Source organism: Vulpes vulpes, chromosome 5, assembly GCF_048418805.1.
Source record: "Vulpes vulpes isolate BD-2025 chromosome 5, VulVul3, whole genome shotgun sequence".
NCBI lineage: Eukaryota > Metazoa > Chordata > Mammalia > Carnivora > Canidae > Vulpes > Vulpes vulpes.
The window spans coordinates 136,945,420-137,017,508 of record NC_132784.1 but is presented as its reverse complement, the minus strand read 5'-3'; the positions used below and the strand labels follow the sequence as shown (position 1 = coordinate 137,017,508).

General features: G+C 37.6%; 1 protein-coding gene and 1 pseudogene across 1 annotated transcript; both read right to left on the bottom strand.

Moving 5' to 3' along the window:
• Positions 1 to 25,904: 25,904 nt before the first annotated feature.
• On the bottom strand, positions 25,905 to 64,541 carry LOC112925847 (mesoderm-specific transcript homolog protein-like; annotated as a pseudogene).
• Positions 64,542 to 69,678: 5,137 nt separating this feature from the next.
• LOC140598944 (U1 small nuclear ribonucleoprotein C-like) lies at positions 69,679 to 70,186 on the bottom strand. Its single transcript, XM_072757401.1, has one exon. It carries the CDS (start codon positions 70,156 to 70,158, stop codon positions 69,679 to 69,681), a length of 480 nt encoding a protein of 159 aa, XP_072613502.1. The 5' UTR covers positions 70,159 to 70,186.
• Positions 70,187 to 72,089: the final 1,903 nt, after the last annotated feature.

The window sequence follows — 72,089 nt, the reverse complement described above, 5'->3', positions numbered from 1 at the left end:
GAGGTCTGATCAAAACCGGTGACGGCCTGGCCAAATTGATATAGATGATGGTGTAATTTGACTAAAGAATGTTCTTGAAACAGGATTTTGAAGTCGCTCCGTTTTCTCTCCCGCCGTAAGGTATCACAGGAGTTAGCCAACACTACATCATTAAACTGGAATAACAAGACAGCTAAAAGTGAATTTATCTGCGTGGGCAGTCATTGTGGACGACTTCGTTGATAGCACCATATGTCAGCTACAGTTGGCATCCCACGGGGGATTGCAAATGTTTACAGATGCTTTGAGGGAGACGTTCTTTGGATTGCAGGGCTTGGCATGTGCAGAAGCTTGCCCAGGAAAGATGACATAAAGGTATGTTTTATTTTAATGAAATACTTTTCTGTAGTCCATTTTTACTTCTGCTTCATATTTAAAAGACTTCATATAGCCTGGGCGATTTGGAAATTGAAGAGAGTGTGGCTCCTGGATCTCTTGGCTCCCATCTCTGTCTTCCTACCAGGTCTTGGCAATGGATGATTTTGAAATTGTCAGATGCAAAATGGAAACAACTTGCTCGGAATTATATTCCATGGAGTGGTTTGTTTTGTAGAGGTTGCTCCTGGAAGCTCTTTATAGAGTTTGAAGAAATATATTTTGAGTTCTTTTAAAAATCAATGGGCATGTCAACAGGAAATAATTTCTGCTCAAGAAATGTGTTATAATTGTTAAATTGGGACTAGAAGAGTGAAAACAAAATCCTATACGTTATCAACTCTCACCTTGAAGATTTTGGTATGAAAACTTCCCAGGTGAATTTTGTGAGGAAAATTAAACTTACGTAATCTTTTTTGTTTTTCTTTTTTCTTTTTTTTTCTGGTTTGCCCATGACAATCTCAAAGTGTCCTAGTCTGGAATATTAATTATATGCTTACCCTAGTTACAACTTGTATTTTTCCTTTCAGCCCAGTTCTCATCCTCCATGAAAGCCAAATTCCCAGGTAACTAATGATGGATGGAACCAAGCCCTGCCTGAGATCTTGCATCATGGGAACATCACAGAAGGCACCATGGAGGACAAAGTAAGTGGCTCCCAGCTGTATCTGACACCATTTATCTTGGTGACTTTGGACATATAATTTGCATGCCTGGACTTCAGTTTTAGCACCTATACAATTAAAGATTTGGGGGAAAAAATATTTTCCGAGCATCACTCTGACAGCACCTAACTACAAGTTTGTGTTCGCTTTCCATCAAGCAGAATTCTGGAGATGTGTGTGTTCTGGTTGGGCTATATTTCCAGCTGTCTTTGCATCTATTGGAGTCAATGACTCATTCTTCCAGAAAGAGCATGAACAGATGTTTGTGTTTAGATCCTATATCCAGAGCAGTATAAAAGTAGGTATGACTCCTCTACTGCTTCTTTCCCCACCCACTGGCTAATGGCAAGGAACACCAGGTCCTAAAGAAAACAGAATACAGATTAGAGAAATGTAGGTTCTGGAATGATCATGAGCCAGCTCACCCACAAATGAGGAACTAGCTTTTGATTCTACATAACTAAAAAAATAGTTTCCTACATTTGTTCAGCCACTGAGATTTCTAGGATTATTTGTAACAGCATCCAACAGATCATAAATTCAAGTTGCCTTTGAATCTAACTTGAGCTTTGGTCTAGTAGCCATTGACATTCCAACTAAACTTGAATCCTTTCCAGTCAGAGCAGTCAGATGTGCAGGATACAGCTTTGCCTTTTCTTTCCTGGGGGGAAAAATTTATATATATATATATATATATATATATATATGTATATATATATATATATATATTTTTTTTTTTTTACCCCAACAAAGAAATGTGTGACTCATAGTAGCAGTCTGTTTGTTTGAGCTCATATGAAGTTAGAAGTACTGTGAAAACTGGTAACCTGACTTAGTGGTAATTGGGGATTAGACCCCACTGTGCTAAATAATGCAGAAGTCAGTGTTATAAGCAAAGGTTTAAACACAACATTGTTGAGGTCAAAATTAGGACACTTAGAGGGAAAACATGGAATTGTAAGAAGAGGGAGGGAACAAGACATAATGGTGTCTTATAGACAAAGAAACACCACATGTAAAAATGAGTAACAAAAATGGATTAATATCTATGGAATTAAGATCAGAAATACCTAGAGACATAAAAGTGAGATCTAAGAAAGAAAGGATTGAAAATCCTCAACCATGATTTTCAGATGTAGTGATATAAATGCACTCAGGCAAGTACAGGACAGAGAAGAGAGAGGAACATTCCCAATGGAGACACAGAAACAGAAAGAAGGAAATAGGTTTAGCCCATACAGTTTACAATTTAACCAATTCTGTTTGGAAAATACTACTTTATAGATGCCTAGTTTATGTTTACATAAAATTTTAGGGCAGCCCGGGTGGCTCAGCAGTTTAGCGCCGCCTTCCACCCACGGCCTGATCCTGGAGACCCGGGATCAAGTCCCACATCGGGCTCCCTGCATGGAGCCTGCTTCTCCCTCTGCCTGTGTCTCTGCTTCTCTTTTTCTCTGTGTCTCTTGTGAATTAATAAACAAAATATTTTTTAATTTAAATTTATAGTATGGATTTGGTGGTTTTGCATACATTTTTTTTTATAACCCAAATGTAAAGAAGTGCTTCCAGTTTTGATATAACCTTCATAGAGATGCCCCATAGAAATTGCAATAACTGTGTTGGAAAGTGAAGTGCAGCCTTTAATAAATATTTGGGTTGTAAGGCAGGTAATGTCGCAGATGAGCACATCATTATGTTTCTACCTCTGCTCAAAATGTCTGTTTGTTGTATTTGTTGTGTACGCGCGCGTGTGTGTGTGTGTGTGTGAAGGGAGAGTTACACGTACACACAATCCTCAGTATGAAACCTACCTCGTTAAACTGAATCATATGCTTTTGTCATGAGAAAAATGTAGAGCTGTTTTGTGAAATACTTTAAGGAATTAACATTTTCTGTATAGAAAGAATTAAGTGAAAAATTACAATGTGGAATTAGAGCAAATTACAGAGTATGAAAAACAGCAAGGGAAATAGTGTAATAATGTATTCAGTGACAACATGTGATTGACTGACAAGACTTGAAGAACTTGAGTAGAAGAAAAGCATTGGCCTCTGATAGTTAGAATACAAGTAGAACAAAACTTTAAAACCCAAGGGTGGAGATAAAAAATATATATATATATATATATATATGATATTTAAGCTATTTAAGCTATGGTGATCATTTTAACAGTTTTATAGGAAATTTGGCTTAGGGCTTTGCAGCCATTGAAACACAAAAAAAGAAAGTTGTATCTGTTTTCAGTGCCTAATAAAAGAAAATATCATTAATTTTTTTTTCTGAAGCTGATCACTGAAACTAATTACCTAAACAAAAATTGCCATATGCTCACTGAACAAGAAATTGGACAAACTTAAAAAGTGGTTTTACACAGAAATTCTTTTAGGTGGTAGTAGCTGGTATCTATCCTCAGAAAAAGCAAAGCATCCCTGATGCCATTGCTCACGGAAGTGATATTTGTGAGAAGCTAATCAAATGAGATTTAACACCTAACCTGAGGCAAGGACAAACTTAAAATTTGTTGGAAAAAATGGATAGAACGCAGGCATCCATTGATTTTCAACTTGTAGTGACAGATTCCATCAATCACGGGTCCTATTTACTTTCCCTTTGTGTGTGTGTTGGAAAGGGGGGAGGCAAAAATGTACGCTGTTTTATAAATTTAATATTTATAATTGGCAAAGGAGACGGTGAAACACACTGCCCTTCCTCCACTGCTACCACCCTACACTGGCGAAATGGCTCCTGCTCTACTAGAGAATTAAGTAAAATCAGTCAATTACAGCTATGAGGGAGTAGGAAGTTAATCTAAAAAGTCCCAACACAATCTCTAACATGGGGTTACACAAATAAGTCAGGGAGTTCCTGCAAAATCAAGCAAATAAGTTAAGAGGAGTTTAAATTTATTCAGCATCGCTGAATTATGGAATACTCCCCACATGGACCTTTTCACCTATAACCAGTTTCCACACGAAGAATTATTTAACGATATCTTTAAATGCAAAAAAAAATCATTTTTTTTAAAGATTTCATTTATTTATTTGAGAGAGAGAAAAAAAGTGTGAGTGTGCATGAGCAAAGAGGGATAGAGGGGGACGGAGAGGGAGAAAGCATCTGAAGCAGACTCCACACTGAGTGTCTGGGGCCCAACCCCATGACCAGAAGATCAAGACCTGAGCCCAAACCAAGAGTTGGATGCTTAACCGAATGAGCCACCCAGATGCCCCGAAAGGAAATCACTTTTGATGTCATTTTAATATATTTGCTTATTTTACATTGAAATAAAACTAAAAGCAGAATTAAATGTGAAAGGGATGTCCTGCCTTTATGAAAACTCACTAAAGTTCCTCTATTTCTTTGGATGATACAGGTTTGATTTATTTATTTATTTATTTATTTATTTATTTATTTATTTATTCATGAGAGAGAGAGAGAGAGAGGCAGAGACACAGGCAGAGGGAGAAGCAGGCTCCATGCAGGGAGCCCGACGTTGGACACTATCCTGGGTCTCCAGGATCACGCCCTGGGCCAAAGGTGGCGCCAAACCGCTGAGCCACCCGGGCTGCCAATACAGGGTTTAAAAGAGAATCCCAGTTACACAAAATAAATCTACCATTCCTAAAACCCAAGCATTTTTAAATGTTTTCTAGAAATCCATACGAACACACCCAAATGCTAAAAAATATCCTTAAAAATTCCAAACGATGTACAAAGTGATGGGACCCAGAAGTAGATGCCAAACCACTCAGAGAGTTGTATTTTGGGCGAAATCAGTTATATGTGGGTTTTTTGTTTTTCTGTTTGCTTTAGAAGCAGACCCACTTTAATTGGCAGTGTAGGAAGAAATGGGAGCAGTGCAGGCATGACCAGGTGAGACCAGGCCGCACCCCTGTTCCAGATGCGGTACCTGTTCTGCTCAGAGAGTTCTCAGGCTGGGGCCTGGCAGGGGCACAGATGCAGGGCTAGAGCTACTGCCTTGAGTGGCAGGTATAGACACAGGTGCCTGCGGAACTGAGGATGGGGGGTCGGGGGCTAGTGTGCGCAGGACTGAGGCCGGGGCATATGTATATCTGTGCGTACCTGTGTGTTCACATGTGTGTCCATGCATACACACGAGCACAATGTGGACAGGATCTATAAAAGCCCCCACAGACTGATCTACATTGACGGTCAGAGGCAAGACACCCCAACTCACTGAAAGCCCCAGAAGTTGAGGAGACATCAAAAAGGGGAGCACACCATGCTCTGTGCCAAATGCCCGGGCCTGGCCCTGCCCCTCAGTCTTGCTGTGTGAGCCGGGACAAGAGAGTTACCATGTCTGAGCCTCGGAAAGATTCACCGTGTCCCCTTCACTGCTTTGAGGTCTCCAGACACTCCTGGACTTTCTCCTCAGAACACTTAGCCTTTCTCCAGCCCCTGTGGCCCCTTGCGGTCGCCCGTTATGACCCACACTCAACACGATCCCTTTCACATACTTGGGAACTCTACCCTAGAGGTTTACACCTTCACAGTTTGAGCAGCAGCTGTGGTTTTGTTTTAGCTACTGTTAAAATTAAGTAAAGGGATGGTCTACTTTGAAGAATTATCAACACAAAACAATTTCCCATTTTTTGCACATCCACGAAATCAACTGCAAACAGGAAATCCTTATTATTAGCAAAACCTCAGATCTTGCTTCTCAACCCATTTTTATGGTGAAAGAACATTTTTTCCCAATACCTCTCAGATCTGTACTCTTAAAAAATGAAAGAAAAATAACATAAAAAGAAATGCAATACAACATTCTATTTTTAATGATTATCTTCAACAGAAAATAATTATTTTCTCAAGTTACTATAAAAGTTTCTAGATTTCCCTGTTCTTAAACTATTATGGACTGGAAAGAAAAAGTGTGAGAGCCTACACTTGCCAACAGGCTACATTTTAGGTAGGCAACTCGTAAGAACTATTCCTTTTTTTTTTCATTTTTCATTTTATTTAAAGTTAATTAATTAACAGAATGTATTATTGGTCTCAGAGGTCGAGGTCATAGTGATTCATCAGTCTTATATGACACCCACTGCTCATTACATCACATGCCCTCCTTAATGCCCATCACCCAGTGACCCCATCTCCCCACCCTCTCCCATCCAGTGACCCTCAATTTGATTCCTATGATTAAGAGTTTCTTAGGGTTTGTCTCTGTCTCTCTGATTCTCTTTTGTTTTATTTTTTTCTTTTCTTCCCCTATGATCCTATGTTTTGTTTCTTAAATTCCACATATCTGTGAGATCATATGATAATTGTCTTTCTCTGGTTGGCTTATTTCACATAGTGTAATATCCTCTAGCTCCATCCTCATCATTGCAAATGGCAGGATTTCATTTTTTATGGCTGAGTAGTATTCCATTGTGTACATACACCACATCTTTACCCGTTCATCTGCCGATGGACATCTGGGGTCTTTCCACAGTTTGGCTATTGTACATATTGCTGCTATAAACACTGGGGTGCAGGGGCCCTTCTGATCACCACACTTGTATCTTTGGGGTAAATACCCACTAGTGCAATTGCTGGGTTAGAGGGCATCTTTATTTTCAACTTTTTGAGTGACTGTTTTCCAGAGTGTTTTCCAGAGTGACTGCAGCATCTTGCATTCCCACCAACAGTGCAAGAGGGTTCCCCTTTCTCCACGTCCTCGCCGACATCCATCATTTCCTGACTTGTTCATTGTAGCCATTCTGATTGGTGTGCAGTGGTGTCTCATTGTGGTTTTGATTTGTACATCCCTGATTCCAAGTGATGTGGAACATTTTTTCACGTGTCTGTTGGCCACGTGTATGTCTTCTTTGGAGAAATGTCTGCGTCTTCTGCTCACTTCTTGATTGGATTATTTGTTCTTCAGGTGTTGAATTTGATAAGTTCCTTATATATTTTGGATACTAGCCCTTTACCTGATAGTCATTTGCAAATCTCTTCTCCCATTCTGTTCATCACCTTTTTGTTTTGTCAACTGTTTGCTGTACAAAAGCTTTTTATCTTGAAGTTCCAATAGTTCATTTTTGACTTTCTTTCCATTGCCTTTGGAGACGTGTCTAGCAAGAAGTTCCTGAGGCCAAGGTCAAAGAGGTTGCTGCCTGTGTTCTTCTCTAGGGTTTTGGTTGATTCCTGTCTCACATTTGGGTCTTTCATCCATTTTGAGTATATTAGTTTGAATGGTGAGGAAATGGTACAGTTTCATTCTCTTGCATGTGGCTGTCCAATTTTCTTAAAAGCATTTGTTGAAGATAATGTCTTTTTTCCATTGAATATTCTTTCCTGCTTTGTTGAAAATTAATTGAGCATAGAGTTGAGGGTCCCTTTCTGATTTTGCTATTCTGTTCCATTGATCCATGTGTCTGTTTTGTGCCATACTATCTTGATGATTACAAGTTTATAATAGAATTTGAAATACAGAATTGTGATGCCATCAGTTTTGTTTTTCTTTTTCAACATTCTTTTGGCTATTCAGCATCTTTTATGGTTCCATACAAACTTTAGGATTATTTGTTCTAACTCTGTGAAATAAGTTGATGGTATTTCGATAGGGATTTCAGCGAATATACAGATTGCTCTGGGTAGCATAGTCATTTTAACAATAATGGTTCTTCCAATCCATGAGTGTGGAATGTTTTTCCATTTCTTTGTGGCTTCCTCAACTTCTTTCATGAGTGGTCTATAGTTTTCTGAGAACAGAGATGTTGCCTCTTTGATTAGATTTATTCCTAGGTATCTTATAGTTTGGGGTGCAATTGCAAATGAGATTGACTCTTTAATTTATCTTTCTTCTAAGAACAATTATTATGCATTTCCTTACCCAAGTATATGTTGTGTGGGTCAGGATTTGGGGGGAAAGTGGATAATTTTCCTTGTAACAGGCAAAATTATCCAACGTTGAATTTGGTGAGAGTCTACATTGCTAATCAAATTAAGGTTTGTAGTTACTGAATATTAGTTTTTAGGTTGTCAATATAAACATTATTTTTTAAACTTGTGTAGGTGGGGAAGTGTGAATGTCTCAGCAGTTGAGCGCCTGCTTTTGGCCCACAGCGTGATCCTGGAGTCCCGGGATTGAGTCTCACATTGAGCTCCCTGCATGGAGCCTGCTTCTCTCTCTGCCTATGTCTCTGCCTCTGCCTCTGTGTGTGTGTGTGTCTCATGAATAAATAAATAACATATTTAAAAATAAATAAATAAACTTGTGTAGGTAGTCTTTAATACTTCCTTATGGAAAACCAAAGGTTTTTCTCAAAGAACAACTTTAACTCCAAAGTAACTAAAACCACAAAAATGCCTAACACAAGCTAGAAAATTTTACTTTAGCAGACACAAAACATGGAAAATACAATTTATCTAATACTTAGTTGCCTTGAGTAGAAATCAATGTTAGTTTTAAGTGATAGTGTTTCCTGGTGAAACCACCAGATTTTGAGTCCCCTATAATAGGACAAACTGACTTATGCTATGATTTTATTTATCCATCTGAAAATTAAAGAATATATGTCAACCGTATGCTTCAGGCCATTTTGGCTTGCCTTCGAGTAGGGAGTGTTGTAAAACGACATAGCAGTTTACATACTTCTTGAAGCCACTATTTGTTTCTGATAATACCTTTGTTTCTCTATCTTCTAAGGCAGGAGAGTATGTAGTACACTAAAGAAAACCATTCTATGCATATTTATTTATTTATTTATTATTTATTTATTTTTTCATTCTATGCTTTTTAAATGTAAGTTAAGGATACAGGTGGCTATGGCTGGCAATGACCCTATTTCAGAATAAACATCTCTGTTGGAAAGGCATCTCCATATGATATTTTGATCCAGGTTCTGCAAAAATCCCAAGTCTATAACAAAGTCACAGAATCTCTTAAATGATGAATTCTGAAAAGAAAATCCCTTACTCTCTTCTTGCTTGTAGTTTTATCGAGCTGTTAAGAGTATCAAGCATTGACCACCATTGGGCAAGATACACTTACAATTCCTTTGAATTTCATGGGAGCTATTGGATCCTAACATGGGGTATGGTAATTTGTGTTTTTTGGAACCAGGACAGTCTGCCTCTGTGTTCCCAACAGTGTGCTCCTGGTGAGCTGTGAGATAATGATGGTTGTAAATGTTTAATACTGCTGAAAATTTTAAAACTGGTTTTTCAACTTGTCAAAATTTACAGTATTTGAAATCATGTTTGAACATGATTCTTACAGCTCTCTCCTTAATATTTTGGCTCTGCAGTTTTGCCACTGAGAACACGAGACTGCATAACATATTTCTTTCCTGCTCCCCGTACATTCCACAGATTCAGGGCTTTTAGTTTGACTCCTATTGAGATGGAATTTGTTATTCCTCAAAGTGAATATCTGATGTGCATGTGGAGAGTATTTACTTTTTTGTTGATTACTTGGTCTCATATCTTTGAATTTTTTCCAGCTTTACTGAGGTATAATTGACAAATAAAAATTGTATGTATTTTTTATATATTTTATTTATTCATGAGAGACACAGAGAAGAGAGGCAGGAAGCCCTATGTGGGACTCGATCCTTGGATTCGATCCGGGACTCCAGGATCACGTCCTGGGCTGAAGTCAGGCGCTAAACCACTGAACACCTAGGCGTCCCCAAAATTGTATATACTTGCACTATTCAACCTGATGTTTTGATATGTGAATTGTGAGATGATTGCCACACTCGAGCTAATTAACGTATCATTCAGCTCACACAGTTACCGTGTGTGCAACTCTTAGCAAATTTCAAGTATACAGTACAATACTATTAGCTAGAATTATCATGTTGTACATTAGATCTTCAGAACTTTATTTATCCTGCACAACTTAAACTTTGTATCCTTTGACCAATATCTTGTTTCCCCTACTCTTCAAACCCTCATAACAACTGGACTCAGCTTATGAGTCCAACTTTTTTGATTCTACAGAAAAGTGAGATCATGCAGTGTTTGTCTTTTGTGTCTGGTTTAGTTCATGTTAACAATGTCCTCCAGGTTCACCCATGTTGTCATGAATGTCATAATTTCCTTCTTTGTAAAGGCTGAAAAATATTATATTGTGTATATTATATTTATACAGTATCTCATTTTCTTTATATATTTATTCAACTGACATTTAGGTTGTTTCTGTATCTTGGCTACTGTGAAAAATACTGTAGTGAGTCCCATTTTATATACCATTAAATTGACCCATTTTGAGTTTTCAACTCTATGATATTTAGAAATTATGGAGTTGTAAATTCATCATGGGTAAGCAGTATTAGAACATTCTTTTTCAAATAACATGATCTCTTAGTCTCATTTACTATTAATCCTGATTTTTCAAGCTCTGCCTCATACAATCAATTATTTATTTTCTGTCTCTACAGATTTGCCTTTTCTGAGTATTCATATAAGTGAAATCATACAATATGTGTCATCTCATGCCTTGCTTTTTAAGCTAGCATAATACTGTTGAGATTTATTCACGTGGTAGTATGTATCAGCATTCTGTTCTCTTTATGGATGTATAATATTCTGTGGTATTGACATACTAGATTTTGTATGTCCCTTCACAAGTTGATAAATATTTGGGAGGTTTCCAATTTTTGAGCATTATAAATAATTTTTCTAAGAATATTTGTGTGCAAGTTTTGTATGGCTATATATTAAGTTTCATAACTGGTATTTGAAAGTCCTCGAACTTTGTTCTTTTAAAACCTGTAACTGGTTGAAAAGATGTTCAACATCATACGTCATTAGGGAATGGCAAGCAAAACAACAAGGAGAGATTACTACACACCTAGTAATATGTGAAAGTTAAAAAATACTGCCAGTATCAAGTGCTGGTGAGGATGTGGAGCATAGGAATTCTCATGCATTGCTGGTAGAAATGCAAAATGATACAGACACTCTGGGAGAAAGTGTGACAGTTTCTTACAAAACTATACTCTTACCCTATGATGGGTCAATCATGCTTCTTGGTATTTACTCAACGGAGTTGAAAACTTATGTCCACACTGGGGTGCTTGGGTGTCTGGGTCATTGAAACATCTGCCTTAAGCTCAAGTCCTGATCCCAGGGTTCTGGAATTGAACAGCACATAGGACTCTCTGCTCAATGGGGACTCTGCTTCTCCCTTGCCCTTCCCCACCACTCATGCTATCTTTCACTATATCTCTATCAAATAAACAAAAGACTAACTCTAAAGAGAGAGAGAGAGAGAGAGAGAAAGAAAGAAAGAAAGAAGAAAAAGAAAGAAAGAAAGAAAGAAAGAAAGAAAGAAAGAAAGAAAGAAAGAAAGAAAATTTATGTCCACACAACAAACTGCACATAGATATCTATAGCAGCATTAATCATGATTGCCAAGGCTCAGAATCAACCAAGATGAGCTTCAGCAGGTGAACAGATAACTAAACTGTAGTGCTTCCAGACAATGGAATATTACTCAGCGCTAAAAGGAAATGAGTGATCCAGCCATAAACAAAAACATGGAGGAACACAAATGCATATTACTAAGTGAGAGAAGCCAGTCTGAAAGGGACCATACTGTATAATTTCAATATATGACATTGTGGAAGAAAAGCAAAGTTCTAGAAACAGTAAAAAGATCAGAGGTAACCAGAGGTGATGGAAGAGGGCAGAGGATTTTGGGGAGAGTGAAACTACTCTGTATGAAACTATAACGGTGCACACATGTCATAATAAATTTGCTGAATCCTATAGAATGTACACCAAGAGTGAACCCTAATGTGGAATAAAGACTTTGGGTGATAATAGCATCACATGTCAGTGTAGATTTATCTATAGTAGGAGATGCATGGCTCCAATGCAGGGTGCTATATAGTGGGAGAGATAAACTGTGGGGGCGGGGGCAGAGGGTATTCGGAAACTCTCTGACTTCTGCTTACTTTCACTGTGAACCTAAAACTGCTCTGACAGTTTATTGAAATTCAAAAAGAAAAAAAAGAAAAAACATAGTTTATCTGGATTTTTGCATTTCTATATACATTTTAGAATCTGCTTCAAAGTATCTGCAAAAAAAGTTTGTTGTAATATTTATAGAATATTTGTAGATCCTGTAGACAATCTATATTTTTTAATCCTATTGAATCTATGGATCAAATTGGGGAGAAATGACATCATAACAATGTTGAGTTTTTCAATCCAAGAATATGTAATGTCTGTTTATTCTGACCTTCAAGTTCCTTCGGCAATTCTTATTTTATTATTTCTTAGCATACAAGTCTTACTCTACTGTTGTTAAATTTATTCATGAGTGTTTTATTCTTTCTGATGTGATTGTGAAAAATTGTGTTCCTAATTTCATTTTCTTATTAGACATTGCTGTATAAAGACACACGGTTGGTTTTTCAGTATTGACTTAATATTCTAAAAACTTGCTCTACATATGTTTTACTTCTAATTATTTTGTAGATGCCCTTGGACTTTTTTTTTATATACAAGATCATGTTGTCTGTGAGAAAAGGTAGTTTTACCTCCTCCTTTCTAATCTACATGCCTTTTATTTCTTTTTGTTGCCTGATTGGACTAGCTAGAAATCCCAGGACAACATTTAATAGAAATGATAGAATCAGACATGTTTGACTTACTCCTGATTTTAGGCAGGATATCTTAAATCTTTCACCATTAGGTGCAGTGCTCATTGCGAGTGTTGTATAGATGCCCATTATTAAAGAGTTAATGTCTACGAAAAATTTGAGAGTGTTTAATCGTGAATGAGTGTTGGGTTTCTCCCAATGTTTTATTTATGCCTGTAGAGATAATCATGTGGTTTATATTCTTTATTTATGAACATCATATTGATTTTTACATGTTCTGTTTTCTCTTGAAAATAATATGCTTGGGGAGCCTGGGTGGCTGAGTCAGTTGAGTCTCTCACTCTTGATTTCAGCTCAGTTCATGACCTCCGGGTCTTGAGATCAAGCCCTGAATCGGGCTGTGTGCTTAGCAGGGAGTCTTCTTGAGTTGCTCTCTCTCCCTCTCCTCTCCTTCTGTCCCTCCCCCCTCAAATAAATAAACAAGTCTTTTAAAAAAATGTATTTTTTGCTGTTATTGGTTATCATAAGCTAGTCAAGTTGACAGTGTTCTTCAATTGTCTATTTTTTTCTGATTTTTTGACAAGTTGATCAATTATTGAGTTCTATAAAATATTGAAATCTTCAACTACTATTATGAACTATTTCTGTCTTCAGTATCATGTATTTCAGTATCAGGTTCTGCTGCTAGGGAAATATCTGTAATTGCTTCCTGCTGAATGGAATTTTTTATCATTGTAAAATATCTCTTTTGTCTCTAATATTACTATTAGCATCATATTTTTGCCTTAATACCTATTTTGTGTATTAGCATAGCCATTACGATTCTCTTTTAGTTGTTGTTTGTAAGACATTTCTTTTACAATTCTTTTACTTTTGAACTATTTGTCTTTGAATGGAATTTGTCTTTTGCATAGTCTGTAGCTAGATTCTGTTTTTATTTTACTATTATTATTATTTTAGATTCTGTTTTTTAATCCAGTCACCAGATTGACTGTGAATTGGAGTATTTAATCCATTTATTTAGTTTAATTATTAATATGATTGGGTTTTGCAATTTGCTTTCTATGTGTTTTATGTCTTATGTGTTTCTCAATTCCTGCTTTTTTGTTTAACAGGTATTTTCTTGTGTGCCACTTACATTTCTTTAAAAAAATGTTATCTTGAATTACTTTCTTAGTGGCTTCTCTGGATATTACAATATGCAGCTTAACCTAAACCAACCTATTACAGATTAATGATAATTTGATTATCTAGTACATTGAAATGGCTCCCATATCATTCTCTTCTTTCTCCCTTTTCGGTGCCGTTATCACACAGATGATATTTTTAGACAGTATAAGCCCATCAAGACAGTTTTCCTGGTTTGTGTTGTTTCTTGTTTTGTTTTGCTGTGAGGGTCTCATAATTATTTGTTGAAAAGTGGGAATGTTAGATGATCTAACAAATCTGAAATTCATTCTTCCTCTCCCATGGGTTTTTCCTAACAGGTTTTTTTTTTTTTTTTCCTTCTTGTTCTGTTTGTTTGCCTAACAGATTTCCAGGACTCATTTTGTAGATTTTGTATTCAAGGCTACATGCAGCCACTGAGTTCTCTGATCACCTTTATTTTTAGAATCCATTTTTAAAAGCCTACACTTCTCAAGGTCTGCCTCTCAGTCAGCATAGTTTGATGATTAGCCAATGATGGGTCAGAAGAGTTCCTAAAATGCCTTGACCCAGCAAGTATTACACACATTAGCATAGTGATTTGTGATTGTTAAAGGCATAATTTCAAATTTTAGGATGATGAAAAGCTAACAGAAGTCATCCTTAGTGATCATTTCCTGTTCTGTAGGACCTCACCACCAGCAGAGATAAGTTACCAGGGTCAATCTCGGGCATATGCATAGCCATGCTTATATATGTGCATCCCTATCAGTCAGCTCAGGCTGCCATAGTACATGACCACAGACTTGTGGCTTAAACCACAGACATTTATTTTCTCACAGTTCTGGATGCTGGAAGTTCATGATCAAGTTACGGGTAAGCTGAGTTTCTCAAGAGAGTTCTCCTCCTGACTCATAAACAGCCACCTGCTTTTTGTATCACATGGTCTTTTCTCCATGTGTGTAGAGAGGTCTTCTCATGACTCTTCCTTATCCTAGGAGGTCACTAACCCTGTAAGATTAGGGCTCCACCCTTATGACCTCATTTTACCTTAATTACCTCCCCAAGGACTTATCTTCAAATATGGTCATACTGATGATTACAGTTTTAACATATGAATTTAACTGGGGAAAGACAATTAGTCCATAACAGCAGAATGTGTTAGAGCATTTCAGTCATACATAATCATCCATTTCTTATTTCTGAAGCTTTCTATTTAAATTTTTGCTGGGTTGTTATATTTGCTGCACAAAAATTCACAGCCTTAGACAACTGTAATGTTAAGAATTCCAGCCGATTGTTATTGTTTATTAACATCTTGGAGGAAAGGCTTTATCCTGGGGGCAGGGATCAGAATCATGTCAAGATTGACAATGCCATGGGAATACAATTTCCCCTGAAAAATGCTGGAAGTATTATCAAAATACACAGGGCTTCAGACCGGGGGCTTTATAAGGGTCTCATCACACCACTGTCCCTAAGGTAGAAATGGGTGCAACCCCAGTTAAAGTGCCACAGGCCTTGCTGTTCTTATCAATATCCAGTAGCTCCTCTCGAATAAATGCTTTCTAGTTTATTCTGTCCTATTGATTAAGTTTCAGAGTTCAGAATTTTTTTTCAATATCACCTTTGTTTTTATGCAGCAGAAGATTGAATAACATCCTTACTCCATCATTATAGAAGTCTAGTTCTCCTTTTTTTCTCATTTGTTAAACCAACAAAATGATGTACAGGTTTATTACCTTTATTGCTACTATTTGATATTAGTGTTTTTTAATAGAACACACTTAAATTTGCTTTTTTTTAATTGTTACCTCTTTCCTGCTTGATTGCTATTAGCTTTCTTTATGAAAAAAAAAAAGATCAAATACATTTTGTTCAAATACATTTTGGTGAGATTTTGTATTGTGACTGTGTTTTATTTCTAAAAGAAAAATATTTAGTGCAAGTAAAAAGCTCAACATTCGAAAAATCAACAGCTCTTTTGAGAGCTATCAAAGGTCTGTTAAGATCATGGAGCAAACAGCTTCCCCTAAAAATTAGAGAAACATACAGGCTGATACTGGGAATCACAACTTACTAGAGCAGAAAGCCCATTCCAGGAACAGAAACTTAGTGGAAACCAGTCCCAGGGCAGGAAAACCTGAACTGTGATTGACAAATTGCTGGGAGATCAGTGCCAGAAAGTCTGGGAGTTAAAAACTCCAGGGGGGTCCCCCACACTTCTGTGAGTTTTACTTCCTGGACCTTTCCCAGGTTTTGACAGTGAATAGCTGAGAAAAATCCCCCTGGGCTTTAGGCAGGGGAAGTTGAAAAGTAACTATGTGGAAATGTGCCAGAGCATTCTTTTCTTCCTAAAAAAGACTACTCTCAAGATAAATTATCTTACCAGAACCTATTACCAAAATCTATTGGGGTTTTATTAGAGCCTAACTACTTGGGGGAATGGAAAGACCCAACTACAGTCACCCTAAGCTCCTGAAGCCATTCTCCGTTCCCTAAGGTGGGACGTAGAACTGAGAGGTATTTGAGAAGTTCACAGCTCAGGGGCACAGGCTCTCGAAGAGGCTGAGATCTCATCAAAGGACTATAGAATTCTTTTCCTCTCCATATTCCTCATCACAACCTCACTGAAGGCCTATTTAGTGGTGTTCCTTTCACCTAGTACATCATGTACAGCTTTCCACAAAATAAAAAAAAATTATAATGTATACCAAGGACAAAAGAAAAAAATTGAAGCCACAGAGTAAGCATCAGAGTAAGCCTCAGCTATGGCAGGGATGTTGGAATTACCAAACATTCAATGTGAAAAAAACTATGAAAAATGTGGATAACATGCGAGATTGGATGATAATGTAAGCAGAGAGATGGAAATTCTAAGAAAAAAGCAAAAGAACCTCTAATTGAAATCAAGAACACCTTTGATGGGATCATTAGCAAACTGACATAGCTAAAGAAAAAAAATAAAATCCCCGAACTTCTGAGTCTGTGAATAGAAATTTTGACAGTAAAAAGTAAAGGAAAAAAAAAAACTGGAAACAAACCAACAAACAAAAAAGAATGGGAGGGGAAAGAAAGGTGCTAATTAATACTGTAAAACATACAAAGTAAAATTCACCAATAATGCTAAATACATAGTCTAGTTTATTTCCTAATATTATATGGTGGTACGTACATCACTTTCAACACTAGTTTAAAAGTTGAAAAACAAATACATTAAAAATCACTATAACTGCAATCATTTGTTATTAGATACATAATATAAAAATGTAAATTTTAAATATTGATCATGTAAAATGTGAAGGGGGAAAAATAAAAATATAGTTCTGCCCTAGTATCAAATTTAAGTTGTTGTTAGCTTAAATAAGATGATGTAATGGTAAGGTGTTTTATGTAAGTCACACAAAAGGAAAAGCCTGTATAGTAGATACGCAAAATGGTGAATTTAATTGAAGTAAAGCATACTGCCAAAAAAGTGATCAAATCCAAAGGAAGGCAGCGAGGGAGAAAAAAGAAGAAAGGAGTTATGAAACAGTCAAAAACAATTAAAAGTGTTTCAGTAGTAAGTTCTGACCTAAAAAGAATTACTTTGAATGTAAATGAATTAAATTCTCCAGTCAACAGACATAGGGTGGCTAAATGGATTAAATGATGAAGAACAGAAGGAGGAAGAAGACGGAAGAGGGGGTAGACGAAGAAGAGGAAAAGGAAGAGGAAGAAGCTTTAAGGACACATACACTCTCAAAATAAAAGGGAAGAAAATGTATTCCAAGCAAATGATAACCAAGAGTAGCTGCATTTACAGAAAGGAAATAAACTTTAAGTTAAAAGTAGTCCGGAGGGACAATGAAAGTTTATATAATGATAAAACAGTCAATTAGTCAGGAAGATGTAATAATTACACATGCTTATGCATCCAACATGAGAACAGCTAAACATATAAAGCAAATACTAACAGAACTGAAAGGAAAAATGAACAGCAAGGCAATAATAGTAAGAAACTTTAGTAGGTGACTCCACTATAAACATCGGATAAATCATCTGGGCAGAAAATCAATTCGAAAAAAGCAGATTTGCACAACACCATAGACCAAATGGTCCTAACAGATTTTGCTTTCTAATAGAACACGCAACAGCAGCAAAATATGTATTCTTCTCAAGCACACATCATATTGTCCCAAATAAATCATATTTTAGGAAACAACACAAGTATTAAAAAGGCAAGAAAATTGAAATTACATCAAACATCTTTCACGACTATAAAGATATGAAAAAAAAGAAATCGATAACATGAGGACAATTCACAGATATGTGGAAATTAAACAACACACTCCCGAACAACAAATGGATCAAAAAATATATTAAAAAACGTATCTTGAGACAAACAAATGTGGAAACGCAACATTCCAAATATTATAGGATGCAGCAAAAGTAGAGTTAAGAGGAAAGTTTAGGGCTAATAAATAGCTACATTTAAAAAAAAGAAAGATCTGAAATAAACAATCTAACATTTTTATCTAAGTGAACTAGAAAAAGAGAAATAAACTAAATCCAAAGTTAGCAGAAGAAAAGAAATGATAAAGATCAGAGTAGAAAGAAGTAAAATAGAGAATAAGAAAACAGTAGAAAATATCAATGAAACTGAGTTGGTTTTTACAAAGATAAACAAAATTGGCCAAGAAAAAAAAAAGAGAGAAGAATCAAATAAATCATAAATGAAAGAAGAGACATTACAATTGATACCACAGATACATGAAGGAATAAGAGATGACTATGAACGGTGATACAACAGGTTGGATAACCTAGAAGAAAAGGGTAAATTGCTAGAACATACAACCTACCAAGGCTAAATTATGAAACAAAAATAGAAATTCTGAATAGATCAATGATGACTAAGGAGATCAAATCAGCTATGAAACCTTCCCAACAAAGAAAAGCCCAGGACCTAATAACTTCTATGGTGAAATCTGGCAATAATTTAAAGAAAAATTAGGGGTGCCTGGTGGCCCAGTCAGTTAAGCATCTGCCTTCAGCTCAGGTCCTGATCCCAGGGTCCTGGGATCGAGCCCCTGCTCCTTCCTCTCCCCTTACCCCTCTTCCCCTGCTGTCCACTCTCTCTCTCTCTTGCTCTCTCTCTCTCTCTCTCTCTCTCTCTCAAATAAATAAGATGTTATTTATTTATTCTTGAAAGACAGACCCCTTTTCTTTATTTTTTTTTAAAGATTTTACTTACTGGGGCACCTGGGTGGCTCAGCAATTGAGCATCTGCCTTTGGCTGAGGGTGAGATTCTGGGGTCCTGGGATCGAGTCCCACATCATGTTCCCTGCTTCTCCCTCTGCCTGTGTCTCTGTCTCTCTCTGTGTCTCTCATGAATAAATAAAAATAAAGTCTCAAAAAAAGAAAAAAAAGGAAAAATGAACACAAATCTCAAAGTCTTTCCGAAAATTAAGGAGGAAGCAACACGTCCAACTCATTTTATGAGGCCAATGTTACCTGATAAAAAAGCAAAGTAAGGACACTATAGGAAAAGAAAATCACAGTCTAGTTCAGTTTTCTGGTGAATATAGATGCAAAATTCTCCTGAAACTACTAGAAAAGTAAATTCAACAGTATATTAAAAGAATCTTACTCAATGGTCAAGCGGAATTTATCTCTTAGATGCAAGGATGGTTCAACACAAAGGAATAAACCTGATGCAACACATTAACAAAATAAAGGATACAAATTATATGATCATAGCAGATGCAGAGTAAGCATTTGACAACAAACAGTATCTGTTACCTGGACTGTAGTGCAGATGGTAACACCTCCTTTTTGATCTCCCTGTGCAATGGACTGAATGCTTGAGCCCCCCCTCCCAACTCATATGTGGAGGCTTTAATTCTCAGTTTGATGGTGTTGTGAGGTGTGGCCTTCGGGAGGTAGTGATGAGATTAGTGATCCTTTAGGAAGAGGAGGTGCCCACGCTTGTTCCCTCTGCCATGTGGGGACACAGCAGGTGCAAGTCTGTCTGCAAACCAGGAAGAGCACTTTCACCAGAACATGACCATGCTGACATCTGATCTCAACTTCCCAGGCTTCAGAACTGTGAGAAATAAATTCTCAGTATTTAAGTCATATGGTATGCAGTGTTTTGTTCAAGCAGTCGAAACCGACTAACACCTGGCCCCTTAAAAAACTTCTCTTTGCTGCCGAAACAATGACATTCTTCTGCTCAAAACCTTCAGGTGACCCTTCATGTTCTATTAAGCCTGGTGGTTGCATTTATTTCTATGGTTGATGCTCATACAACATGGGTTTGAACTATGTGGGCCCCTTAATTTACGATTTTTGTCAATAAATATAGTAAAGAACTATAAACATAGGTTCTCTTCCTTCTGGTTTTCTTAATTACATTTTCTTTGCTCTGGCTTATTTCATTGTAAGTATACATTATATAATACACATTACATATAAAACGTGTGTTAATCAACTATTTGTGTTATCAGTAAAGGTTCTGGTCAACAATAGAGGCTATTAGTATTTAAATTTGGAAGACTCATAAGTCATATGGAGATTTTTGACCATGAAGAGGGTCAGGCCCTTAACCCCTATATTGCTCAAGGGTCAACTGTGCAAATCTGTTCCAGTTCCATTCTGCTTCCACTACACCAACTTCGGTACTGTTTCCCGAGTACATTTTGCTTCACAAAGCCATTGAAGTTTGCTATTTTCCTGGAAGTCTTTCTATAGCAATATCCAAATGGTTCCTTCCTAAAAAATAATAATAAAAATAAACAAAACAAAACAAACAAACAAACAAAATAAATGGTTCTTTCCTGCTTCATCACAGTTGTGTCCTTATCAAGGAGACTATCCCTAATCAACCCTTTTATAAAAAGGCATTCTCAAAAAAAAAAAAAGGCATTCTCAATAAATATCCTACTCTCATCTATTTATCTGACATATCATGTAAATATGCTTATTTTTTCTGTTTCTCCTTAGTTACTCACTCTATGTTTATTCCTTAAGGTCAGGAGCCTTGTCTCTTGTTCACTGCAGCAGCAGCATCCAGCATAAAATATCATGAATAAATGAATTTACATCCATAGTTATTATTATTTGAAGTTAATTCTCTCTGTGACTCTTGCAATACCTCATGTAATGAAAGGACTCTCCAGAAATGAAATTTCAGCTCAATCATTATGTTAGATTTCATTAAAGAGTCATAGAATCTTTAATCTGACTTTACTCTCTGCTAGCAAAGAAAAATTATCTGTCTTTTCAGCCTCAAATTTGTCATCTGTAAAATGGAGTCTAGAACCACTCCACAGATTGTCAGGCAGATGACATCAAAGTAGATTAAAAAATAATCACATGATGTGGTGCATAGCATGCAATAAGAGCTCAATGAAAGGTCATCGGTATTTGGCACGGCCAGAGACATGTGTCCTCTTTCCTATAGAGCTCCCGGTGAGGCCCCTTTCCTGCTACACCCAACAAGGAAGTAACCAGAATGATTTAGAATGTCTTGAGTAATTTAAGATCTCATATATTACTATATCATTCTGAAGTAGAAAACAATAAAAGGTCCATTACTGTCGTTAAATTAATTCCCAAACATGCCACCATCCCACCCACATTTTTGCTGGCCTTGACTGTCTGATTCTAAACCTCGCCACTTTCTTTTCCTTTTCAGCAGAATTATATGAATCCTCCTTCCCATCTGATTTCATTTGCTAGTTGTGACCTCTCAAGCCACTGTAACTGCCAACCTTATATTTCTTTGATTTTTACTCTGGTGATGGATGGAGTGTCTTGGGGCAGATGTGTTTCCCATACCTGTTCACTTCCTTTAGAGGCAGCTCTGCAGATTACAAGTTTGTCTTCATCCTTTTTGAGTTAGACAGAGAGGAACTGCTACCATACCTGTGCTGCCAAGTGGAAGTTTTGGGAAAGTGCTAGAAAGTAGAGGCTTTCCACTCTCCTGAAGACAAAATCATAGACTTCAACCATTGTTTTGTTTCAGGTGGGACACACGAAGCACTGAGAGAAAAGGGTTACAACAAAGAGACAAATCAACAAAGGCAGTGTTGTGAGCAACAGGGCATTACTTGGGCAACCAGATCACACCTTATCTTTCTCATCAGGGTCAGCTGTGGAAGGGTGGGGGGGAGCAGGTATATTTGATTTATCCAAGAAGTATCATGGGATCCAACATCTTTTGCTTCCTGTTCTACAATTGGGAAAAGATAAATAGAGATCTCAGATCAGGTATTTCATGGAATTTGAAATACCTGGTGATGCTGTTTCTGAGCAGTAAGGAGCGAGTACTTTTCAGTTAAAAAGAAAGACTCAGACAGAAATACGGTTGAAAAGGATTCTCTCGAATCCAACATGGGGCAAGCAACTGTAATCCAAATGAGAAGAAATTTCCATTTAGTATTAAGGGTCTTATGAGAAGAACCATAGCCTTTCCATTGAAGTATGGGAAGTAGGTTTTGGACAATACACTTGACCAAAGATAAAAGTGAAAAACAGTGTTTTTTTTTGTTGATTCTGTTGTTGGTTGTTTTTGGCATAGGGTCATGTTTTGCCAACGTGTGGCTGTATTAGAAGTTAATTACAGGATTCAAATATATACTACTTGATGTTGTAATTCGTGGTTGTGCCCCATGATAAGTTTCTGTTGTGTTTGTGTTTAATACACTTACGTGAAGTGTATATAGTTCCATGCATTGCAAAAGCCCAATTATTCCCAAAGTATCCATTTGTTTGGGATAAAAAATCCCGAAGTACTGAATACTGTTGGAATTTTCATAGAGAAGTACTTGGGTTAATCAGTTAGTTACCATTCAGAAGCTGCACTGAGGTCTTATTTCTCCAAGAAGGATGATTAAATGCACAAAACATTTTCTAAAATTATGTGTTCATTTGGTTTGAGCATCCTGTCCATTTTCCTAACAAGTTGTTTTGTACATGGTAAGTATACAGGTAAGTGACTTTCAATGTAGAGTCTAAAAGAAGATCTGTGAGAAAATAAAGAACTATTTTTCTCTTTCTTTTCTAATAGGGAGTCTCATGAATTCTCTAAGAAAACTCTCTAAGAAAAATAATTATACCAGATTGGTGTCTGAGTTCAACTAAAATTATTTTATAACTTAAAGTTTACAAAATAAGAATAAAGTTTGATTCAAATAATTTTATCTACCAATTACTTGTTATGCTATATCAACCTCAATACTTACATCTTACAGATGTTCGATTTGGTGTGGTCTTTGGAATTTGAAATCCAAATTATGTATTCCTATAATTATATATGAATATAAGATTACTTTTATAGAAAATTAAAATAATACACTTAATTAAGGCTGTATTTTCTTTCTAATATACTATTTTCTGCTTATTCACATCTTTATCCAGTCTGGATAAAGTTATATCAATAGGAATATAATGAACTCATATGATAGTTTTCAAATCAGTAGTCTAAAATATTTTCCAAGACACTGGAATTAAAATAATGTCATCAGAAATAGTGACTCACTGTGGCAATAACTGTTATTTGCCAAAATTCATTTCAGAACGGGAAAGGTCCACACAGTTGAAAATAACAAATCCTTCAAAGTCACTTAATTACAGACAAATATAAGTAAACTATAATTTTATTTAATTATTTTTTTTATCATTGTCATTTTCAAATTTAAAACCCACCTTTCTATAATCATCTAAGGGAATAAATCCTGCTTTACTTTTGAGTTTTCTGTTGTGATATTTTCATCATTTCATAATAAAAATAAACATACTTTAAGACTTCATTAAGATACTGTTTCTCAGCCTGAAACTTGTGTTTGATCCAGTAGTCATAAAGAGTTATTGACAGATTTTCATTATATACCCAGTTTGTCCGAAGAAGTCACAAATCACTTCAAAAGTTGTCAGTTGTCACTGTGTAAAACAAATATGATTTAGTTTTAAAAGTTTAAAACCAACAAACTCACACTGAGAAAGTTATAGTTTATTGCATTTTTCCCAGTAAAAGGAAGATTGATTTTACCCTACTAGGATGTAAAAGCAGGATTGCAGGGAATTTAAGTATTATCTACCAGATGTTGATTCCACTAAGCTATCTTTTTAGCTTATGTTAGGAGCTTTTGATCACAGTTGGCTTGAAGTAAACAAATGGCAAGCTTACTTGGTGCATCTAATATCAGCAGATGAGCCCCAGTCTCAGGGAAGCCGAAGGACATGGCGGTGGGAAATCTTAGGAAAGACACACATGTTGGCCTTCAGCAGCATCATTGCACATCAACTCAATTGCAATTAAAAGACTGTGGGTGCAGGTTTCCTCCAAGCTGGAACACCAGGGTGACTCCTCTAACATTTGTTTCTGGCCACAAAAAGACACTATAACGGCCTTCACCAATTTAGAGATATAGCACTAGGGTGTGTAATTTAGTAATCGAAAAGCTGCCCTACAAATCGCAGTGCATTGTGTCCAGGTAAGAGCTATGATGCCTCATGCTCTTCCTTTGACCTTGTGCGGTAAACTCAGTCCCAACCAAATTTGACATCATGTGGTCGTATCAAAAAAAATAAGATTAAACCAAAGAGTTTAAGCAAAAATTTAAAATAAAAACAAGTTATCAGAGAATTTTGTAAAGGACTTTAAAATATAATTGTGTAAAAAAAATAAAATAAAATATAATTGTGTGAATTTATTACTCATTCTACACAAATCGTCACCTCAAGTATTGGGCATCAGCCTAGCAGAGTGGGTGAACCCATTACGTATAAAATATCTGGGTTTAGATCCCAGCTCTACTTGTACAGATTCAGGCAAATTACATGCTCTCATTGTTTCTTTTGTCTTCTATAATACGGACATAATAATCATCCCTATTTCATGCCACTCTCATGTGGATTGAGTGAGTTAATGTTTGTAAAGTGCTTGACAGATGCCTGATGCAAACTAAGTTTGCTACTTATTACCTAATTATCAACAAGGGGTTGGGACTGCAGAGATATGGGGAATTCTTGCCAATCATTACCTATTTTGTGGATTGAAGGTGCACAGAAGAAGACACTCTGGGGTTGAGAACACAGGGCGATGAAGCTATTGATGGGTTACTCTCTACCTGTTGGAGATGTCTGTGCAGGAAATCATTATTGACAGACTTTCCAAGGGAAGAGCCTGTTTCACACAGGATAGAATTCATTTCTTATGTTGCCCCTAGCAACAATGCTAGTTTTCCCTTTGTTAGATCTCAAGTAGATGAGTTCAAAGGAAACTGTGAAAAATAAGTCTGAATAGCAGATAATCAGGTTTCATCACATCATTAAAAGAAACAGAGGCACCCAGAGACTACAGCTATTTCAACCAATGAAAATGTAGAACATAGAGGGAGTCTTTGGAAAGAACTGTGTATGGCACTTGCATATGAAAATGGTACCATTGACCTCTGCTGGTCATTTCCAGAATTATATATTGTTTCTATAATGCAGGGGATAGATTTCAAACCATATGATAGTTGTTTAGCTCCTGGATCCCTGTCACGATATGTTGCTCCCAGAACAACCCCCGTGCGTAATATTGGTATTCACACACTTTGAAATTTATTTGCCACACTGCTCTGAGCACAATACAAATTGATATCCATGTGTGTATTTTCCCATTCTTTTTTATTGGACATTTTATTAATATGTTGTCCCTGAGAGGTAGATAAAAGTTACCTTTTACAGAGAGGGAAATTGAGGTGGGTTGATTTACACACAAGACGTCTGGGACCAGAATTCATATCTGGTGTTACCCAATCCAGTGCTGTTTCCACAAGACATATGCATGTATACTAAAGGCAAGTGTCTCCCTCCCTCAAGCTTGGCATCACACCATTTTGCTTAAATCATCTAATATTCTGGTGCATTGCTTGAGAACAGTACTCTGTGTACCTTCCTGTGATCTGGATGACTTATCTGAGATGCTGTTGTCAGAAGACCAGAGTCTTCTGAACTTCCTCTGGTTGATGTTCCATAAGAGATGGTCGATAACTAAGTTCCCTCCTTGTTGGGTATCCCTTCCCACATGTTCCACAGCTCACTCTCAGAGGGTCAGGTGTGCAGCCCAAAGGCTGGGGTGAGACCTCAGGAGAATACAAAGAAGTTCATCAATCATGTGAGGATGGGTGACTGCTTGATTTCATCTTTGAGAATCTTTTGGAGAAGAGGACAGTGAGTCTCAGGAAATATACCTCCATCTGACAGACAGAGACTCTTCATAGTAAACAGACCCGATCGATGCTGCTTGAACCTATAGAGCAGCTCCTGAGCAATAATATCTCCATAATCATGAGACAAAAAAATTTGATTCTGTGATTCTGGAGCCCCAGATGCCACAGACATGCCCCCACACTGCCAGCCTGCTTAGCTATGGAATTAGTCATATGGTCTCAGTTTGTCACTGAAGCCAAAGCTCAAGAAAGGAAGGGCAATCACTTGATAAAACCTCAAGGTCAGACTTTCCCAAATTGCGTGCCATCATAGCTGGATGTTGGAAAGCCATGTGAAAGTACTGCTATCTCAGGACTTCCAACCACACCCACAGAGTCTTGATAGAAGATGTGCAGTCCCTTACAGATGAGAAATTTGCCTAACAACTTCAACGAGTGATGAGTGAAGAGCAAGAGAAAGTGGAGGAAGGAGGCAGGGGGAAGATATGAAGGTGGGCCACAAGCAAGGGCGCAACCACTTGCCCCACTTGAACCCAATATCTCCTTACCCTGATTCAGTTAACACCTGGGCGACAAGACTCCATGTTTGGAGGACACTCATATTTCATATTTAGTTAGAACTCATGGCTAGTAGGAGACCTGGGAGAAAATAGCAAGACAGAGAAGTGAGGAGATAGGATATTATATAGCTTAGCAATGTATAGCTTAGGCAGGAAATGCAGGGTCCTGCAATTAGGGAATCCTAGTACCAAAGAATCCACTAGTGTTTATTAGGAATCAAGGAGCAACAGCATCTCAGTGGTAGCTTTTGCATCTGGTGGTAGCTTTTGCTTCTGTGACTATACTCATTTATTTTGTCTATGTGCCACTGGATCCTACAAATCCCTACCCAGAGTTTTTGGAGCTGTATAGGAAAATGCTACCACACAGTCAACAGTGTGGATTCTGGATGTCCATAGAAACCACTATTCACAGCTAGAGGACCCCATGGACACCTTAAATGTGTATATGGGCTTCACCAACTACTTCTGAGGTGGAAAGAGAAGGTCCCCTAAATTACCTCCCCTACTCCCTTATCTGTTGTGTATTCCACTAGGAAGAAATGTCTGGTTCTGGTCATCAAACATCCTTCTCTCACAAAAGCCCACCTGACTCACACTGGTGACCAGCATATAGAAAATTCCCAGAGAAGCTACAGCTAAAGGGGCACCTTGAGCGTCTGCCTCTGGCTTAGGTCTTGATCTTGGGATTGAGTCCCACATCCAGCTCCCCACATGGAGCCTGCTTCTCCCTCTGCCTATGTCTCTGCCTCTCTCTGTGTGTCTCTCATGAATAAATAAATAAACAAGTATTTAAACAAAATAGAAGCAGCTATGACTAAGAATGACCTAGTGGAAGGGGAGGTGGGCGGAGGCATGGGGTAACAGGGTGATGGGCACTGAGGGGGGTACTTGATGGGATGAGCACTGGTTGTTATACTAGATGTTGGCAAATCAAACTGCAATTATATATATATACATATATATATATATAATTGCAGTTTGTATATATAGTTAAGCAGGCTGAGATGCTGTTAAATTAAGTATAATTTTAATATATATAATTAATTTATATATATATAAATATATCTTTAAAATAAATATTTTTTTAAAAAATTTAACAAAAAGAGTAAGAAAATAAAAAGGATGACCAACAGTCCACCTCCCATTCTTTTCACATCTGAGTGAATAAGTCTTTGCATTATTTGGAAATTCTCAGGAGCACTACTACTCACAGATAAAGAGAAACATTATTAAATGTCTTTTTAACGCTTCTATGGACTTTTCTGAAATATTTAGAGATGCAAATTTCTGGCCCATCCTTGATTGGAATCCTATGGTAAAGAATGAGGAGAGAGTGTCTCCTTACCTGTCCTTGGATGGCTTTAAGGGCACTTTTTTTTTTTTTTTAATCTCTAAGCAACACATTTTCAAGTGAGATGAGTCTCTCTTGTCATGATTTTGGGTTTTGTTTCATCAGCTGCTTTTAATTATAGACATTTTGTTAAAATGGGTTTTGGTCTGAATAATGCAGCATTCTAAGTATGCTTTAAGACTATGATTTACCGACACACACACACACACACACACACACACATACACACACACATATATATATATAGACACAAAACCAGCAGATACTCTGGTAGAGTAGTGAACCATATTACGTGTGTTTAATTTCTGAATAAATTGAATTAGATCAAAACTATTTGCAGACTTTCCTAAAATCACTGGATATTAAGGACCAGTAGCATCTATGCCAGAGAGCCACTGCTATTGGCTAATTCTAACAGCAAATAACAGTCTGATTCTTCATACCTCAGTGCATGGAAGCATGTCCCTCCTGAGTCACAGGGGAGAGGGTCATCGTCGAGTCCACATTACTGAGCTGAATGTACAGGGATTCTTTTTATGACGATTATTTAACTCCTCCTTGGTTGTCCCAGCAAGTCTTCCTCATGTAACTCTGTGACTCCTGTACTTTACAGACAGAAAATCTCCAGAAACTTTAGGAACAAATTCTGAAAAGCCAATGAGCAAGTGGTGCTGAATACTTTTCTTTTTTTTTTTTTTCTTTTAAACCAGTTTCATTGTCTTAGTCAAAACAGGATGATTAAGTGATCATTTTAAATTCTTTTTTTATTAGTAATTTCAAGTAAAACAGCTGAAACAGGAGTGTTTATTTTCTATTAATAGAAATGAATTTGGACAAAAAAAAAGAAAAAAATGTGAGCTCTATCAAATTCATTTAATTGCTGTGTTTTTCTTTTACACAATAGACTCCCCTTCACTGTAGTTCTAGAAATACATGGTCTTCCTGATGCCCTGTTGGAAGGTCAATAGCAGCCTAACACCACATCATAGTGTCTATACCATCCACCTCACTGTGTCTCATCACACAGGCATGTCATCATCTCACATCATCACAAAAAGAAGGAGGGTGAGTACAGGCCAATAAAATATTTTGAGAAAGAGGGAGAGATCACATTTGCGTAACTTTTATTATAGTGTGTTGCTTTAATTATCCTATTATTAGTCACCATTGCTAATCTCTTATCATGCCTGATTTAAATTGAACTTGATTATAGGCATGTACCTATAGAGGGAGAAAACAGTATATATATAGGTTTTGTTACCATCAGTGGTTTGGGCATCCACTGAGGCTTTAGAACATATCCCCCAGGATAAAGAGGCAGATACTGTATTGGATTGTTTATTTTGTTTCATGATACACTATGCACACATTGAATATATGTCATCCTCATGTACACATAAATCTATAATCCCTTGCTTCTTGCTCATTTATAAAGCTGTCATTTCATGGTTTAAATATAGAAAATTGACACATAATAGAAATTTCACAAATGGGACCGCCTGGGTGGCTCAGCGGTTTGGCGCCTGCCTTTGGCCCAGGGCGTGATTCTGGACTCCCGGGATCGAATTCCGTATCGGGCTCCCTGCATGGAGCCTGCTTCTCCTTCTGCCTCTCTCTCTCTCTCCCTCTGTGTCTCTCATGAATAAATAAATAAAATCTTTAAAGAAAATAAATTTAACAAATATTTGTTGAGTGAATAGATACCCAAGTAGCTGGAGGTCTGATATGTTCAAAATATAATATCCAGGTATTGAATTGCTTTTCTTAGCAGATTTAAGAATCCCAACTGAATCTTTATGGTCTATAATATAAGTATTCCATTGGCCACTTCTGTTCTATAGATACATTGTCTTGTATTCATGGGAAAGTTAGAAAACTTGGAACATTTTAATGAAATTTCTATAAGGTTAGATTATAAGTGGTAATATCTATGGGTGTGTGGTATGATGATCGGTGGACCGTGTGAGAATGCGCGTGTGTATGTATTTAAGTGTTCCTCTAGGAAACATTAACAACTTCATATCAGTACTCAAATATTTTCTTGACATTTTAGTGTTTGTAAAACCCTAACTCTGGAAACCATTGTGCTATAGAAAAATAGGATCCCAGCTACACTAGTGGGGCTAGGCAGTTGCTGTGTAGTCTTTGTCTCTGTTCATATCTATTCTCTAATGCATTTGGATTCTTTCTAATCAAGAAAAAATCTACTTTGCTCAAAGTTTGCACCTTACACAGCCTAGAGGAATGATTTTTTTTTTTTCAATTAAGCTGCAAGTGCTTTGCTGAAGAGCATCTGAAAATCAATCACGGTACAAGGCACACAGTGTGAGCCTGTTATCTTCCATGATTGCAATTCAGGTACTGAGAATTCCATTTTGTGTCAGCCAGAAAGTTTGGGTGAACTAAGTATCTTTTAAAGTTTATAGGTACAAATGAAATTGGCACTTTGAAAAGGACCCTAGAACATAAAGAAAGATGTAGCGGCCCTTTCTGTCTTTAGCTTCTGTAACTATTTTGACAAAGTGGATCTCCCCCAGTTTTAAAGAGAGTGGCTTTGAAGGAGGTTGATAGCTTTAAAAAATGAATTGATGAGAAATTTTGATAAATCACTAAGGTAAACAACAGCTATGTTTGACAGAAGGAGATAAAGTGGCAGGTAGCACAAAACCTGAATTCTATGACTTACTGCTAAAAACAATTGCTGAACCAAGACTCAAGAACTATATAGGGATATAAAAGAATCAAAGAATGATGTTTCAGCGATAAGCATGGGATATTATATTTCTTTGGGGAAGAGCATCCAACTATAGAGTGTAAAATAAATATTTTTTTCTAAGAATTAAATCATGGTAACTGGTTTTAACTATGCACCCCCAAGCCACAGTGAGGATTTGAATCTGGTCCCTGTTTTACTATCTTTGTGATTCTAGACAGGTTTCATTTAGCATTTTACACCTAATTTTCCCTTCTCTATAAAATGGGAAAAGTAAAAGACATGGCATTATTAGAAGCATTAAGCAAATTATATTGGAAATGTTGCCCAGAGTGTGAGCCCCTTGTAAGTACACAAGTACTGATCCCCTTATTACCGCCAAACTAAAGAGCTCCTTGCTTTCACTTTCCTACCATCACACTAGAGCTGCTTCACAGCACTGGGGTTTAAGGAAAAGAAGAAAGAAAGAAGAAAGAAAGAGAAAGAAAGAAAGAAAGAAAGAAAGAAAGAAGAAAGAAAGAAAGAAAGAAAGAAAGAAAGAAAGAAAGAAAGAAAGAAAGAAAGAAAGAAAGAAAGAAAGAAGAAAGAAAGAAAGAAAGAAAGAAAGAAAGAAAGAAAGAAAGAAAGAAAGAAAAGAAAGAAAGAAGAAAGAAAGAAAGAAAGAAAGAAAGAAAGAAAGAAAGAAAAAAGAAAGAAAGAAAGAAGAAAGAAAGAAAGAAAGAAAGAAAGAAAGAAAGAAAGAAAGAAAGAAAGGTGGAGGGAAGGAGGAAAAAAGAAGGAAGGAAGGAAGGAAGGAAGGAAAGAATGGAGGAAGGATCAGTACAATGTTTCTCCAGAACGACTCAACGGAATGGGAAGTGTTTTATAAAAACACACACTATTTCCCTAAACTTGAGATCAGTGGTTGAACAAAATCTTAGATATGTGGTATTTAATGTTAAAATTTTAATGGCCCTCAGCAAAGAGACTTTGAAGAAAATTCAATGAATTTCCGTAAGCCGGGTGGATAAGCACATGGACTCCAACTCTATTCCGACGCTACAAGAAAATACACTGAGTCGCACAGCCAGAGCTTTGTCTTCTAAGTGTGTGCAAATTTGAGGCCAGAGCTGAAATGGTAACACCAGAGTCGGGGGGATGTCTTGCTCTTCTGGGTATGTCGAACAAATGTTTAAAGACTACCAACTTGAGGAGGGAGCCTGGGACACTTAGGTTTTGTTCTGCTGGTAACCAAGAAGAACGTTTATGAACATGAGGAAACTCAGAGCTGGAGTCAGGAATTCAGGGACTGTCTGGCAACAGTGGCAGACAATGTGGTTGGTAAAAACCATCAGTGCTTGCTGATGAAGCATGTGAATTAAGAGAAAAGAACAAAAAGCAGTGGAACATGAGCTGGGGGGGGCACGGGTAGCAGAGGAAAACAGGCAGTTGGCACTAAGAATCACATAGTGGGAGAAGGGAAGGATGTCACACAGCACAGTGGTTTCCCAAGTGCTTGGTGCTTCAAGTCTACAAGAGGAGAAAGGCTCAATGAACCTTCTGAGGAAGATCCGGAACAGCCGTGGGGTGTGGAACAGCCTCAGAGCTCAGCAAGGTGTAGGTGATCAAAGTTTTCTGAGCAAGGTGCAAAGTTTTCAATGGACGAGTTCACTCATTTTGGCCCTCAACAGCGGGGGGTGGGGGGGGGTCAGAAATGCCTTCTGTATGTTCCTCCCCCCAGTCCGGCCCACATTATTTTCTTATAAGAGTTTTACTTTAGAGATGCTGTTCCTATGATTGAGAAAATGCCCTCAGCCGATATAGGAGGGTCATACAAATCCCAGTGACGCTTTCTCATCCTCTGATTTACTTTTTTTAATATTTTACTGTGGGTTAGAGGTATTTCGTATCTCAATATCAGAGATCATAAAACTTCAATTAATCTATGTGAATTCCACTTCTACGGAGTATTTTATACAATGATGGATTGATAATAGATGTAAATATGCGGCTTTATAAAAATTCACATTAAATGCGTTGTGTTAGACCAATTATCATTTAGAATTTTTGATTCTCGAGCAGCCACACACTTCAGGAGTACATCAATATGCTGTAATGTTATAGAAGCAATTTATTAGCAACACGGAATGTGATAATAAGAGTCACGGAAAGTTTAAGTACTTTGCCATTTCTTAGTGATTGGGACCTTAAATGGAAGGGAGATTGCTCGGTTTATGCATGGCATAGCTTATATATCTAAATTCCACCCAAACTCTCAGACCTACAGCAATGCTTATCTCCAAGGATGGATGGGCTTATCTCTATCTCCTGGAGGTATCCACAGCCATATGATTAATGTGGTACAGTTCCTGGAACATCCATTAATGTAAAGTCATTAAAATACTTTAGTGATAAATAGTTATAAGAGAGAATGTAAATTTGTGTGTGTGTGTTTTTTTTTTTAGGCAAAAATGGGTCTTTAAAGAAAATCTAACTTTTGACCAGCCAATTTCATCTGAACTCTGAAGCTCTCCATTCTCTTGCTTCTGTCCTCAAAGTAATTTATAGGAACACACTGAGAGTCATGATTTCCATTATGTTTTTTACAATGAATATTCTTAATTTGATTTATCTTGATCACTTTTATACAGCCAATTGATCATTGGTTTCCTCACCATTCTTTCACTTAGTACACTCAAATGCACACACAAACACTCACCACCACCATCATTAGCTCAGGGATTGTGAAAATTAATTGTGCATGAGCTTAAAACAGGAGCATGTGCTGTGTCCTCGGAAGCAGTTGGAGATCCAGTCCCCTTTCCCACCTTAGATTTGGAGGCAATTTCTCAAGGAGGAAAAAGTGAGGTTTTTCTTGTCAGGGGCTATCTACAAAGCCACCTGTGAAAGGTGTGGGTGGGACAATTCAAATGAAAAGAAATGAATAAAAATTACATGCTGAATGATCTATCTTCTTGTTTTAAAATATTTTTTTAATTTATTTGTTCATGAAAGAAACAGAGAGAGGTAGGGACACAGGCAGAGGGAGAAGCAGGCTCCCTGCAGGGAGCCCGACGCGGGACTCGATCCCAGGACCCTGGGGTCACGCCCTGAGCTGAAGGGAGACACTCAACTGCTGAGCTCCCCAGGCTCCCCTCTATGTTCTTGATATCTCACATAAATGGAATTATACAGAACCAGTCCTCCTGTGACTGGCCAGGTTCACTCAGCATAATATCTTGAAGTTCGTACAAGTGGCAGGTGTTAGAATTTCCTTCCTTTTAAAGGCTGAAAAAATATTCTACTGCACATATATACTATGTTTTCTTTATTTATCTATTGATGGACATTTGGGCTGCTCCCGATTCTTGTCTATTGGGCATAATGCTGCAGTGGACATGGGTGGCCAGATATGTCTTCAAGATCCTGCTTTCAATTTTTTCAAATATATAATCAGAAGTGAGAGAGCTGCATCATATGATAATTCTATTTTTAATGTTTTGAGGAAACTACCCTGCTTTCAATAGTGGCGGCACCATTCTCTCTTCCCACCAGCAGTGCACTCAAAGATGTAGAGCGGAACTACTCTGTAGATACTGTTTTGAATCATTTTGAATAAGCTTATTGGAGAGGTGCTCATTTAAATACAAAAAAAAAATCCTACCCCACCCATAATACTCTTATTATACTCCCTTTCATAGATGAGGAACCTGAGGCTCAGAGACAGGCAACATGTCCCCGGGTTCCAATGCCCCCAACCCCATTAGCACTTGCTGTTCTCTGTTGTTTTACATAGTGGCCAGTCTAATGGGTGTGAGGGGATAGCCTCATTCTGGTTTTGATTTACATTTCCCTAATGCTTAGTGATGCTGTGCATCTTTTCATATTCCTATTGGCGATTTGTATATCTTCTTTAAAAAACTATCTATTCAGGGATGCCTGGGTGGGTCAGTGGTTGAGTGTCTGCCTTTGGCTCAGGGCATGATCCTGGAGTTCCGGGATCGAGTCTGATATCGGGCTCCCTGCATGGAGCTTGCTTATCCCTCTGCCTGTGTCTCTGCCTCTCTCTGTGTGTCTCTCATGAATAAATAAAATGAAAGAAAGAAAGAAAGAAAGAAAGAAAGAAAGAAAGAAAGACCATCTATTCAGATACTTTGCCCATTTATTAACTGGATTATTTTGTGTGAGTGTGATTGTTGTTGAGTTGTAGGAGTTCTTTACATATAGTGGATATAAACCCCATATCAGATATATGATTTGTCATTACTATGTAGGGTGGTAGGTCCCAGGCATCCAAAGTGTGCCGCTACCTTTCCATAAATGCTCTGAGTCAGGTGAGATAGAAAACAGTTTGGGGGCAGCATCCTTACAGGGCAGAGCACTGAACTCATGTTCCACATTCCTCTTTCCATCCCGAAAGAGATGCCATGAGTTGGGAGCGTTCTTGTGTGCTGGGGAGGGGATGGCTAACGTGGGGAAGGAGAACAGGGTTCCTAACTGCTCCAGCACACCTCGTGTTGGCCCTGTGCCTGCCTGAGGTGCTAGACTTTCTCAACTGGCCTGGAGTCCTGACTAAGGAAACCTGGCTCCTGTATGGATTTGGGTCAGTGTCTCCATGCAGGAAGGAGGGACTGGGGCTTCCTATTGCACCATCTGGTTGACATCATTCCTCTTATTTTGCCTTTGCCACAACCATTTGTTCAAACCGAAAGCCATTGCACACATCCTCATCAGCTGTTTATTCTCTCACAGTAGCTTCCGTATATGAATGGTACCTTTTCTTTTCTGCCTATTCAAAAATGAAACAAAACCTTTGGTTTTCACTAGATGAACAGTAATAGATGTTTCCACACAGAAGTGTGAGACTTTTAGCTGGCTAAGTTTTTGTTTTGATTGTTTTGTTTTGTTTTTAGCCAAAGCCATACCTACTTGCATGACGTATAACGTATACAACAAGTATAACAAAATAATATTTTGCATGGCTGGATTCTTTTGGAATCTTTATACATACCTGCATTTTTATTTGGTCAATATTACAAGTTACATTATTTTTTAAAGCTTTTATTTATTTATTTATTTATTTATTTATTTATTTATTTATTTATGAGAGATACACAGAGAGAGACAGAGACACAGGCAGAGGGAGAAGCAGGCTCCATGCAGGGAGCCCGACATGGGACTCAATCCTGGGACCCCGGGGTCACGCCCTGACCTGAAGGCAGACGCTCAACCATGAAACCACTCAGGCATCCCACAAGTTACGTTATTATTCTTTTTTTTAACCACTAATTGCATTTGGTCAGCTCTGTCCCTTCATTGAGTTCTGTATCATGACATCCCTTTGTGACTTCTAAAACAATTAATTCTTGGCCAGGATCTTAATTTTTTCCCAATAAGAAGTTCCCGGCTCACTTCGTTTTCCTCTGCCACAAACCCAGAATGAGCCATTGTTCCAAAGAATTTCACATTCTTTTGGTTAGGAATGGATTTCAGAAATTATAAGGTGACACTCAATCCGCTCACCGATACTAGGATTTCTTTGTCCCGGGTCTCTTAATTGCTAGATTTAGTAATATATTTTTAAAAGCAAGAGTTCATTGCATGTTTTCTGTAACTTACACTTTATGAAGGTTACCACCATGTCATTTGATAGTACATTTTCCATGACGGTAATATCTCCCTTGTTTAGCATAGGCTTTAGCACCATAGGTTGTCTTTTTTGACTGGTTAATGCTTTTTATTCTGAATTTCACTTTGTTGGGTAGCATGATTACAAACACTATGTATTTGGTTTGACTTTGGTATAAATTTCCTCTTTTCTTTATTTCTAGCATTTCTGAATCCAACTTTGTAGGCATGTTTCTTTTACCTAATGAGTTGGAATTTATGTTGTAATCCTATGTGAATTCCTTTCTTTTTAATAAATAATTTGAGTCTATTTATTTATATTTACCTAGTGTGGATCGAATATTTATTTTCGTTGTATTTAATTTTATGGTATTAATGGAATAGTAACCATTATAACAAAAAATAATTGAAAATAATAAAAAAAAAAAACTAAGAACACAAGAACAACCTTCACTGATTTTCTAAATTCTATGGGAGACATTTATTCCTGTCATTTCTTTTCACTTCTCATTCTCCACTATTTTTCACCCTGTATTATATATAAATTCTTAAAGATAGAGACTTTACACTTTAGTATCCTCAAAAGTTTGCTGGCAAATGTTGAACATTTGGAGGAAAATCAGGTTCTACTTTGATTTGTGGCACTTAGCAGTTTTCCTGAAAAAGTTACCATCACAATTGTGCTGTAGATACTCTCCCACGAGGTCACTGAATGTAGAATTGCAGAGAGATGCACACCTCATGTTATTACAAGAGCTTAGCCTGGCACATGGCTCATAATTAATGCTTACAGACTCTTTTAGGAATACAAAATTAATAAAAATATACAATATTGAATTCATTTATGGCCCTCTATCAGAAATATCAGTGGGACAATTCATGTTTTTTAGGTAGATTGTATGAAATTATTTTTCCTTACCCACAATTCAACAGCGTAGAGAACTTGGTTCTTAAACTTTAGTCTATATATCAGAATTCTCTGCAGTTCTTTGCAAAACACAGATTGTGGGCTTTACTCTGATTCAGTAGTTTGAGGATGTTGCTTGAAATTTTGCATTTTTGTCAAATTTCCTATGGCACAGCTGCTGCTGTCCAGGAATCATAATTTGAGAACCACGGGTATATAGAAGAGTAAAATAAAATTTCTACCTTTACTATTTGAGACTGCAGCAGATTCTTCTAATGGATGAATGGTATTTTAGAACATATAAGTGAAAATATTATTAGAACATATAAGAGACACCGGTTGGCTCAGTGGTTGAATGTCTGGGCCCAGGTCATGGTCCTGGAGTTTTGAGATGCATTTCAGCATTGGGCTCCCTGCCAGGAGCCTACTTCTCCCTCTGCCTGTGTCTCTGCCTCTCTCTGTGTGTGTCTCATGAATAAATAAATAAAATCTTAAAAAAAACATATAAATGAAAATATGCTTTCGTTCTATATATTGGAATATGTGTAAACAGAATAATGGCCCACACACAATGTCCATTCCCTAGTCCCCAGAACCAGAGGATGTTTTACCTCTGGTTACATGACAAAAGGATTTTGCAGATGTGATTAAGGTGAAGGACTTTGAGATGGGAAAATTATTTTGAATTATCAGGGTGAACCTGATTTAATCTAACAAATCATTAAAAGCAGAAAAACTAAAACAGCTAGCTTAGAAAGATGTGATGTGCAAAGGATTCAAACCATTTTTGCTAGCTTTGAAGATGAAATAGGGGCCATAAGCCTAGGGATGGAGTCAGCCTCTAGAACCTGAAAAAGCAACAAAGTGGATTCTTTCCTAGACACTCCAGAAAGTGATGCAGCCCTGTTGATGCCTTAATTTTAGCTTTTGAGGTCCATTTTAGACTTGTGATCTCCAGTATTATAAGGTAATAAATTTATGTTTTTTTTTTCTTTTTTTTTTTAAGATTTATTTATTTGAGAGAGAGTGGGGAGTGGAGGAGGAGGAAAATCTTAAGCAGACTCACTCTGAGCACAGAACCTGAGGTGGGGCTTGATGTTGACCCTGAGATCATGACCCTGAGATTACAACCTGTGCCTACAACCCTTCAGTATACTTAGTTTGGGAAAGTAAGTCTTATTATTATTATTATTATTATTATTATTATTATTTACAGATTTTATTTATTTATTCATGAAAAACAGAGAGAGAGGCAGAGACACAGCCAGAGGGATAAGCAGGCTCCTCGCAGGGAGTCCGATGAGGGACTCGGTCCTGGATCCCGGGATCATGACCTGAGCTGAAGGAGGTGCCCAACTGCTGAGCCACCCAGGAATCCTTGGGAAAGTAAGTCTTAAAAAAAAAAAATAGTGGTAGAAAATAACATGCAGTAGTCATTCCACTCCTTCTAGCCACCATGTTACAAAGGACTTTTTTTTTTAAAGACTTATTTTAGAGGTTTGTATTTAACTACATATTTATCCAATCAAATGATAGCTTAATAGCATGAAAATAACACTACTAGAGATCTTCATGTCAAATGTCAAATATACATTCAGAGTTTTTATATATTCTGCAGTAGTATGACTGCTTTCAGGGAAAAATGAACACTTATTTTAGACTCTTTTACATAAAGACAAATTTTGCTTTAGCACCACCACGTTCCAAATATCTTGAATATGGTTATATGGGTGGTGGCTAATAATTTCTGCTGGTGTTGGCTTCTCTTTGCTTTATTTTTTTAAAGATTTTATTTATTAATTCATGAGAGGTACAGGGAGAGGCAGAGACACAGGCAGAGGGAGAAGCAGGCTCCATGCAGGGAGCCCAACGTGGGACTCGATCCCAGGACCCCAGGGTCATGCCCTGAGTCGGAAGCAGACACTCAAACACTGAGCCACCCAGGCTCCACTGTTTGCTTTATTTTTGCAATTACTTTAATAAATATATGAATGGTCTTTAGATGAAAAAATAAGCCATCCATTGCCTCCTTTCCACCAAATGTGAAACACTCCCTTATCTGACATTACAGTGGGTGGAGCCGGGGCCTAGTGACAGAAGAGAGAGTGACATTTCATGCTCAATAAATGAAAGTAGTGACTTAGCCATTAATTGGACTATGAATTGCTGTTTTCTAAAAGTAGTTCTTAACAACTATATATTTGCTTATTTATGTCTGTTTTACACTAAAATCAGGGAGGAGAATGAAGCTGTACCCTTTTAAAGGAACTGTTTCTTTAGAGAACCCAGTTCTCTGACCAACTCTGTTCACTTAAAGATAGCAAATAACCTTATGTAACCAAACCTTGGGGATTCAATGTTTCTTTGGCAATTGTAAACTATCTGAGTCAATTAATGTAAATTGATTTTTGCTATTTCTGAATATTCACCTAATAGAAATATAGCAAAAATATACACAAAAACAATATCGCAATAGGTTGTTTATTGTCAAACAATAGTCTGTAAATCCAAAAATCATTTTTAGCTTCTTATAATTTGAAAAATTTGTCATGGATATTTTTGCACTTATTTGCTGCAAGTAACAAACATTTTGTATACATGTATTCCAGATGTTTTTAAAGCACTCCTGTGGCAAACTTGCTGCAAAATACATTGATAGAATGGTGAGGAGCTTTCTGTGGGTAAGGGCTCCCCATGCTGTTAAATAAGACATTGCAGACATTTTAGGGGAGCTTGAAGGATTAAAAAAGAAGTTGAAATTGGCAGCTTCAAAACTATTGTCGTGAATAACACTTATTGTAAAAAATATATATTACAGAGAGGAGCAGAGAAAGATGATCTATACATGAATAATTTGTTTTTAATGTTCCCCCAAAATACTAAACTCTGTTTTTCTATGTTTTGACCTATAAAATGTTTTCTAATATTTGGTTTTTATATTTTTATGTACTATTTTACCTAATTTTCCATATTGTACAGTAGTATTTATTTTTTTAATTTAAAATCTTATCAAGTGATACATATTATGATTAAATATATATATTTTTAAATATCCTCTTTCAGGCTTAACACAAAGAAAGCAGTATCATACTTCCTCCCATCCCTCAGTCACTTGTGTTCATGGAGATCATATTCTCACCACTGTTGGAAATTTCTTCTCATTTTTAAACCTATAATTTAATTAGCATGCTCCTACTAACATTTCTGGATTGACTTTATGGTTTTGCATTTATTATTGTCTTGCTATTTTGGAAAGCGAGAAGCTAACACCTTTAGTCACCCACACACCTGCCACTACTATGCTTATAATGCTTCCATTATAGGTATAACATAATTTTGGGCTGTTGTAGCCAGTGTTCTCATTATTATGACAATATAATCAAAATTCATGGCATAGCATGAAGTGAGGTTTGCATTTTTTGTTCCTAAGGCTTTTTGGTTTCCTCTGGAATAAATAATGCCCCTTTTCATTGTTTGTTTAGTTTTTTTTCTAAGCACTTACCATTAATTCATCTCCAAATATTTTAATAAAATTATAGCTCTTTTCATTTTGTAGAAGAATAGTTGGCATTCTGTTAGATTTTTTTTGGTTTGTTTGTTTGTTATTTTTCCTGGCAGCAAGGCAGGGTCTGGCTGCATCACTTCCAGGACAAAATGAAAAAACAAGTCCTCTGGTTCAAAAATCCCACTAAAGGTACTAAAAGATAAAGTCTGTTTCTTAAAAGATATGACATTATTTATAAAACATAGTAAGGATAATAGTGCTATATGAATTATGACATAAATTACAAAAAATCTGATATACCTTTAAATAATATAAGTAATATTAATTTATTCATATATCCTGATTGATTATAAGATTTTATTGGCTTTGTTTTCTATAAATTCATTTATTGCTTCAACAAAATTTATTCTTTTCCCAGCCTTGTTTTCAATCAATATAATTGAAAATGACTTTGGCTGTTCTTGGATAAAACAAGATCACAATAATTTCATGTGATTTTTAATTTTGAGAAAGATCTTTCTGCTGATACAACTGGTACAGAGTTAAGAGTCTTTTATAGGCAATGACGACATTGGAATACACTTGGATGAATTATTTCAGAATTTAAATTTTAATATAAGGGGAGCTGATGGTTGTTGCAGGACGGTTTTTCTCAAAAGATTTAACTCTTGATACACATCCATTTCATATAAGTCTGAATTCAATTTTAAATGTAAATTTATAAAATGACACTACAATGGTTACTCCATTACTTGCTGCTACTTCTAGTGCTTGTACCAGTAATGAAAATGGCTTCATGATTTTTATATAATTTGAAATTTGTCTTTGCGCATTGATTGCTGTGTCTTTCAGGGCAAGGACATTTCAATATGAAAATTGTGCTATTTTCAATCAAATGTGATGATTTTTAAATTTAATTAGATTGTGGGTATTTGCTTTGACATGTTGTAGCAGTTTGAAAAGCCATAGAAAACTGTCCCAAAAAGAAATGCCTCTTCTCACAAGGCAAGTTGGCTCTCTCTGCAGCTCCCACTTCTGCTGTCACTGCTGGTACGTACTAATCTTAGCTCAGGTTCTACACCTGGGACTGACCCTAATGTGCATGCAGAATGCACACTGCCCACGCCTGCTGTCTGCCCTGCCAAGGGCCTGAGCCCATATGCACACAATGCCACCTGGTGGGCCTCCCTTTCTCTCACACATGCTCCAATTGGTCCCTTGGACTTCACATAAAACACAAGTCCAGAGATAAAGTTAAGAATTTAATGTCTGAAAAACAGCATAAAACCAAGCACAGGGCTCTTCCAAAAGTGTTGGTGCATACTGCACAAATTGTGTGGCCATGAAGCCAGCCCCAAGTAAGGCTAATATCTAGTCAGTAAAGCACAGTCTAACTATTCATCATGTTTGCAGCTTGCATCCATTGTGATTAGGCTGGCATTGCTTCTAATTGCTCAATGCTGATGGCATATGACTCATTAAATAGTTTGAATTCCACCCGAAATGCCTTTTTATTCCCCAGCTACAATCTGGCTATTGCTCTAAAAACCAGCTGCCACATTTTTTGCCCTGAAGCTTCTCTTCAGCATCATGATAGAAATTCCTGCTACTTGATTTCACTACTTATTTATTGTTTTGGAGGACCATTTCTTCTAGTACTCCTTCAGAAAGGGTGCATTGACATACTTGATAGGATCTATTTTAAAAATATATATTGTGTTTGATTCTTAATTTGATTAATATAGATTTCTAACCTGGAATGTATAGCATAGAAGCTTGAGTGAATTTTTCTTTTGGCTTAAAGTTTCTGTTATAAAGTCTGATGACATTTTTCTGATCTATTTCATTCTCTAACTCCCTGGAGTATATAAGATTTGATTTAGTTATCTGTTGCTGAAAACCCCCAAATGCTAGTGCCTTCAATAGGACATAAATGTATTTCTCTTTCACGTAACAGAAGCATTGAGGTAGGCATCCTAGATTTCTTAATTTGCTAGGTTTACCAGAACAAAGTACCACAGGCTGGGTGTCATAAACAACATAAATGTATTTTCTCATAATTCTGGAAGCTAGAAATCCATGATCAAAGTGTTGATAGGTTTGGTTTCTACTAAGACCTCTTTCCTTGCTTGTAGATACTTATCTTCTTTCTGTGTCTTCACTGGTCTTCCTCTGTGTGTCTGTGTCCTAAACCCTTCTCGCAAGAATACCATGAGTCACATCAGATTAGGTCCCATTCTAATGTCCTAACTTTACCTTAATTACCTCTGTAGAGTCCTTATCTCTAAATAGTCACATTTAGAGGTACTAGGGGTTGTGATATCAATGCATGAATCTGAGAGGGACAGAATTCTACACATTCCATCAGACCTTCCAAATTCATGTCTTTCCCACAGGGAAAATATATTTATCCTATCACAACAGCCGCCAACTCTAAATTCTAAATCTCATCTAAATATCATTTAAATCAAGTAATGGTGAGACTTGAGTTATGATTTATCCTGAAGCAAAACTCCTTCCCAGCTCTGAAACTGTGAAACCAAAAAAAAAAAAAAAAAAAATTATCTGCTTTCAAAATGCAATGTAAAGATAGCCATGGGCTAGGCATTCCCATTCCAAAACACAGACAGAGGAGGGAGGAAAGACGAAAGGAGTCATGGATCCCAAGCAAGTCTGAAAACTAAGAGGGTTAATTCTATTGGATTTTAAGGTTTGAGCATAGTGCTTTTTGGCTCCTTGATCTGTCCTCTGGGCCCACCAGGATGACCCCCACCCCCAACCCCCGAGCCCTTCAGAAAGTAGCCCTGCCCTCAGAATCTAAGGAGGTAGCTCCAGTCTCTGGAACTGAGAAAACAGCCTTGCCTTTTGGACCTGAGCCTTCTGGGCCTATGCCAACCTCTGAACCATCTGCAGGGTCACTCTCCTCTGGCTTTGGAGGATAGTGAATGTTTGCTATCTCTATGGTCCCATCCTGTAGAATCACAGGAGTCTGACATCCTCCTTGATTTTGTCCTGTTTCCCTCTCCTTCAGTCAAAACTGTACATTTCTCCTGGTAAAAAAATTCTCAACAATCTTCTTGGTCTTTCATGCAATTCACAGGGGCCAAGGCATCAGACAAGAAGTTCCCCCACAGATCTCTGTATGCCTCCCATCTCTATTCCTGATTTCTGGTGAGATGGCTGATTGTATCCATAAGTCACACGCTATAATCTTTTGAGCAAATGTTTTTCCAAGACTTGAACACTCTCTCTCTCTCTCTCCCTCTCTCTCTCTCTCTCTCTTTTTGCAATATGAAAAGGGTGAGGATTTTCCAAATCCTCAAATTCTGGTTCCTTTTTGCTTAACAATTCCTTCTTGAGCTTATCTCTCTCCTCCTATATTTTACTATAAACAGCAGGGGAAAATCATGCTGGGCCTTCAACATTTTGCTTAGAAATCTCTTCAGCTAGAGGTGCCTGAGTGGCTCAGATGGTGAAGCATCTGTCTTCAGCTCAGATCATGATCCCAGGGTCCTGGGACCAAGCCCTGAATTAAGCTCCCTGCTCCGTGGGGAGCCTGCTTCTCCCTTTCCTCCCCTCACTCTCACTGCTGTCTCTCACTATCTCTCTCTCTATCAAATAAATAAATAAAATCTAAAAAAAAAAAAAAAAAAAAGAAAAAGAAATCTCCTGAGGTAACTATCTGTCACTTACAAGTTTACTTTCCACAACACTAGAAAACATTCTGGCCAAGTTCTTTGCCACCTTATAACTAGGATCACCTTTCATCCACGTTCCAAAAGCATCTGCATTTCCATCGAAGACCTAACAAGAAGCAATTTGGATGTTCACATTCTGCCAACATTCTATTCATAATCATATGTCTATGCCACTGAGATGTAGAAGGTTTCTCTACAGCTCTCCTCCTTTCTTCCTGAGCATTCACCAGAATCTTTTCAATGTCCATTTTTTCTACCAGTAACCTCTTCAAGGCATTCTAGACATGTTCTAACATGTGCCTCAAAATTCTTCCAGCCTCTGCCCGTGACACATTCATGTGTAGGTATTTGCTAGAGCAGCATCCCAGTTCCCTGTTTCAAGACCCATTTGCTACGGCTTCTTTAACAAAGTGCGACAGTCTAGGTGAATTAGATGACAGAAATCTATTTTCTCACAGTTCTAGACGCTAGAAGTCAAGATCAAGATGTCAGCAGGATCAATGACTTCTGAGGCTCCTCTCCTTGACTTATAGGTGGTGTCTTCTCTCTTCCTTCTGTGTGTGTCTGTGTCCACATTTCCTCTTATCACAAAAACACATCGTATTGCATTAGGGCCCAACCTAATGACCTTATTTTATCTTAATTACCTTTTATGAAATCCTACCTCCAAATACATTTTGAGGTATTTGTGGTTAGGACTTGAAATGGTCAGGAGGAACCATTTCAGCCCATGCCACTGGCCCAATGTGATGGCTCCACTAAGCCATCCACAAAGCCGCTCAGCATTCTTTTAGTTCCTTTCTCCCATATGCCTAAGATAGGACATCATGGTGCAAGACGGTGGCTGGACCTCCAATTATTGCGTATGACACATTTAGTACATATTTAAGGCATGCCCTAGGAGGAAAGTATAGTGATGTACCCCTTCTGGTTTAAGGAGATTTTCTGAAAGTCCAGACAACACTTGCATTACTTATTACTGACCAGAACTCAGTAACATGGCTATAGGTAAGCTCTAGTGGATCTAAGAAATGTAGTTATTTAACTCAGGGGAAATATTTTCCTCTGTGAAGTCACGCTTTGGACAAAAATCCCTGGAAGGAGCTTATCTAGCCTTCAAATTAATTCACAAATATTTACTGAAGCATTTACTCTGTACTGGGTATTATACCAAAGAGACAAGATACGACATTGACAAAAGATGTAATTCTTGCTCTTTCCAAAGTGCAGTCTAATCAGGGGAGCAGACGTGCACACCATGATGGCGTAAAATGAAACAGAGGTGTCATGGATGAAGTATGCTGGTAGTGCAGCAGACAGTGTGATAAAATATTCCTGATGTACAGGCAGGGAGAAGGCAGTCAGGGAAGGGGTCTTGGAGTAAGTGATTTTCAGGCAAAACTTTAGAGGGCCAATAGGATACTATCAGGTAGACAAGCTGGAAAGCTATAATTTAATTATTTTAAATGCATATGTTTATTTATTTGCCCTACACTGCCATGTTAAGGAATGTGTCCTGAAGTGCCAAGATGGAGTCTTTTGATCTCAAAGATTTCCATTTTCGTGACTGTATTTGATTAACTCTGGAAATGGCTAGTCTTATCCGGTATCTTTAAGGAAGTTTCAGGGACGGAGTTCAGAATGGAACTCAGAAAGTTAAAGGCAGGTGATTCAGGAATTCTAATTAACAAGGGACATGCTTCAAGAGGTACATTTAGGAAGCAATACATCAGAACTTTAAAAGTACTATAATGTATTCACTAATCAGAAGTGACTGCACACATCTGACTCTTGCTTTTAGAATCCTATTAATGGATGAAAAATTCTCCCATCAGACCTGGTTTTCTGACTCTTAATATTTTTAGTAAGATCATCTTTTGTCAATGGAAAGATATTTTAAAATGTTAACTGATGTCTGAGTGGAATAATTGTCCTTTTATTTACATCTACATGTTTTATGCTGCTCATAGCTAAGACATTTCTTTAGTCTTAATATACCTACAGGTCCTCCGTAAATATCCTTAATGTAATAGTGTTTCTTAATTTTGCTGATAAGACACTCATGAGTGCCTTTTTATGTGTTTAGCTTCTACTAAACTATTCATAGACTGGCCAAGTTAGAAAGTTCTAGAAAGCTATAAATACATCAATTCATTAACTGTTTCCATGGAAAATATTGCATTGTAATTAGATTTAATTGTATGTAATTGTGACACTTGAATACATGTCTGGAGTTAACTATGTAATGTAAAATGTACATTAAAATGTTTCTAATTTATCATGAAAAGATGAATTTAAATCCACCATAAGATTTGAAATTCCTTGTCAGTTTTTGATACATAATAAGCATGTGTGTACTAATGGCCAAACAATTAAATTACGAGAAGTTTCCCATATTTTACAAAGAAATGCCCATTAATGGGGATGTTCTTTTAAAAAAAGTTATTCTTATTAGGGCAGCCCAGGTGGCTCAGCGGTTTGGCGCCTGCCTTCATCCCAGAGCCTGATCCTGGAGACTCAGGATCGAGTCCCCACATCAGGCTCCTTGCATGGAGCCTGCTTAAGAAGCACTCCCTCCGCCTGTGTCTCTGCCTCTCTCTGTGTCTCTCATGAATAAATAAATAAAATCTTTTTTAAAAAGTCATTCTTATTAGAACATGGACTGTATTTTCCCTTTATTAAAAAATGATTTTGTGGATTATAGCTTTTTACTTAGAAATGGCCTCATTATATAAAGTTAGCTACTTTCAAACCAATGGCAAAAAATATATAAATTGGTACCCTAAACCAATTTCAGAGTGCTTTCATTTATTTATTTTGTTTGAAGAATTGCATCACCTGTGATTCACTTGCCTGTGTAATACAATGAGATGAAAGTTGTTATGATATCGCTTTGATTTGGGCATTGTCATTTCTATAACTCAGGGAGAAGTGAAAATATACTACAAGTGATAAGGGCATAATAACAAATAAAAAGGAAAAGGAAAACTAGAGTAACTTCAAGAATTATTTATAAATGAGGCCCTAGGAGGGTTTTTAGAATAAATTAGTGGTCAACATTCACTTCATCTGTTATACAGAATAACGTATGTGACAACCAGAGTCACAACAAACTGAAACACACGCATCCACTTTCACCCTCACTGATTTGAACTACATTACTATATACATAGTCATATGCAAATCTACATATTTTTACGTTAAAGATAAATAACACATAAATAAATTATATAAAGGTATTAAAAAAATATAAATTCCAGACACTTCAATTTCTGTTATTACTCTAGACATTGTTTATAATCATTACCTTTTCTTAAACCTTCCTTAGTAAGGAAAACTGATTTTGAACATGATGTATTACGTGTATGGAGTCAAGATTAAAGTGTCTACTTTTGTGAGAATAATGCTAATAGCAATATTTTTGGAAAAACATGAAAAACATTAGTTTTCATGTGATTTGTTTGTAAATGCTAAAGAGCCATGGGAGTCTAACCGATATCTTGAATGCATTCCATTTTGCATATAAGTAGGATCTAAAATTCGTTTTTCACATTGTTGGCACAAAATCACTTACACAATAAAGTTATATTGTCCCAATCATACTATGATGAGTAGCCAAATATTGCATCTAGAAATAAAAATTCAGCTGTTGCCTCAGAAGTGAAATCACATGCGTTTTTAGTACCTTAATTCATAATTAGTCTGTTTGAATTGCCATTAAATGTCTCAATCAAAATATTCTTTTGCAGTGCCATGCTTCAGAGCTCTCTCCATCCAGAGTTGTATCGGCATTTCTACCCCATTCTCTTTGATTTCAGTATGGAGTATTGAAGTATAAATCATTTTGGCTGCTTTCCCACAATGTAATGAATGTTTCATCATATCAACCCATAGGGTTTTTTCCCTTTTGGTTTTATTTCTGTATATTCTTTCTTCTCTCTTACTCTCTATGTCTCTTTCTTTCTTTCTTCTTTTTTTTTTTGGTTCTATTATGCACTATCATGGGGTCCCCCCTGCTGCAAAGAGTCATATAAGAGGTACAATAACACGGAGCTCTTCTTCCTCGTTGATCTACAGCTTACTATTGTTTTATTTATTTGGAACATACACTGTTGAGTTGTTTATGTTTGTCAGAGTAACTGTCATGTCATACTTCTCAAGGCTCTGAATAGCAAAGAAATCCTAGCCATTTCAACATCCCTTATCCGAAAGGGTGGATTTAAAATCTCTTGTTTGATGGTTCCTTGATCAAGAGTCGATCCTCCTCCAGAAGGTAAGAAGAAAGTAAAGAATGTCAATTAATGTTATTCTTCTGGGTAATGAGAACGTGCATCTGCATAATAGAAGGAAGGCTGCCAAACGTAGCTCATAGTCATAAAATAAAGACTACACATAGCCTGGGAGCAAATACATGACAACTAACTAGCTCTTTTCACAAAAATCATCTTGAGCATTATCTGCACACATGGTGTCAACTAGATTCCTCGGTTAAGGCAGTCAACGGGAGGCAAAGTGGGTCTCATACCAATACTTGGCTTTATTTGTAGGTGTCAGAATGTTATTTACTTGTCTCGTGGCAAAAATTTTTCTCTGAAACAATAATACCAAGGCTTGTTCTCAGCTAATATCTGCTTTTATCATGTCATGATGATGTTAACAATAATAATAGCAAGGCTAATAGTAACTTCTATTTTACATCTAAACAGTACCAGGATCATGCTGGTAATTTGCTTCTTTCTTCATTTGCTAAGAAGTTTAAATCATGTCTATTTTACATAGGTGAGAAGAGATACAGGATGATGTACTTCTCTCCCAGAGTCACTTGGGGCGGAGCAGTTAGACTCCATTCTTAAACTGTTGCTGCTTTTCATTATAGGTATGAAATGAAGGTAAATAGATTAGAACCTTTGGAAGCCAAACAATATACATAAAAACATATAAATCAACATGTATCAGGAAAATACATAGGGCAGCCCGGGTGGCCAAGTGGTTTAGCATCACCTTCAGCCCAGGGCATGATCCTGGGGTCCCGGGATCCAGTCCCACATTGGGGTCCCTGCATGGAGCCTGCTTCTCCCTCTGCCTGTGTCTCTGCCTCTCTCTCTCTTTCTCTCTGTGTCTCCATGAATAAATAAATAAAAGATTTTTAAAAAGAAAAATAAATAGAATTATAGGATATATTACATTGAGATATTAATGTATTGTTTCTAAGACTGACAAATTTAGTGCACAATTAAACAATGATCCTAAGTTGGCACCGTATAGTTTACACCTGTAGAATCAGGCCACAGCACAACACCAAAGTCTCTCCATTCATTTCTGGCAGCACTGAGGCTCTTGCTATATATTAATAACTATTTTTATCTCTTTTTTTTTCACTATGGCATCTTTTCTGGTACCTGCATCATTAAATCCACTCAGTGGAAGCATTTTGCAATGACAGAGAAAATCTTATTTTTTATCAAAAACATTCCAAATCTGCACACTCCAAAGTATGAAATAATACAGCAGACCTCTTGATCCTCATTGAACTGTTTATGAAACTCAGTGTTATCAGAGAAATGGGAGACCCCCCTCCATATCCAGCTTTCCTTTCTGCCAAGAAAAGCCTCTGAAGCTATGCTGCTTGAATCCTGACCCTTTAATTTATTATCACTTTTTCTGTCTTTAGATTAAAAGTGTACCTAGTTCCAACCAGGCTAGGAGCCAACATGGTCATGCTTTTCATTTTTGTGTTGTTTCTCGAATTCTGTTATCTACATCTTTCATTTTCTCAATTTCAGCTCAACTCATGAAATAGGTGTCCTAAAAATGCTAAGTCCACCAAAAAGGCAGGTTTGCTTTAAAAACATTAAGAACACTTGAATAGAGAAAAACAAATGTTTACATTTAAATACACGCATACCACAAACCAAATAGAGGTATTTACAGAATTGATCTTTTACGGAGTGATTCTATCATTTTATTTCAGAACTATTGGAGAAAAAAACATCTCGAAGTCAGAATTTATCATTGTTATATTTGATAAACTTTGTGGAACCTGTACTTTGTGTTAAATGTATTCAACAAAATGACAGGTGAGAGATTTGCTTATCAAATAAACAGCACTTTCAAGCATTGCTAAAAATGTATTTCTTTTTAAAAATATTTTATTTATTTATTCATGAGATAGGCAGAGACACAGGCAGAGGGAGAAGCAGGCTCCTTGTAGGGAACTCCAGAATCACAACCTGAGCAGAAGGCCGATCCCCAACCACTGACCCACCCAGGCATCCCCTAAAAATATATTTCTTTGTGCATAACTTGGTGACTACTTTGTTGTTGATTGCACTGAATTTCTGATAATTCTCTACTTAACGTGAATAAGGACCAGTCATGAATGTGATAGTTTCTAGGTCCTCCGAACGAATTGCAATAGTATATTCTTTTAGTAGAGAGATGTCCACTGTGACAACTTTGCCTCTCCTTGACACACCCTTGGCTTTGCAATCAACTGGTAAATATCAACTGGCATCTGGCCTTGGGCAGAAGGGGGACGCCTTGTGCGTTCTGATAACATCCAGCAGCTATGCCATCTAATTCATCCGGATTTGCAACAATCCCAATCTAAAAGATGCTAACAATTGTTAGCATTCCATGCTAATGGAAACAGTTCAGTGTAACAGAAAGGGTTTAATGGTCACAGAATGAATGAATTCAGAATAAAAGATAAGATTTATTCACTTAATGTTTGTATTGTTGGGTTATTGCATAATCTCAATTGGCTTTTTGTTTCTCAACCCACTGGCAGAGAAGCTAAAGAGTCTTAAAGGTCCTGTTGAACAGTTTTCTGAAGTCTTTCACACCCAAGGATGCCCATGTGATCCATCTCCAGCCAGTGAGAGATACAGGGAAGATTTCTCATAGATGAGAGATAGGTGATGAGAAAGCCCATCTGAACTTCGATCCTCCCTTGCTATTTTGGAAACATTCACATTAGAAATTGATTCCTGGGACTCTGGACACCTGTTTGATACTAAAAGGCAGCGAGCCTGGGGCAAACCCAATGCATGAAGTGGAGATTGAAGGATAGGAATTGCCTGAGTCTGGACACATCTCTGTGTTTGCTGCAACCCTCACTTTTCTTTCTCTGGACCACTTGTTGTCTGAACAAAAGAATGTTCTTCTAACATAAACTGAAAACATTACCAACTGGGACAGCGACTGATGGCTAATAATAAAAAAAATTGCTGATATGGTTTTATGAGTTCATTGAATGCACATAACTCTGCTAAGTTCTTTACTACCTTGTGTCAATTATCCCTCACAAAAATACATGAAATAAGTGTTTGGTCATGAGGACACTGAGGCTCAGAAGTATCAAATAACAGCTAAGTCAGCTCATCTGGGAAAGTGGCAATTTTGAGCTTTCAAAAGCAGGTGATGTCATACTTGCTATGGGACAAGAGAAACTACTGAAAGGATAACATAAATATCTGATCACTGGCTTCTTTCAAATAAGGAAATAATATTTTAAGGTATTGTCAACAGTTTACACTTTGACATCTTCAAGTAGGGACCGTGTTCTCTTAGACAAGCATTAAAGAGCTGGTAAAGTTTCATTCTCTCTAATTGCTCTGTGGCCTCCCATTGGGGCTTCTCTGCCTACTGGAGTGCTGTTTGATTTAGTGTTTGCTATATTGAGCTATTTCCGAGGTAGCCCTGCTTCTGGGGATCAACCTGGCTCCAGAATTTGGAAGAATGAAGTGGGACCTGGTGATGACAGTGTTTAAATCTAATTTTAGGGATGCCTGGATGGCTGGCTCAGTGATTGAGTGTCTGCTTTTGACTCAAAGCATGATCCTGGGGTCCTGGGATCAAGTCCCACATCAGGGTCCCCACAGGGAGCCTGCTTCTCCCTCTGCCTCTGTCTCTGCCTCTCTCTCTGTGTAAATGAGTAAATAAATGAGTAAATAAATGAGTAAATAATGAGTAATAATGAGTAAATAATGTGTACATAAATAAAATTTAAAAAATAAATAAATGAATCTAATTTTATTTGGACTTTAATGATACTGCCTATTTAGACATTTCAAAGAACATTAAGGAAGGTTGTTGGTATTTCAAATGCTTCCATTTTTCAAAAGGTTGCATGGATTAAATAAGTAAAAAAATTCCTGAAATTGCATTTTATGATATGTCATGTTTAAACAGCTATTAGTTATGCAGAGAAATATCAGAGCAAAGCTATCCTATGGCTGCTGAAGATACACTTGAATGGGAGAATTCAACACTTAGAGGAGACTAACAAAGAAAATTTGTCACAAATATTGTGTCAAAGCCCATTGATAAGCAATTATTTTTAGACCATTGTTTTCCATGCTTTCCTTGTTTTCTACAGTTCATGCTAGTTTTATTAGATATCTTTAAATAGATAAAGAAAGAAATTGTGACTACAAAACCACATGAGTAATTGTACCTAATTTCCATGAGAAAGGTAGAAAACCAAGAGAAATTTTAATTTAGTAGCTAATTTTAGGTTTTGATTGAATGCCAGATTGATGCTGTGGTATATATAGAGTGAAATGATTAATCTTTCTTCCAATTGTACTGAGGAAGAAAATTATTAACAGAGACTTGACAGTTCTAAAAAGGGTGAAACATAAAATACATTTGGTTAAAATATTTGTTCCTCAGAGAAATTAGAGTGAATTGGGCTAGTGGAGAGACTGCTTTCTCACTTTTCTTTCTGGATCTTGACTAGGAAATGACATGATCCCCTCTTTCATCCTCATTGAACTTGCCTTTCCGAAGACCCACTGCAGTAAAAGAAGAAACATGTAGGAGATTTTCTGTTTCTTTCAGAAAGCAATACCTCGGAAAATGACATGTAAATCCTTAGCCCTGTTACCTCATCACACAAATAACTAGTTAAATAAGGCTCTTACTGTATCTTTGTATTACTTTTATTATTTTTTTTTCACAGAGCCACCATTTTTGGCAAATCCTAGGAAAGAGAAATAATTGCATTTTGAATCCTGTTTTGCTTTCCTTTCTCTGTTTTACTGTAAAGGTACAACACTCTTGAAGCACACTCTGGGCCTTATAAGGTCTATACAACCCCTCTCCAAATCTGCTCTGAAATACAGCTATGGAGGCAGATGGTCCCTGGGCCAGAATCCCCACCAAGGAGGATGGAAGGAAGAAGACTAAAAACAGGTAGGACCGTAAAATTAGAACCGACATAGAAGGATTCCATTCATGTCATGGGTCCTCTTGTCATGAGCCCCATATCTGAGCAGTGTTCCCTTATAGGTGTTTCCTGTAACCTATGCAGTTTCTCACTGTGCCCAAAGACCTTCCATGACAAGCCCTCATCTTTCTTGTTTCCTTGCACTGCAAAGTAGCCTGCCTCCATGCACGAGCGCTGTGTTCCCTACTCAGGCCTTGACTCAGGCCACTGCTGGATGATTGCAGCTCTCAGCAGCTTCCATCATTCCAGAACCCAGGTCCTTAGTAGTCAAGCACCACCTCTCATGCAGCCTTTCTGGACTCTTGCCAAGAGTGACCTTTTTCTGTTTTCCTTAACACCTATGTTATAAAACTTTCCTATCAGGTATCTATATCTATATCTATATATATCTCTCAGCATATCATATCTAGTCAAATGTATGGTATGTTACATATGTACAGTATGCACACACAATATTCTTATATATGCATGTATGATGTCCAAATGTCCAGATGTTTAAATGTACAGTATTTTTATATACATTAGTAAAATATAAATAATCATATATGAGTATATAGGTAAGGGAAAATGATACAAAGCATAAAGGCACATTTTCTCTCTCAATTCTCCTTTCTGAATTTCTCATTAAACTTATTCTACTTCCAGCGTCCAGGTAAAATAGAACATTTTCTAAATTGCATTTATCCTTCTCCATAAGTTAGGATGCATTTACCCTTAAAAAAATGGAAAGCCAAGGCAAAGACAAAGCATGTCACAAATCAATTAAAGAATGAGTAATAGATTTGAGAAACTATTTGCTGGTAAAAGGTGTTATATTGACAAGAAGAAAGAACAACCTAGTAGAAAAAGTGGGCAAAGTGTGAAGAGGGAATTCAGAAAACAGAAAATCTATTGAAAACTCCATGTTCTGCTTTATACTAGTGAGATATAACCAGAAGGAAATATAAAGTTCTTAGTTTGGATAACTTTATTACTGGAACCATAAACTTAGGGTGATGAAAATAATGGCTCCCACATTGTTTTATGATAATTCAACCAAATTCATTGATTTCTTTAGTGATAAAGGAACCGGGGTGGGGGGAAGTAATTCTAAGAGTTTTCTGGCTGACAAAGTAACTGAATATGTACTTTCCAAAATTAAAAATACATATTTGGAGAGTATTTTTAATAGTTGATAATAATAAAAGAATTTCAGAAATTAGGCACAGTCTTTAGATGTATCAAAAATCTTATTGTCTTTTTATTTGGTATTCACAGATAATATTTAAGAAACACTTATTGGTTATTAGGTTCATATCATGTCCTTGTTCTTAAGATTTTTACAATCCAATTTATTTTTAAAAACCTAAGTTTTTCAATCCCTAGACTGCTCAGCATTTTTCTTCTTATTCGCCTACATTAGCATCTATCTTCTGTCTCATACCTGTTCAGAAATCCATTTACTGGAAACTAGTAACTTGGAGACCCTGTGGTCCTAAAGCGATCCAGAGATTCTTTTACATGGGCTGAGGAAATGCAGGCCTGAAGTAACTACATGCTTACAAGTGAAAGGGCAAAACTTACATTTTAGTGAAAAGAATACAGGGCATAGATTAGTGCACTCTGGAAATGGTTGGTACATGTTTGAAGAAAACCGTGAACATTGGCCTCAATAACAAGGACATATTCCTAGGAGAGCAGATTACCTCCTAAATGATAATAGCATAATAATCGGAGGAAAAGTAAAAACAAAAGTAGATTTAATAGAGCCCTGATAATAGAATACACTGAGAGACCAGCAAAGGGGAGTTACTGTAAAAAGGGTTGAGTAAGGAGACTGGACCCATTGTTTCATATTTATATCAACCATCATTACCAGAAGGATCCATGGACTGGGACAATGCATTTCTCCTCCTCTCAGCATCTCTGCAAACGGAACTGGGGTAGGATTAAACTAGTGGGCCTGAAACTGAACCTCTCCTACTCTCACCCCCAAATAGAAACAGAAAAGTTCCTCCTTTCCCCCAAGAAGGACAGAAAGGGCTCAAAGTTTAAAATATCAGTGTAAGCTGTTATTTGGCTTCATGTAACTAATATAATGTTTTATCCTTTAGCCATTATTTCAGCAACAGATCAATAGAGATATTATTATTTGTGTAGAGAAACCAACACCCCACCTGTTCACAAAGATTCAAAGGAACACCTTGAAATGTGGTGCTTCTCACATCCTCTAGTAATTCCATCCTTCTCACTGTATTGCTCAATGGCCATAAAATTGATATTTTTTTGGCTAAATTGGTTTCTTTTGGCTGTCTTAAATAATCCCTGCCCAATCAGTCAAAAAATCTGTGCAGTTGATCCAATTTGGCTGCTAAGATGGGCAAAGACACTACTCTGCCATTGTGCACTCTCATGCTTTCCTATCAGAAATGTTCCTGTTTGGAGGTTTTACAAATAGAAAAAAAAATGTCTATTTACAATTATTCTCAAAATTGGCACTCCCAGCAGCATGCCAGTTTAGCTTTATTTAACCTGGAACCACTAAGAGAGTCTAATTGAACTGAAAGTGAGGCAGGCAATTATTTCTGATGTGCATGCAACAGAATTATTTCAAGAACTAGACCTTTCAGGGAATTCTGATCCCAATGTGCAGGGATTCAAAGTACCTTGCCATAAATCCAGCAAAGCTCCCATTCAGGAGCATTGAATTGATTACTCATTTCATTACTGGGATATGCTCCATCAGAGCGTTTACATGTTTGATTTTTTTTTTTTTGATTACTTAGAAATACCTAATTATCATAGTGTTAATTTCAAAAATAATATTAAGAATAAATTTAACATTTAAGATAAGCAACTGTTGTATAAGAAATAGACTTATATAGTAGTTTAAACTATGAGTTTATGCCTCACCTATCATACCATGTGACCCTGAATCACTTAAGCCTCTGAGCTTTAAGTTCTTCATCTGTAAAATTGATATGAACAATAATCCCAGCATTTAGTTTATTCCCTCCCCTCACATGCTCAGAGATTTGGTGGGCAGCTTTATATTTTTGTATACCCACCATGCTACAGCATGCTTTGAGTTTTTTTGTTTAAATTTTCATTTTTAAACTCTATGACATTAAAAAGTTATAATAAAACATTCTAACTTATCATCAGTTTTAGGTAATTTTATTTTGATATTGATTATTGACATTTATTTATTTATTTATTTATTTATTTATTTATTTATTTGATATTTTATTTATCTGACAAAGAGAGAGAGAGAGAGAGAGAGCACAAGCAGGGGGAGCAGCAGAGGGAGAGGGAGAAGCAGACTCCATGATGAGCAGAGCGCCTGATGCGAGGCTCCAACGCAGGACCCTGGGAACATGACCTGAGCCGGTGGCAGGTGCTTAACCAACTGAGCCACCAGGTGCCCCCTGATGATTAGCATTTACATTTGCCTTTTAATTTATTATTTTATTTGATAGCAGTGAATCTTCTTAATCTCATTGATGGTAAATTCCCTTACTTATATCCCTCTTTTATATTTTCTGTTTCAGGAAAATAAGGATATATTTAAAAACACACTAAAACGGAGATCAGTAGGAAGATTTTGTGAACACTTACAATGAATCAGCATTGCTGAGAAGGAGTAATTAAAAGCAAAGAAATAGCTAGAGGAAAATAAAAAGAAATGATGGATCTCTGTTCTGTCTCATTCTAGTATGTTTCTAAAAACAAAAGCAAAGGAGAGACCTGATATAGATTTTACGTCACTAAAAAGATTTTGAAGAAAATCAGATTGTTACTGGCACTACATTTTAAAAATGGATGAATTGCACCTCATCTGGAAGTTGACATAGAGTCAGGGCAAGTGGCAGGCGGAGATGAAGATTGCAGCTGGAATTGTATACTTCTGTCTATTTCTGGGCTGACCCCAGTGTATTTGTGAAATATTTCCTTTCTTCTCATATTTAAAATTAATAACCAGTTGGGATTGCATTGCTGGAGCACTGGGACCTTTTTGAAGTAATATTTCTCAGCAGGTGTCTCTAGAAAACTAAGGTACAAAGTGATTCTTGAAACATCCAGGTGTCTTCCCATTTGAGGCATTCAAACTTTGAGTTTGCCCACACTCTTGCTAGCAAAGGACCCTAGGCATAATTTCATCCCCTCTCCTAGTTTTTTGTACCATATACAGATGGATTCATTTAATTAATCTTAATACCTTGTAGACCCCCAGTTAGGTATGTGTAATTAATTCTGTAAAGAAAACAGAAAAAATTCCCAAGCCAAATCAAAAGCAAACAGAATTAAAAAAAATCAGTAAATAGACGAGAACATGGAAAGAAAATGAAGATTTGAAATATATGAACATTGATAATATCTTTAATGGATTAATTATGACTTGTACAATAATATAACAAGTGATTATTTTTAAAAAGATTTTATTTATTTATCTATTTATACCCAGTGGGGGGGTTGTGCTGATAGGAGGGGCAGATGGAGAGGGAAGGAGAGAATCTTAAGCAGACTCCCCACTAAGTGCAGAGCATGGCTCTCCTTCATAACCCTGATATCATGCCCTGAGCTAAATCCAAGCATCAAATATGTAGCCAACTCAGCCACCTAGGCACCCCAATGCAAAAAAAGTACTTAATAAGGAAAAGCACATGTGAAAAGGAAATACATGGCCTTAAAGTCAGGCATATTTAATGAAACAGTGACCAAATATATGAAATTTAAACCAACAAAAATGGTAAATCAGAAGAAAATGAGAAGAAACTATTGACCAGTGATGGAAACAGTTTATGAGAAATAGACTTTCATACTTGACAACTAGGCATATCAATTAGTACAGACATGTGCAAGGTTGCTTCAACAGTATCCTCAAAATCTGTAAAGATATTTATATCTTTGACAATTTGCTCAACCTCTTTGATTATCGGAGACATACGGAAAAATATTTTACAATAATATTCATAATATTCATTGCAGTGTTATTTCATGATGAAAAAAACTTTAAAAGACTTAAATATCATCAAATAAGGAATTGCTTGGCATCAGTCTTGTTAATAAGATAAAATACTTTGCAGCCATGACTATTCAATAGATGCATAGTTATATGTGATAGCAAGTGTTAATAAAGCATGCTAATCCAGAGACTGCATACTGGAATAGATCCAAAATGACATAACTATGCGTCTATTTAGAAATATGTAAAAGGTAGGCTCTTGACACAATTGAGAGAAGGCTTCCATTTCATGACCACAGCACATATTAACAGTTTATTTCTAAAAGGCAATGGCTGAAGCTGTAAAACTTCAAGAAGCTCATCAGTGAGAAAGAATTTTCTACCCAGGAAATCTAAAGTTATCTGTAGTGCTTCCTCAGTGCTTGAAGTGTTTCCAGGGTTTCCAGTTCTGGCCTCTCACCACACCTTCCTTGTCTTCTCAGGTATGACCTAGCCAACGCTTCTCACCTCTGTGGTGACCCACCTGCCTGTTCGAAAGGTAAGATGATAAATAGTGATCTTTGCAATCCCGCTTTTCCTTTCCATGTGGAACATTAAAAAGTGACCTTTGTCTATTCTGGGGATATTACAAATAGTAAACACGCAATTTATAAAGATATTTTTTATAACAGAACAACTATGTCTGACTGCTTGCTCCATGCTCTCCTGAGCCTACCTGTTCACGGGTGGATCATCACTACACATAAAATGGTCATGACCTTGGCCCGCTAAGGCAGAGCTCTTCTAGGACTCTCTTGGCTCAACATAACTATAGGGCAAAAAATGGGGGAAAATATGGACCAATAGTAGTTATGTCTGGGTAATGAATTGTAGATGTTACAGATACTTCGTTTATTTATTCATTCACTACCACTTATGAGAGCCTCTTATGAAACAATCACTGAGTCAGTGATAGTGATACAATAGTGAGTAAAAGCAGATGCATCATTTATGGAGGTAAATAACTACTGAAGGGCATGTCATTATTTTTATTTTTTGAGGGTATTTAATATCTAAACTGAATCATAAGGCAATATTAGACAACTCATAATAAGGAATGTTCCTATTAGGAATGGGAAAATGCCAATATTGTTAATGAAAAGAAGAAGAGGAAAGAAAAAAAGTAAGGAATAAAACATAACAAAAAAGAAAGAAAGAGAGAGGGAGGAGGAGGAAAATTACGAAAAAAAAAGAAAGAGATTGAGAGAAGGCAGGAAGGCAGGAGAAATGTTCCAAATTAAAGAACAGTAGAAAGACATGACAACCAAATGTAATACCTAATCCTAGACCAATCCTATAGCAGATGGGGGAAAAAAAATATAAAGAAAACTGAGAAAATAAATTAGAATAGGTAACAGAATCGAACCCAAGTCCATCTGCACCAAGGGCAGCAAAGCCAATCACAAATGTGTCAAATAGGCAGCAAAGAAAGAGTTTCCTGGGGAGGCAGGCAAATGAGGAGACAGGAGGGCAAGCCTTAGATCCACCTGTCCAAAGTGGGAGACAACAATATTTGTATAATTGGAGAGGTTGGGATAAATACACATTGATGACAAGGTGGGGGAACTTATTCATGAGCAGAGATGGAGTATGCGCATTGAACAAACATGTAACCTGCATCCACGTTCACTTTGAGGAGGAGGCAACATTAAAATGGGACCAAATTCAGCTCCTCCTGTCAGGACGGTATCTTTAGGACAAGAATATGGGTCAAGGACATGCTCCAGAGCCCGTATAAACTGGGTGGCGCCTTGGGGTCTTATCTGGGGTGAGGGATGGTGGGCCTGTTTGTTCACATCAGTGACCTTCAGCCCAGGCCTCTGCGGAGACAGTAGTGGATCTGCTGGCAGGGTCTAAAAGAACCCATATCTGATTAGGGAGAAACAGTTCTCTGAAAAAACAAGCTTTAAATTTCCCGTTTCGACCTCATTAACACCACGGGGCACTGTTTGAATGAGAGTATCGCAAACATGTTAAACGTACTGACATTGATAACTGTTCTGTGCTTGTACAGCAGAATATCCTGTTCTTAAGAAATGTACTCTGACCTTTGACACTGCTTCTTAAGTGGTTTATTAAAAAAATGTATAGGCAGGAGGTAAAATGTCAACACTAAGTGTATTTTATTTGATAATGTGGATGGTTTTTATATTATTTTGCAGCATTTCTATAAGTTTTAAATATTTCCAAATGAAAGGCTTAGAAAACCACACTCAAGTTAAAAATTGCACATTTAATAAGTGCAATGGATAAGAGGCCCAGAGTACTTTGGATCCTTAGATAAGGGGATCTGTCCATCAAGCAACATTGAGGAGACTTCCCTAATTAAGGAAGCTGAGATCTAACACATACAGAGTTGAGATGCTGGACGGGAGGGAAAAGTACTATAGGCAGGGGAAGCAGCAAGATTAAGCAAATCCCCTCTAGTGAGATGGGGTACACAAAGGAGAAGAGAGGAAGCACCCGAGGGTTTGATCACGAGGGCCTGGACATCTGATGGGGCCCGAGGCTTCAGGGAGGACAAGAAGTGGTGGCCTTTCACACCATGTGAAAGGTGGTGCTTCTATCTTCAAACGTCATTGTTCCAAGAACAGCCGGGGGTGGTATTGAGCTCCCTGTGAAGCACAGAGAGCCCCAGGGAGGTTTCTAAAAATACATAGTACGATTGATGGATTTTGTTTGCATTTGAGGAGAGGGTAAAACTGGGGGAGGAAAATAAGCAGAAAAAAAAAAAAAAAAGGCAGAACCAAGGTCAGCCCTGTTTTTTAAAGGTCAAAAGGTATCAATAAGTTGAAAGGTCAAGTTTGGTTTTAGCAAAGCTGCAGTTGAAAAATATTTTGTAAACTCTGTATGATGAGGGATGTTAACTATATATATGTATATATTCATATATATTCATATATATATTCATATATATTCATATATATTCATATATTTTCACATATATATTATATATATGATGTTGTGTGTCGATTATACTTCAATTTTAAAAAAATGTGGTTGAATTTAGATCATGGCAGTGGTGGTATGGGGTAGCAGTGAGGTAAGGGGAAGGGTGTGGAAGGGGCACTCCTTTGGCAGGGGCGGCACAGAAGACACAGGGAGGCAAGAGCCGGAGATGGAAAACCCTATAAAATCAGCAATGTCTCCTCCCCAATGTGAGAGACTTTCCTGATTTTTCCACATGTCTAAACAATGGCTCTGTGTTGTTATTTTTTCAGCAGAATAAACATAATTGTCTTCCAAAAGATATTAAAAAGATACAACCGTACAGTTTCTGCCCCTATATTAAGGAGGAATGCAAAAACTAGGAGGTAGATAGTAATAAATGTAAAATATTTCACAAGTAGTAAAGTGTTAGGAAAATGTAGGAGTGGTAGGCACTGGGATAGAACAATAAGAACAATCTTGCAGAGCTGTTTTTAGGCAACAGGCTTGACCAACGGAAGGTAAAAAGGTCCAGAGAGACCACTGGGCTACATGCAAACAGTCCCATTAGGTGACCCACGTCGAAAGAGTCATAAGCCCTAGCTGACCAATGGCCTACTTTTACCCGGGCACAGGTGCCAAAAAAAGAACATTCCTTACGTTCCTTGTTCCTATACCTCGTCACTTCCCCCCTCAACTACAGTCCCCCACCACTGCCTCCTGGCAGGCAGTCTCTTCTGCAGGGTATTCTATAAACCCCAATCCCCTTTGTCCTGCTCCCATGAATACTTTCACTGCCATGAGGCAGCCTCCACTCGATCAGCTCCCAACCCCAATCTTTGAAATTGTACACAATGAGATTAAATATTAGGTTTTATACCATTTTGTTTTGCTTTTGTTATTATAGAATATTACTGTCTATTATTATTGTACTATTAATAGGGATATGACTGAGTAGAATCCTGAAAGTGCCCAGAGGCTAGAAGATTTCATTTCCTTGTTATGCTCTGAATAGGGTCTTTTCTGCCAAACTCCATAGAGGGGTCTATCCAACCAGAGAGGCCTGAATCCTAAACCACACACTGTAGACATGCAGCAATGACCTTGACTCGGCTCAGGACAACCCCGTAGACTTGGGTGTTAGCTGAGCCAACTGGAGGCTCTAAGTGGCCTCAGCTCTAGAAGGAGGGACGACAGGCCTGGCAGTCAGGCTGGGTTGGACTCCCAACTTCAGAAGCTGAAGACATCAGACCTGGCAAGCTCAATTTACTCCCAGGACTTAAGAGGAGCATTGCCAGATGGGAGGATGTGCACAGATAAAAACCAGGATGTGGAGGGTCTTCTTCTGCATAACCTTTGTATGAGTTACAGGCCTGTACCTGGGGAGTGGAGCTGTTGTCTTCACACAGATGAGGTGCTGTCTGGGGGAAGGAGGATTAGAATTACTCCACATGACCAGGAGCTCAGACCTAGAACCAGTAAAGAATCTTGTCCAAGTATGAAAACAATCTGAAAATAGAACACACCACATTGCAGGGAGCTCAAGTCCCTGTCACAGCAGATGCTGAAAGCAGAGGCTGGAGGGTGGCTTGGGCAGAAAAGGTAGAGATGATGAAAAACCACAGTGAGCGTAAAGTTTCAGTTCTGCCAGATGAATAAATTCTGGAGATCTTCTGTAGGACACAATGCCTATAGCTAACAACACGTATGGCTGCCTTCGAAATTTGTTGAGATCTCATGCTGCTTGTTACCATAGAACAAAAAGGAAAGGAAAGGGGAGAGGAAGGGGGAGGGGAGGGGTGAGGAAGGGGAGGAATGGAAATTAAAGGAAAAACGTAAGGAGACACAAAGATACTTTGGCAAGTGTTGGAATGTCTTTTACCCTGATTGTAGGTGGGTATTTGCATGTGTCCGACATCATCAAATTGCATTAAATATATTCAGTTCTTTTTTTTTTTTATCAATTATCAATAAAGTTATTTAAAGAAAAAATTAAAAAGAACCATATAGGCCAGTGGCCAAACAATGACTCCCCCTGATTCTGAGACCTTCCATCTACAAGTCCACAGGCCACAAGCAAACAAATGTCACACCAAAAAAAAGGCAGATCCAAGTTCTGAAATTCTAACAGTCGGGAGAAAAATTTCACATTTCTCTGTAGTAGGCAGTTAGAAATGTTGAAAAGAACATTGATCTATTTGCTCCCGATGGCATTACGAAGGAAAATCACTGTAATATACAGTGTGGGTGATCCGTTCCTTAGAGCAGGGCACACGCTAGAGGTGTGCAGATCAGCCTCGTTTAAATATGAGCTGGGTGGCTTAGCCTGAGAAGAAACACCTGCTGGCTTCCTCACAGACGCAGAGCCTCGTAGCTACCCCTGCCGGGGGTTCCAGTTGTCAAGTATCAAAAGCCAACGGTACGTGCTGCAGATTTCTAGGAAGCGATGGTCAAAGACATCCCAGACTATTTCAATCCCCTTGACTGGTCCTAGACGTACTGTCAGGAAAGGGCTGATCCACTCCTGTTTGGAGAACACAGTGAAAACAAGAGATCAGAAACATGATTATAAGCGTTTTCATCTTCAAATATCTCCGCTCGTAATCTCTCACTCTTTCAAAGTCTGCTGTCTTGAGTGAATTTTCTACTGTGTTTCCACAGGGTAAGTGTAGTCAAGCATGGAATCTAATTTTTCTTAGTATTCTCTGCTCCTGCTTTTCTTGTCTTCTCTCTTTTGATCTGTGCTCATGCCTTGAAATGAAATGAAGCAAGAGAATAGGCAAAGCTTAGATTTAAAAAAAAAAAAAGGACAAACATTTTTTTTTTCTGAGCTTACCTACTCACAGAAAGCAGTCTTTTTCCTGTTTTTTTTTTCCCCCAATATTTTTAATTGTTCATTTTTTTACGAAATGTTATCCAGCCGGGATAACTGTACGTGCTCCTCAACCAGTCTCCTGTTTTTACGTAGTCAGCAGAATCATCATCCTTTGACAGAATAATCAGATGGTGTCCGTCCTGTCGAGTTCCTGCTGTGGCTACTTCCTTGGGCAGAGAGTTCGCCATGACCTATGTGTCCAGCAGGATCTGGCCAGTCATCTCCTAGTCAAACCACTTACTGCTCCCCTCCCCACCCTAAATCACACAAACCACACTGACCACATTAGCCTTTGGCCTTTCTGGAACATTCCATTGTCCCTCCATGTTGGGGTCTGGATATGTCTCCATTTCTGAGCCGTTCTCACCTGACACCTCAAAGACAGCATCTGTGCTCAAACAGCCCCTTGCCAAGGGCACAACCACCTTGCCCAAACTCTCACACCTCGCTTTGAGATTTCTCTTTGCCAAAGATCTCGGGTTTTTTTTAATTATTCTATATAACTTATGCATTTTTATGTTTATGAGTATTTTCTACATTCTCTCCCCGTAGAGTAACAGCCTCACGGGAAAAGAAATCTTTGTTTTATTCATGAATGTTTCCCAAGCTCCTAGAACAGTGAGTGCTTGGATATAGTAGGTACTCAACATGTGCCTGTGAAATTAACATATTTATTAATAAATTAAAAAATTGCTTGGGGACCTACCATATTCCTATTACAGGGCAAAGAACTTTATATGGTTAAGCAAAATATGAATAGATTTAGCCCATCTATATAAAATTCCGTCCCCCTGAGATTACGACCAAACAAATAATGATCATCCTAGTTATTAAGTGTAATCAACACAGGAACAAATCATGTGCTATTCTAGAAGAGGACAAGTTAACTCTTTAGAAATATTTTTGGAGGTGATAATATTAGAATATGGTCTTCAAAGTTTATTAACATTTTGTATGTAGAAGAGGCAAGGAAAGGGGCACCTGGGTGGCTCAGGTGGGTGAGCATCTTCCTTTGGCTCAGGTCATGATACAGGGTCCTGGAATGGAGCCCCAAGTTGGGCTCCCTGCTTCTCTCTCTCCCTGTGCCCTCCCTCTGCTTGTGCTCTCCCTCTCTGTCAAATAAATAAATCTTTCAAAAAGAAGAAGAAGGGCAGCCCGGGTGGCTCAGGGGTTTAGTGCTGCCTTCAGCCCAGGACCTGATCCTGGAGACCCGGAATCGAGTCCCACGTCGGGCTCCCTGCATGGAGCCTGCTTCTCCCTCTGCCCGCGTCTCTGCCTCTCTGTGTGTGTGTCTCTCGTGAATGAATAAATAAAGTCTTAAAAAAAAAAAAAGAAGAAGACGATGAAGAAGAGGCAAGGAAAAAAATAGTATCGAAATCTGGTATTTACTATAAGGAATGCTTATTTCTATGTATATATGCGCCAAAATTTCAAGCACAAAATTCTATATACAGAAGAAGCAAAATACATAGTTTATAATGGACCTTACCCTACGTATCTGTTCATCTGGGTGTTGATTAGTATCCTTTAATATCCTTTGCAATAAACCAATAATCTCATGGGTGAACTGGTTCCCTGAATTCCATCCATGAGCTGCTCTAGCAGATTAATTGAACTCAAGGACGAGTTATGAGAAAGTCTGATTTATAGGCGGTCGGTCAGTCGGAGTCCCAGAGTGCAACCTGGACTTTCGATTAGCATCCAAAGTGGGGGCAGTCTTGTGGAACTGAGCCCTTAACCTATGGGACCTGATGCTACTCCAGGGTAGGCAGTGTGGGAATGGAGGTGAATTGTAGGACACTCAGCTGATGTTGGAGGATTGCTTGGTGGTATGGGGAAAAATCGACACATTGGAATTAGTGACCAGAATGGAACAAAGACAGCTCATGTTGGTAAATAAAAAAGAAGTTCAACAAATCACCAAGAAAAAGTTAGCCTACCCTATAGGGGACTAGGCTAATGACTGTCACTTCACAAAAAAGAAATCCAAATGGCTGTTCAGTGTGTAAATATCATAGCAGTCAGAGAGTTAGAAGCTAAAACCACAAATACCACTACACAGCTTTCAGAGTGACAAAGTTTAAATGTCAGTCAATAACCAAATGATGATAGAGATTTGGAGAGCAAGGCGCTTCCATGAACTGCTACTTGGAAAATAAGTTGTTACAACTACTTTTGAAAGAAGTGTGTCATTATTTATTAAAATAAAGGTATCCAGGGGCCCCCTGGGTGGCTCAGTGGTTGAGCGTCTGCATTGACTCAGGTCGTGATTCTGGGGTCTTGGGATCGAGTCCCACATCGGGCTCTCTGCATGGAGCCTGCTTCTACCTCTCTTTATCTGTGTCTCTCATGAATAAAAAAATAAATAAACTTTTAAAAAATGATAAAATAAGGATATCTACACTCTGTGCCTAGAGACTCCAATATTAGGTTTATGTTTTGCAGAAATGTATTTTATGTGTCGCAAGAAACATGTATAAGGAGATTCATGGCAGCACTCCCCATGGTTTCTCAAAATGAAAAAAAATATCCCACATAGCCATCAACAGTAACATGGATAATTAAAATGTTATATATCTATGTAATAGGTATTAAGTAGCAATGCAGATTAATGAGCTGCAGCTATAAGTAGGAACATGTATGAATCATGTAAATATTCCAGAAGAGAAAAAGAAAACTCAAAGGAGTACATAGAGTATGGTCATATTTATACCAAGTTTAAAAATACTAAAATCTAAAGTATATTCTCTAGGGATACATCCATCTATAGGCAGTAAAACTGTAAAGAAAATGGAGAGAATGCTTGTTCTAAAAGTCATGATAATTATTACCAGCATACACAGGAGAAACTGAGGCCGAGAATGGAAAGGCAGGGTCTTCTGAGTTGCTTCCATTATTCTGTTTTCAATATTCATGGGGATTATATGGGTCACCACTCAATAGATATTTGTTGAGTTTTATACACAGATATAATTAGCTTTTCTCACTGTGTTTCACACACACACACACACACACACACACACACAGAGAGAGAAAAAAACTAATTAGGAAGTTGTGGGTATGACCCAATGGTAACTCAAAATTACATGACCTGGAGACTTAAACACCAGCTATTTAAAATATTTCTCAGGGAGGGTGGTTTTAGCAAAAATGCCTTAATATTGCATAACACACAATTTACCATATTCTCTGTTTTTTAATGTTGTATGGAAAACCACTCTCTCGGATGATAGTCTCGGTTCACATAAGTGTTTATTCTTTTTTAAATTCAGAAGGAGTTTTCCTTGCGGAGGAAATACCTTTACTTTCTCACAGCAGAACCCAGGAGCAGGAGGAAATGACCCAGTATGACCTTTCCAGAATCTTTCCAAATGAGCTTGTGGATTAAACCTGACATCTTCTTTCGAAGAGAGCAGCAGCTGCCAGCGATACCTGCATCCTTGTCCCCCTGCAGCTCCGAGCTTCAGAGGTGGGTAAAGGGCCTCAGACACAACAAGGTGGAATATATATTAGCTGCCCATTGGTATTGAACGATTTAGCTTTATTTGCAAAGGCAATTGGCGCAGATCCCTGAAATCGTGCTGCTGTGTGAGCCACTTACTTGCAAGCCATGTGAGATGACTTTTCTCTTGTTTTTTTTTTTTTTTTTCTGTTTAATTATGACATGACACATGGCTGCAGAAGAGTTTGCTGAACAATAGAGCAACTGAAGCTTCATCAAAAGACAAACACTTCTTAACCATGAGACCTAGGCCAAAAGGACATTGACAGAACACCGAGCCTCCCTAAGCCCCTCTGCAGCTGCCCCTAACCCAGCCCTACAGGAACCCCCACCTGCCCCCTCAGGGATCCCTCCTCTGCCAACACACGTCCTCCCCAGCAGCGTAGGACAACACTCTGCTTTCCTAAACCTGGGCTGCCGCTCTCCGTGTTTTTAGCCATTCCGAACGGTCTATATTGGCACTTGCACATGGTTTTTGACTTAACATCCCCTGATCAAAGCAGAGACCAAGCACCTTGTGCAGTAGGTATTGATCCTCGGAGTGCACCTTTGTGTGAATTTTCTGTGCAAGTCTTGTGCCTTTTTTTTTCCCTATTGAGTATTTTGTCTTTCCTTGTTGATTTGTAGGACTTCTTTATTAGCCCTTTGTCTCTTGCATGGGTTACCCTTATCTTCTTTCTGCCCATCTGTGCCTTTTCTTCTTTCCTTCATCTTCCTGAGCAGAAATTCTTAACTTTAAGAGAGTTCAATTTGTCAATCTTTTCCTTTGTGGTTAGAGATTTTGTGGCCTTTTTAAAAAGTCTTTCAGCTTCTGCAAAGTGATGCATATTCATATTCTCTGCAAAGGGCTTTCTTATTTTGCTTTTACACTGAGATCAGCAAGCCACCCGAAATTTTATGTGTGGCATGTGATTGGGGACTTGTTTTTTTTATTTTTATTTATTTATTTTTTTACTATATGGATACCCAGTTGTATTGGCAACATTTATTGGGAATAACTCCCTGGCCACCGATCTGCAAGGCCATCCTTGTTGTAAATTGAGCATTCACATATATGCACGCGTCTCCCCGGTGGTTTCTACTTGCTGTCATAACCGATGACTACAAGTTTAGTTGCTTAGAACAACACCCAGGTATTGGCTCACAGGTCAGTCAGTCAGAAATCCAGGTGTCTTGTGCTTTCTGCTTAGTGTGTCAGGCCACTGACGTCGGGTGTTGGCATTCCCTTCTGGAGTCCCTGAGGATAAATTCACTTCCACTCTTACTGTAGGCCACGGTCACTTCCTCGTGATTGTAGGATAGAGGAGCTTGTATCCTTGCTGGCAGTCAGGTGGGGGGCTGGTCTTTGCTCCTAGAACCTGCCTACATTTCTTCTCAGGCTTTCCACGTGGGTCTGTTCCTGCGAGAGCAGATCAAGTCTCTCCTGTGCTTCAAATCTTCTTTATCCTTATAACATTTCTGACAAGAAGGAAGTAGTCATTCTAGCTACCCCTGTGATTTTTTTTTTTCTCATGCTCTGCTTACTTTTAGGATTCTCTTAGTTATCTTTTGTTGTCAAAAGTTTTACTATTTTTTCTTTTTAACTAAAACAGTTGACAATTTTATTTTCACATTTCACAATACAAATGAAAATTGCCTTTTTTTTTTTTGTCCCACTACTTCTCTCTTTGATAGGAAGGGGAAGCAAGTCTTCCTTGTCATGCTGTTAGAAAACACCCAGAGTCACAGCACCATGATCTCCTGGTGAAGTAGAACAAGTAATATAAAATGAATATAAAGAGTAATATAAAATGAATATAAATAAATGAATATCCTGTCTCTCCTTATCTGTCTGGTTGAGTCATTCCTGGCCGAGTGGGCATCATCATGGGACGGGCGGGAGGTCTCATCATTGGAGGCCCAGGCATCATTGGCATATGGCCTCCCATAGGTGGCCTCATTCCAGGAGCAGGTCCCACTGGCATCATCCCAGGAGGAGGGGGGCCCATCATTGGCATCGTGGGTAGGCTCCCCATATGGGGGGCTGGCATCATACTAGGGCCAGGAGGACCCGGGAGACTGGGGGGAGGTGGGATCATTGCCTCTGCAGGAGGAGGAGCAGAGAATGAAGTAGGAGGTATCTTTTCTTGTTGAAATGCAGCGGTTGTTTTGTCGATCAGGCTCTGAGCCTGCTCTTCCATCCATTTCTGATAGGAGTCTCTCACATTTTCTTTGTGTTTTCCCCCACTGCAGTGTGTCTTTCTCACAGATGGAGAGTCATGGGTGAGGTATGTGTCGCAGTAGTCACAATAAAACTTAGGCATGTTGCTCTGCAGGCCGTTGGCCACTCCGTCCTGCCAAAAGTTTTACTTTGATGAAGTATGGATATTTAAAAATTTATACTTCTTGAGTTTATACATCCCTGTCTCATTCAGATTGCATATATTTTTTAAGATTTTATTTAGTTATTTGAGAGAGAGTGTGCACATGTGTGCATGCACACACACATAAGCGGGGGCAAGGGCAGAGGGAGAAGAGAGAGACTCTCAAGCAGACCACAAGCCAAGCACATAGCCCAAGGCAGAGCTCCATCTCAGGACATTGAGATCATGACCTGAGCCAAAACCAAGAGTTGGACATTCAACTGACCGAGCCTCCAAAGTGCCCCAAATTACATATTTTAAAAAATTCACGTCTATATCTCCTATCCAGTCTTCTTGATTTTCATTCTTATATACCCCTAACTCATTTTGGATATTTTTCTTGATGTTTCTTAGTGTTTACTGATCCTTCCTTCAACTTTATTTAGTTCTCTGTAAATCTATCCATTAAGTTCTTAGTTTTATTTCTTTTTTAGATCTTCTAGTTATCTACCAAAATTTTCAATTTCCCCTTCAATTCTCTGCACATAGGAAGCACATTTATATTGAAGTTTTATTTGATAATTCCAATATCTAGGGTCTCTCTGGTTTTCTTCATTTAGTGTTTCTGTGTGGTGTTTTTCTGTTCTCATTATTCTTGATGATTTTTCATTGTTAGATGGGATTGCATTTGTAAAACATACTTTAAAAATAAGTTAGCATAGTGTGAATAACTTTTTCTCCAAGCTTTTTCTCTTGGATCACTAATAATCCAAGATCAACATAATCTTATTTTATTTTTTTTTCATAATCTTATTTTAGAAAATGGAATGATAGGATGCTGGCATACAGTCCCTATACTAGCTTGTCTATTTATGGAATACCCTAATTCCTAAGGTATAGGCACTTTCGGCTCTAAAGTCTTCTTCTTGATGGTAGCTCCTAGATGCCAGTCACTATCTTCTTGACCCCTTGATGAGATACAGATAGAACTTAGCCTTTCAGCTTCTCTTTAGGATTTGACAACTGCTCCTGGACCCTGTTCAGATAATTATCCTGTTAGCTCTTTAATATCTCCAAAGGTTTTTGTTGAATTTTTTTTTCAGTTTTCATTGGGAAGTTTGATTCACATTAATAGAATTTTGCCCATTGCACTATTTATTTCATATATATATGAATTATGAGGTATATTGTGTGTATATATGAGTTATATATATGACTCAAAAATTAATTTCCTATAAAATATAGGATTTGATTTTGTTAGATTAATTTCTTGATTGCAAGTCTCAAAGAATGTAAGAATGTAATGAGAGAGAGAGAGAGAGAGAGAGAGGTGGAGGTGAGAAAGGCTTTTATCCATATGAGGAATAAATGTAAGAGAGCACTGTAGCTAGCAAGAGGAAGAGTAGAATAAGGTGTACATTAAGGCTGGAGGTCATGGTCTTAGCTACCTTGTCAAGGAATCTAGATTTAATTCCAAGAGTGATTAGAAGGCATTGAAGGCTTGTACAGAGAAATTACATATGAATGTATTTATGCTTTTCTACAGCTTACTCTGACTCTAAGGTAGGCAATCAACTAGACTGTTGAGGAGAACAGGGCAGACAGCAGTGTTAGAAGTCGCCTGGCAGCCACTTAGGCCTTAATAGCAAACTCCATTGCTACCTTCACTTTCAGGAAACTGTTTTAGTTCCTTTAACTGTTCCTTGAATACATTATGTTGTATCCACATATTTTCCAAGCAGGACAGAGGTTGTTTCCTATACTCAGTATAGATGTCTTCCTCTTATAATCTCTTTTTTTTTTTAGTTTTGTTTATTTATTTGACAGAGAAGCAGAGAGAGAGAGAGAGCGAGAGAGAGAGAGAGAGAGCACAAGTAGACAGAGCATAGGCA

Excerpts from the sequence above, each read along its gene's own strand:
- LOC140598944 (XM_072757401.1), bottom strand. The coding sequence starts at position 70,158 with ATGCCTAAGTTTTATTGTGACTACTGCGACACATACCTCACCCATGAC.